Source organism: Heterocephalus glaber, unplaced genomic scaffold (assembly GCF_053883595.1).
Source record: "Heterocephalus glaber isolate CG9 unplaced genomic scaffold, H.glaber_assembly_v1.0 deba00000122, whole genome shotgun sequence".
NCBI lineage: Eukaryota > Metazoa > Chordata > Mammalia > Rodentia > Bathyergidae > Heterocephalus > Heterocephalus glaber.
Genome location: NW_028258138.1, coordinates 15,464,350 through 15,536,438, shown reverse-complemented (window position 1 = coordinate 15,536,438; position 72,089 = coordinate 15,464,350). Strand labels below are relative to the sequence as shown.

The following is a 72,089-nucleotide window of genomic DNA, read 5'->3' as shown; positions in this document are numbered from 1 at the left end:
CTTTACTGGTACATTTTAGGTATAAAATACAGTTACATTCATCATTAGGATCTTGGACCATTACATGAGTCTCTTGGTTCTTTTTTTTTTTTCCCTTCCCTTGGCCTCCCTTCACCCCCTCCACCCTTCCCTATTTGCAAAGACCTTGTTTCCATTTTTTTCCTCTTCTCATATCTTTCCTTTCCCTTTTTTCCTTTGCCCTAACCCTCCCAATTCCCCTGCTCTTTTAGACCTTTTCTTCCTGTTACACAATATCAGTTATACATTTTTTAAATTACAATATCAAGACCTAGGAGACATTACCACAGATTTTACAGAATTTAAAAGGATATAGAAAGCATATTACAAAAATCTTTTTTGAAATAAATTTGACAACTTCTAAGAAGTAACTTGGAAGACAAATTAATGAAACTAACTCTGGAGGAAATATAAAATTTGAATAGCACCTATTAAAGAAAGTATATTCCTAGCTTGAAAACCTACCTATATGACAACAGCAGGCTCATAAACATTTTAACTGATAAACTATATCAAACATTGAAAGCAGAAAAAAGAAGGAACACTTCTCCCCTCATTTTAGGAACTCAACATTGTGCTAATCCTAAAACTGGATAAAGATAATAGAAGAAAAAAGGATGAACATAGATAAAAATTTGCTTAACAAAACAAACTATTAGAAGTCAGATCTGGCAGTATGTAGAAAGTGGTTTTGTTATAGGGATGGCAGTGTTGGTTCAGCATTGGAAGATCCACCCCCAAAAGTCATCATTTTAACAGAGGAAAGGAAAAAGCCATATGATCCTGTCACTAGTTGGAGAAAGAGTATTGGACTCAATTCTATAGCTGTTCATGGTAAAAGCTATCAAGAGACTAGAAGTAGAACAGAATCTTCTCAACAGATTAAAGACATGTACTCCATACTTCTAGCTAGAATGCTTTATATGAATAGAGAAGATACAATGCTTTCTCCTTAAGGTGGGGAACAAGGGCAGATATGCTTACTCTTTATCTGTCCATTAAACTTTGAAACCTAGGCCCTATCAAAATAGTCTGGCCATAAAATGACACAACTAGGATAGGATTGGCATGGCAGAAGCAAAATCTTTATATGTAGATGAAATGATCATCTACAAAGAAAATACTAAGAAATCTCTAGGAGCCCCTAGAACTTGTACTTGAATTTAGCAGGATTAGAAAACACAAAGTATATATAAAAATTCAGGTCTGTGTATACTTGCTATAAATGAAGAATTGGATATTGAAATTTAAAAGTTATGTAGGAGTACAAAGGATCTAGAAGAGTTAAAAAAAAAAAACAGTGTAGGAAGACGTTTAGTACCTAACTTTAAGACTTTTTCTAAAGCTACAGTAATGAAGGTAGTTTTGGTGTAAGGAAAGACATATAGATCATTGGAATAAAACAGAGAATCTAGAAATAGAACCACACATATATGGTCCACTGAGTTTTGAAAGATTATTTAACATTAGCATTTTATAGGATATAAACTCAATTCAAGAGCCGAGGAAGAGATAATGTCTTCAGCAAACAGCCGGTATGACAGCTGTAGATAGCTGTTATACCAGGTATCCGTATATAAAAAATTAACCTCAACCCTTTATTTCCATACATGAAAATAACTTGAAGGGATCTATGAACCTAAATAAGAAAGGCTAAAAGTATAAAACTTTAAGAAGAAATTATAAGGGAAAATATTTATGAATTCAGGGTAGGCAAGAACTACCTAGGATACAAAAACCATGATGTACAAAAGAAAAAAACTGATAAATGAGATTCCATCAAAATTTAGAACTTTAAATGACATCATTAAAACGAAAAGTAGTCTTTAAACAGATCGTATTTCCAATGCATATAACCTATGACCAGAATATATAAAGAATTCTTAGAGCTCATTAATAGACAACTCAATTAAAATATGGACATAAGAAGATGATAAATAGCCAGTATAGCACAAGGAATGGTGTGCAACACTAGAATCAGAAAAATACTAATCAGTTCAATAATAAGATTGAATTATACACTCATTAGGGAGATGAAGTTAAAAGTTTTAAAAGCCTTGTCATGACTTTTTCTTTTTGTTGGATCCTCCCCCTTTGCATTTAATTTGTCATGCCCAATGGATTCATTCTTCTGGGTTTCCTAGGGTTGTGATCCTCATTGTCTTTTCCTAGGGTATTGTTTAAAATTTTTTGGAGTGCCAGTTTGGTATTCATGAAGTTCCTGAAGTGCTCTTTATCATGAAAGTATCTTATTTCTCCATCAATTTTGAAAGATAGTTTTGCAGGGTACATCAATCTGGGTTGGAGGCTGTTTTCTTTTAGGGCTGGAAATACATCATTCCAAGCTCTTCTTGCCTTGAGAGTTTGCATTGGGAAGTCTGCTGTGATTCTGATGGGCTTTCCTTTGTATGTGATTTGTTTCTTTTCTCTCACTGCTTGTAGAATTTTGTTCTTCTGTTGGATTTCGGGAATCCTAACTATTATATGCCTATGTGTAGATTTTTTTTTGATTAAGGCTAGCTGGACTGCTATATGCCTCATTTATCTGTATGTCAAGTTCTTTTCCCCTCCTTGGGAAGATTTCTGCCATCACTTCTGTGAACAGTTTTTTTATGTCATCGGTGCTCTCTCCACTTTCTTCATTGACTCCAATCAGTCTTATGTTATTCTTCTTTGCATCATCTAGCAGCTGATGGATTGATTTCTCATAGTCCCTTACAATTTTAAAGCAATTTTTCTTTTTCTGGTCACTAATTGCAATCTTATCTTCTATATGTGAAATTCTATCCTCACATTGTTTCATTCTGCTGGGCAGACTTTCAATGGAGTTTTTAATCTCCTGGAAATCTGTCTGTATCTGTTTTATGGATTCTATTTGTTTCCTATGTTGGGATTCCATCATGTTCCTCAGATCCTCTATTTTTTTATCTATGTCCTCTCTAGATTTATTAATCATGTCTTGCACCATGAGCAAAATCTTTGTTGTTATCTGAGTAATTATTTCTGATTTCATTTTTCCCAGATCCTCTTTTCTTACCAGTTCAGAGAGTCCAGGTGGTTGAGTACCAGATTGTTCCATCTCGTTTCCCTTTGGGGTTGCTGTAGGTGATCTGGAAGTCTGTTTTTGAGGCTTGTTTATGTGTCTTCTCATTTCCGCAGGTAGGGGAGGGTGCTTCTGGCATCTGGGTGGCTCAGCTTCTCTGCCCTAGGAGCTTGAGATGGCAATGGGAGAGCTTCCTTCCGGGTCCTGGGATTGCCTGAGCTTCTCTGCCCTAGGAGCCTGGGATGGAGGTGGGGAGCTTCCCAAAAAAACTAGTGTTTAAGTCTTAACTATATTCCGTAACTCTTTCTGAATCCTGTGTCAGCCATGTTCTTGGGATTGTCATAAGGAGCCCCACGCTGCACAGGGCTGTAGACAGGGTTCATTGTGGAAGACTGAGGATCAGGAGAACGGCTGCAAGTGAAAACAGCAGTGGTGGCGACTGAAGCCGCGATCCCCTTGTCTTCTCTGGAGGCTACAGTGGCAATGTTCTTGCCCTCTCGCCCGTGTCCAGTCGGGTGTCAGATGGTGCACAGGGACAGAAGCCTCCTCCTCCTCAGTGACTTGGCTCTGAATCCTCTGCAGTAGCCGCCAAGGAGCCCGACCCACATATTCTTATTACAAGAGTATTTTACTTGACTTTCTAAGAGAGCAATGCATACTGATATATTTGAAAATGCCAAAGAGAAGGGAATTTCCATTTCTGTCTTGGTTAACCATTAAATACAATTAGCCAAAATACAACATCTGTTACTGTCAATAAAATTATACCTCTATCCAAACACATTTTAAGCAGTTGATACTTAAAATATGTTAATTTTTAAAGCAATCACGAAATTACAGAATAATTGCAATTTTGGTAAAAGTAACTTTTTCCTGAATTATTTGAACATAAATTGCCAATCTGTTGTTTCATCATTCTCAAATACCTAAATAACACCTAGCTGCATTTTCTACAAAAAAGGAGAGAAAGTAAAAGAGAGAAGGAAGGAAGGAAGAAAAGAGGGAAGGGAAATAAAAGGAAGGGGAGGGGAGGGGAGGGGAGCAAAGGAGGAGGCAGAGGAGGGACAAGTTAGGACTGAAGACCTATACTTATTACTATCCAAATCAGGACATGAACTATGATATATACCTACTATCTCACTCTTAGTTCCTATCTATATTTTACCAATTATCTCAACAATATCCTGTAAATCAAAAGTCCAAGTCAGAATCACAGGTTGCATATCATTTCCTCTTTGTTACTCCTGAAAGTTTCTTAATCACATTGACCTTCACGATCTTGGATTTCTGAAGATTACAAGCATGAGCTTTTGTAGAATTACTCCTAGTGGAGACATAACTAGTTTTTTTCCTTGATTTAGATTCAGGGTAAGTTCAATCCTCAACACTAAAAATTTTAAAAATACAGGTTAGTATCTGGAAGGCATAACACAGAACTAAGAATGTGTTCTTATCTCCTATCAAATTGTGGGCATTTTGACTCTACCATGACTAATCCCCATTGTCTTTATTATCTGATTAAAGCAATGAGCTCTAGGTCTTTGCACTGTGTTCTCAAACCCTTCCTGGTTACCATTTTGTGGGAAGTTCAAATGCGGTTCTTCATCAAATCTCTAATTCACTCATTTACTTGTTTACACCTATCCTGGTTCATGGATTCCAATTTTTATTAAATGGTTTACAGTTCTTGACTATCATTTTTTATCTGATCTTCAAATATCTCTTTTTGGGTGACTGGTAGCTCTGTTGAAGGGGCAATCTATGTTGTGCTAAATAGTTGTTATGTAAAATGTTTTAAAATACTAAAATTTTAAATTTTATAACATGAATTATAAGTCTACAAAACCTGCAGAAATGTTACTTCCCCAACATATTTTTTCTTTCTTTTTTTTCATTTTTCGTTAGTACTTGTTGCAATACATAATGATTACTTTCCTCAGGGGAGTTGATTCATGTACACAACTTATGTTTATCTTTTTTCACCCCCTTTGCCCAACCCTCACCACTCCCTTCATCTCTTGGTCCCCCGGTCCCCCTCCCTTTACAAAAGACCTATCTCCCTACTTCCTATTGTGTGTCATATATTTTCTCTTTATTTATATTTTGGGTTTCTCACAGAAGAGAAGTCATACCATATTCAGGATTGTATGTTTGATTTATTTCACTTAAACTTCTGGTCTCCAAGTGCATCCATTTTCCCACAAATGACTCAAGTTTCAGTACCTCACTGTATGTGCCCAATTTAATTTTCCAACTTATCAATCAATGAACTAGCTTGTTTTATTAATTCCTTTAAAAATCTAATTGTTCATCCATGCCAATGCTAATTTTAGTAATTTGTTCTAAGTTCCTTTAATCTCTGTAATATGTGTCCTCAATGAATGTATGTGATCATGTCTGAATGATAATCATTACTAATAAACAGTACTTAGTCATGTTAACAGAAATATGTACCCAAAATGTAATGTGCAAAATAATATACAGAAATTCTATAATGATATTACAGAAAGGGAAACTGAAAATATTTGGAAATTCACTCAGAAGGGTTAAAATTGGGAGTTTAATGTTTACTTCTTGACTAGTTCATTGAGATATCCAAGAGCAGGTACTGTGTTCATTTAACCCCAGGCCCCAATCTCATTTCCTGAAATATAATAGAGGATCAATATGTGTTTGTTGAATTGGATTCAGTTGATCTTAACTGCACTGAAAACAGATAGTGAAAACTTGAAAGGTACTTGGTAATTCTTCTTCCACAAAGTGATCCCTCAGATACACAAAAACACCTCTCGTGGTTTCCTAAGAGTCTCTTTTCCTGGCAGAACATTGTCTCCATGCTTCCACGCTCCATGCTGGATGGGGGCTATCTCCAGATGTGTTTCTGTGTGCCAGGGCCATGCATGAAACCAGGTTCTGCTATGGTTTCCTTGACATCAGCATTATACTACAATGAATTATGCTTAAACTATCATTAGTGTTTTCAAATAGTATTAGATAAGAAAGGTACACTTGAGGAACAATGTGTATAGTATGAATAAGTATTTGAATTATGTATGTATGTGGTCAGGGCCTGGAAGAGAATACGCAATTAAAGTTATGTAATGTTGATGACATGTTAATTTTTATATAACTGTTGTTGCTAAAACATTATAATTAAAGTAAAAACAATTTGACACTTTTTGGCAACTACTTCACATTATTGATGCATTTTCAGCTTGCAATCAACTAAAAGCTTTTGCCTTGTGCAAATACATTGTCCTTAGTTCAACTCTTTCCACATTTTAATTTACGTAACTTTTTAATCTAATATGGGATTTTATATTTGAAATTTAAGTTTGATTTACTTGATATGTTTCAGCCTTGCATATACTATTATTTATTTATTTTTTTAGGTAGGGTCTTGTGATGTAGTTCAGGTTGACCTTGAACTCACTGTTTGTTCAAGGCTGGCTTCGAATTTACTATGATCCTCCTTCCTCAGCTTCCTGAGTGCTGGGATTACAGGTGTCCACATGCCCAGCCCTTAAATTTTGATACATATAATTTAGCTCTTTCCTCTAACTTTGGGTAACATGAAAATATTAGAAATCATTCATTTAAAAAATCACACAAAGGAAGAAAGAATTTACATGGGGTCAAATATGTACTATCAAATTTAGTGAGTTTGAACTGTTCTGAGAAGCTTAAAAAACATAAATTTTTTTCTCAGAATTCTGAATGGTGAGGAGTCCACAGTGTTGGTTTCTGGGGAGGGCCATCTTTTTGCTCTGCACACCAGTGCCTGCTTGCTATGACCTCATACGGTGAGAACAGAGATGTGATTTCCCTCCTGTCCTTTTTGGGACAGACACTACTTCCATTCATGAGGGCTTCATCTTTATTAACTAAGTACCTCCTGTAGCCCTTCCTCAAAATATCATCACAGTGGAATTAGAGCTTTAACATATGAATTGGTGGGGTGTATGAACCTTCAGTCCTTAGTAGCATTTGAGCATGGCATTCAAGGTAATAATGTTAAAATTTACATCTTTTTTCCTTGCAAAAGATATTTTTCAGGGAGTAGGTTCATAGCTCCATGGTAGAGCCCTTGCCTAGCATGTGTGAGATTTTGGGTTCACTCCTCAGTAGTTAGGAAAATTTATTACATCAGTCTCTATATTTTCAGCTTATCAAATAATGCTTCATGAGATTTTCTGATAAAATTGTAGGCTATCAAAAGGCTCTCATAGTTACTATCAGTTAATCCTTATAAACAAAACCATGAGATGGTAAAGCTTTATTCAATTAAACAGGAAAGATTTTCACACACATTGTGAACTGATTTTCTAATTCACAGAAGAATAAACTAAATAATTTTTAAATGCAAGTTCCAGAGTCTCATCCCCAGAACATTTCAATTCAGTAAACCTGAAGTAAGCATCAGGAATCTGTATTTGCAATAGGTACTCTCACTCCCTAAGCTTTCCTTACATAATAACTGTTCCTTAAACCATACTTTTGAAAAATACTGGCAGTTATAATACTATAGAAGAAAAAGCAATCTGTAATAATTTCAACACAGAGAACTATGAGGCTGGCATATAACCAATGCAATGTCAACAATATTTATTAGAATGTTTTCCACACAGTAAAATAGAGAAGAACAAATAATCCAAGGAACATACAATTTTGCATTACACAGTAAGACAACATATGAGTAAAATAAATAGGTTGTGACAGTAAGTATAAAAGTAAAATGATTTGCACAAAAATCTTGGTTCAACAAACCTTTACTGAATGCCATCACAGATTATAATAAGTAACAGGCAAGAGTTTAGTATTTGAATTCACAAATGTTACAAAATTAAAGTGTAATTAAGATTTCTGACCATCTCCTAGGCATGTGATTTTATTTTTTGATCATGTGGCTATGTCAACAACTGGAACAGTAATAAAATTTTCTTGGAATTATGAGTGAGCTGTGTAATGCTTTGGTGGTCCAGAGATATTATTGATACACGTGGGTCTCTAAAGATATTATTTGACCTCCAGGAGTTTTTGAAATACATTCATTTCATAATATTCATTTTTAAACAGCATTGTCTTCTCTTGTTGCTGTGGTTCATCTATTTGTTCTCATTCAGTTTTGTCTTCATAAGTCCATTCAATGTAAGAGATTTCTGATTGCATTCCAATATTAAATATTTCTAAAATGAAAATCTGTTTGTGTAATTTCGTAGTGTAAAACCTTTCAGATTCTTTCTATAACTCTTATAACTCTTCCTATTTCTTATAACTCTTCCTATAGCCCTGTCAAATTATAGACCTGCTCTTCAAGACCATCATGGGATGACTCCTTCATCTGTCCCTCAGGGCCCTTCATCCAAGCTCTCCAGGCCTTGGCCACAGGGAAATTGACAGAAATCATCAAGACTTGTTCACATACTAGACCCTGCCTTTGATGCTTTACTAAATATGTTCAAGTTAGTACTGATTCGCTTTTGTTTGCAAAACATGAGCATTTAAGAAGTGAAGGAAACATTCCCATGCCATCCAATGTCTTGTCAGAAATGATGGAGCTCCCATTTGTAATCCATAGAGTCTAAATCCAAAGCCCTAATTCTCACGTTGCATCATGACATTTACTCTTTAAATTTTCAAATGAGCTTTGGTTCTTTATTCTTTAGTTTTTCACCCATGCTGCTTGAAAGATTATCCTGGCTCTCCAAACTCCCTTATCCAGGTAATCCCAAACATTCTTCCTCATGGCCAGACAAGGCTTGTTGTGAAGGCTTCCATTTCATGAAACATAATTCCTAATGGACTCTATCATAATTGTGCAGTTAGTTATTTGTATCCCTCAAAAGAAGACAAGTTCTAAATGAAAGCAGGGCCATAATAGAATTATTCACAAGAGTCTCCAGACTGTCTGACACACAGCATATAATAAGTAGCTATTTGTTTTTTGGTTGGTCAAAATAATGAATAAACATTTTGCATGAAAGAATATCATAAATCATATTTGAAGATTTGCTTGAAAATTTTCTACAATGTGCTGTTTTTTCTTCATTTACTGAAAAAAGAACAATTTTAATCTAGAAATTGTGAGAACTTCAACAAAATGCATGATATTCATTGGTCTATATAGTATATTAATAAAATATTCAGATAAAGGATTGGAGTCAGAAGAAATCATTTCTCAATTCAACCATGTTTCCAAAGCCCTATAAAGCCCATGAAATGACACATCCATAAAGCACAACTCGACAGAGACATTTGTCCCAGAGTGGACCTTTCTATTATTGATACAACTGAAGAGCCGCATCACATTTTTGCTTGACTTATTATCTCTAGGTCTCATACATCTTCTCTATTTAAAAGAAAAAACTGATCATAAAAATTTTTTTTATATTTTTGCTTGACACATGTGATTTACTAGTTTATGAGGCATATATATGCCTCCATATATATGGATTATGTAAACCTTTCCTAAGATATTGCCTGCTTGACTAGATCTCAGAAAATCTAGCTTTTCAACCTCAATTTATTCACTTGTTAATCCTACCAGCTCAGAATGTGAATTAATTCTTCTAAACTACAGTTTTCTTAGGTTTGCAGTAGAGTAAAATCCTTTCCTGCATCACTCCATTTAGTGGTCATCAAATAAATTAGCCTTTGTGAATGCACTTTCAAAAAAAATAAAGCAAGATGATATTGTTTTTGTCATTATATTATCAAAATCTATATTGAGAAAAGTAAAAACTAGAAATATTAAATCATACCCTAAGTTAGACAGAAGATTTCTTTCCAAAAATGTTAGTGTTTGGGGTTATTTTTCAAATAAAAATAAACAGCTGACAGTTCTATTATTTAAGGTTATTTTATCAGTTGAGAGGATTGAAAGCAACTCAAAATGATATAAACAGGAATTAAATATTTTGACTCACATTCCTGGAAGTCCAGGGATAGCATGAGCCTCAGAGCTGTGTGGTTCAGGGCTTGGATTATCCCATCCATCCTCTACTCTGTGGGCCACACCAACTCTTTTCATCTGAGACCAGTTTTCCCATGTCTGTGGCTGCCAGGAAGCCATTGAGGCCATTGGCAGTAAAGATGGAGGTCTCCAGCTGCTCAGGCCTCCAAATGATAAAGAATTCTCCCAGAATCTTTGTGATAGGCACTTCTTACGCATGTTTGCATCTTATTTTTTTGGATTACCATTCTATATTTGAGAATTCCCAACACTGCAAAAATAAAAAATTCAAAACACAAATTCCTTGCCATCATATGGCTAGGACATAAGGGATTAGTCTCTTCTAATCCAATCCACCCATGAGAGACTTAATTCCTAGCAAAGTAATGAGGAAGCAGACTCTATGCAGAGCTCATATTTGGCAAACACCATTAACAACAGAAGACTTGCGAGGTTTGGAGGAGATAGTGGTGGCTCATTTATGTTTCTGATGCAGAGTGGTATTGATGCCAATGCAGGAGCAGTGGGAGTGAAATCTAATGTCTACCATTGCTGTGCAGTGACCAAAAGGACGTATGGGGAGGGGAGCGTAAAAGGCCCTTCACGTGACCCGGTTAGGGCATTAGTCCCAGATCTGTTCCTCCCGCACATACATATCACACAGTCAGTCACACTCTGTGACACACACCAGTCACAGTGTCAGACACCCTTCTTGGACTGCTGCAGATTGCCTTGGGTTCATCTTTTATTTTTTCCCAACACTTTGTTGACTCTGATGACCTTTGTGTAATATCACCCTGATTGTGATGGACTTAAAATTTTCTTTCCCCTTTGTACTACTTATGAGATCTCCATGTTCAGAAGAGTACTCAAAATCTAACCCAATAACCTGAAGTCATCCTTAGACCATTATGTCAGACTCAGGTGGGAAATCTTTGATGAGAAAGGCTTGATAAATTCTTACCCCCCAAAAAGGAAAATGTTCAATCTCAATACCAGTCAAGTAAAGAGAATTGAATTCTCAAACCTAAACTCTTTTGTGAGTTATCAATTTCAGATAATTGAAGCTATAAATGTACTCTCTGTCCTTAAATATCTGGTTTTGACAAGAATATGGATCAAGAGCAATTATGTAAAGCAAATGAAAGCGTAAATTAATAAAAGTAATAAAAGTAATGAAAAAGTAATTGTCATTACTAAATTAGTTCGATTATATACCACAATGAAGAAATCTTACTCATAGGTCCAAGAACATATCCTGAAGAATTCTTGTAGATTTTTACTCAGAGTAAATTTAAGTAGCTTTGCCATAGATTTCATTTTTAAAAATCTAGTAATTATGAATACTACACTGTCTTTCGAGGAAGACCAGGATAATTCTGTTACACCTTAAATACACAGCAAATACTACCTAGAATTGAAAATGAATAAAATTTATTTATATACAAAAATATCACTGAATTTTATAAGTTTTATATGTTGTGAACCTTTTATCATTTGTACACTTAATGTCATACTTAAAAATACAAAACCATTAGTTATAAAAATTATTTACTGTGAAAATATTTACAATATTAAATATCATTTGTGAAGATTATATCTAAGGACAATTAGGATAGTTTCATGTAAAGAAGCAAATTCTCCTAAACTTAGATTCAGTGCCACAGAAATAATAAAAGTTTAGCTTCAGTGGATCTCTTAATTAGGTTATATGAAGCATGTAAAATGTATGAAGACAACATGATCACCAAGTCACACTTTATTTTTTTAATGAATATTATTCATACATTTAAGATATACAATATAAGGACATTCATCATTGGAAATTTGCACCTTTACATAAGCTCTCTTGGTTCTCATTTTTTCCCCATTCCCCTGCCCTCCCTTCAACCCCTCTACTGCTTCCTATCTACAAAGACTTTGTTTCCATTTTATCATTTTCTCATATTAATCCCATTCCTTTCTTTCATTTCCCCTACCCCTCCCGCTTCTCCTTCTCTTTTTCCCCTTTTTTTCCTATTTCACAATATCTATTATACCTTTTAGTCCTTATTTACACTTTCATTTTCTCACACTAGAGAAACTATTCAGTATTTACATGTGTGTCCTATTTATTTCACTTTAGAGTATTGCCTCAATGTGCATCCATTTAGCTATAAATGTCTCTAATTTCTCATTCTTTATGGCTGATTACTACTCCATTTTATAAAAAGAAAAAAAGACATTTTCTTTATCTAGTCTCCAGTTGATGGGAAATTGAGTTGTTTCCAAGTTTTAGCTATTACAAACTGTGCTGCTATGAACAGGGGTGCACATATATCACTGTGGTATGATTTTTTTAATTCTTTGGGGAAGACACCCAGGAGGGGAATAGCTGGATCAAATGAGACTTCCAATCCAAGTTCTTTGAGGTATCTCCATACTGATTTCCACAGTGGTTGCCCCAGGCCACACTCCCACCAACAATGGAACAGGGCTCCTCCTTTCCCACAGCCCAGCCAGCATTTGTTATTGGTTGATTTCATGATAGCAGCCATTATTTCTGGGGTGAGGTGGAACCTCAGTGTTGTTTTCATTTGCATCTCTTGAGTAACCAGTGATGTTGAACATTTTTTCATATGTTTATTTGCTATTTCTACTTCTTTGTCTGAGAAATGTCTGTTCATTTCAGATGCCCATTTTTGGATTGCATCATTAAATTTGGGAGGTCTGATTTTTAAAGTTCTTTACAGATTCGAGGTAGTAGAACTTTGTCTGAGGAAGAGGAGGTGAAAATTTTTTCCCACATTGTAGATTGTCTCTTCACACTGTTGGTGGTTTCTCTTGCTGAGCAGAAGCTTTGTAATAAGAAGAGATCCCGCTTGTTGATTGTTTGTGCTAGTTCATGGGAAACTGAGGTTTAGTTCATAAAATCTTTTCCCACACCTATGTTTTCAAGACTTCTACCTAACCTCTGTTAAAGCTGGTTCAGCATTTCTGTTTTAATATTTCGATCTTTAATCCATTTCAATTTTAGTTTAGTGCATGGTGACAGATTTTAATCTTTGGCAAGTTGAAACCCAATTTCTCCAGCACCATTTATTAAAGAGGCTATCTTTCCTCCACTAAGGGTGTTTGGCTCCTTTGTTGAAGATGAGGTGGCTGAGTGTGTCTGGAGTTGTTTTTGCATCTTCTAATCTGTTCCACTGGTCCTCAGGTCTGTTTCTTTGCCAGGACCATGCTGTTTTTATCACAGTAGCTTTATAGTATAGTTTCAAGTTGGGGATTGTGATACCCCCTGCCATGTCTCTGTTGTCTAGAATTGTTTTTACTATTCTAGGTCTGTTCTTGTTCCACATGAATTTTTGGATTGGTTGCTCAAGGTCTGTGAAGTATACTGCTGGGATTCCAATTGGAAATGCATTGAATCTATATAGCAGTTTTGGAAGTATGGCCATTTTCACTATGTTGATTCTTCCTACCCAGGAGCAAGGGATGTCTTTCTATTTTCTGATATTTTCTTCAATCTTTTTTCAGAGTGCTAGAGTTTTCAGAGTAGAGCTCTTTGATTTCTTTCGTTAGGTGGATTCAGAGGTATTTCAATTTTTTGGATGCTATTGTGAAATGAATTGATTGCCCCATTTCTCTCTCAGTGAGTCTGTTGTTCGCGTACAGAAAAGCTATTGATTTTTGTGTGCTGACCCTGTATCCAGCTACTTTACTTCTTTATTAAGCCTAGGAGACTTTTGATGGAGTTCTTGGGGTCTTCTATGTAGAGTATCATGTCATCTGCAAATAATGACAATTTGACTTCTGCATTTCTATCTTTATTCCTTTTATTTCTTTCTTTTGTCAAATAGCTATGGCTGATGTTTGCAAAACTATATTGAACAGGAGTGGTGACAGTGGACATCCTTGTCTTGTTCCTGATTTTAGTGTGAATGATTTCAGTTTTGAACATTTACTATGATATTGGCTGTTGGATTTTCATAGATGGCTTTTATCAAATTGAGGTAGAGACTATCTATTCCAATTTTTGTAGGGTTTTTATCATAATTGTGTGTTGGATTTTGTCACCTGCTTTTTCTGCATCTATTGAGATGATCACATGGTTTTTATCCTTCGTTCTATTGATATAGCATATTACATTGATTGATTTGCATATGTTGAACAATCCCAGAATCCCTGCAATGAATCCCACTTGGTCAGGGTGTATGATCTTCTTGATGATCTTCTGCAGTCTATTTGCCAGGATCTTATTAAAGATTTTTGCATCTATTTTTATTAGTGAGATTGGCCTACAGTTCTCTTTTTTGTTAGGTCTTTCTGTGCTTTAGGGAATCAAGGTGATGCTTGCTTCCAGGAAAGAATCCAGGAATATTGCTTCCCTTTCAACTTCATTGAAGAGTTTAAGCAGTAGTGGCAGTAGTTCCTCTCTAAATGTCTTGTAGAACTCAGAAGGGAAGCCATCAGGACCTGGGCTTTTCTTAGTTGATAAGTTTTTAATTACATTTTCATTTCATTGATTGATATTGGGTTGTTTAGAAGTTTTAGGTCATCTTTGTTCAACTTGGATAATTCATATGTATCTATAAATCTGTCCATTTCTTCTATATTTTCCCTCTTATTGGCATATAGGTTCTTGAAGTAGGTATTGATGATCCTCTGAATTTCTGCTGGGTCCATTGTAATTTCACCCTTTTCATTCCTAATTGCATGGATTTGGGCCTTTTCTTCCCTCTTTCTGATAAGGTTGGCTAAGGGTTTGTCAATTTTGTTTATTCTTTTGAAGAACCAACTCTTGGCTTCATTGATTTTTTTTGTATTATTGTGTTAGTCTCCATTGCATTGATTTCTACCCTGATCTTTATAATTTCCTCCCTTGTATGAGCTTTGGGTTTCTCCTGCTCTTCTTTTTTAGAAGCTTGAGGTTCAGCATCAGGTTGTGTAATTGAGTTTGCTCTGTTTTCCTAATATGAGTATCCACTAGTATGAATTTCCCTCATAAGACTGCTAATATTGTGTCCCACAGATTCAGATATGCTGTATTTGCATTGTCACATAATTGTGGGAACTGTCTGATTTCTTCTTTAATTTACTCTATGACCCATTGGTTATTCAGAAGTGTGTTGTTCAATTTCCACGTGTTTATGAAATTCTTGTGGTTTCTTTTGCTATTGATCTCCAATTTCATTGCACTATGGTCTGATAATATACAGGGAATAACTTCAATTCCTTTGCAGGCACTTCAAAACTTTCTATGACAGAGAATGTGGTCTATTTTTGAGAATGACCATGTGCATCTGAAAAGAATGCGTATTCTGATTTTGTGGGTGGAAGACTCTGTAAACATCTGATATGTTCATTTGTTCAATATTTCAATTTAGTTCTAGTATTTCATTGCTTATTTTTTTGTCTAGTTGATCTATCTATTTGTGGCAGTGGGGTATTGAGGTCCCCCACTACTGTTGTATTAGTGCTTATATGATTTTTCATGTCCATTAGTATTTGTTTTATGTAGTTGGCCACACTAGTATTTGATGCATATATATTTATAATTGCCATCTCTTCTTCTTGGATTGTTCCCTTTACAAGGATGTAGTGTCCTTCTTTGTCTCTCTTAATTAGTGTTGGTTTGAAATCCACTTGATCAGAAAAGAGTATAGCTACTCCTGTGTTTTTTCAGGTTCCTGTCGCATGGAGAATTGTTTTCCACCCTTTAACTTTCAGTATATGAGTTTCTTTTTGAATTAAGTGTGTTTCTTGTATGCAGCATATTGTTGGACCTTGCTTCTCAACCCATTCTGCTAGTCTATTTCTTTTGATTGTTGAATTGAAACCAGTATCATTGATGGTTATAACTGATATGTATTGACTTGTCATTGCCATGCCTTTTTATTTTTGTTGGGTTCTCCCCCTTTGCAGTTAATTTCTTGTAGTGCCTGATGGATTAATTCCACTGGGCTTCCTGGGATTGTGATCCTCTGTATTTTTTTTTTTTTTTTTTTTTTTTGGTACCAGGGATCGAACTCAGGTCCTTAAGCTTGTGCAGCAGGCAGAGAAACCATTTAGCTAAATGCCCGGCCCGGGATTGTGATCCTTACTGTCTTTTCCTAGGATATTGTTTAAAATTTTTTGGAGTGCTGGTTTGGTATTCATGAGGTTCCTCAGGTGCTCTTTGTCATGAAAGTATCTTATTTCTCCATCAATTTTGAAAGATAGTTTTGCAGGGTACGTCAATCTGGGTTGGAGGTTGATTTCCTTTAGGGCTTGGAATATGTCACTCCATGCACTTCTTACCTTCAGGTCTTGTGTTGAGAAGTCTGCTGTGATTTTGCTGGGCTTTCCTTTGTATGTGATTTGTTCCTTTTCTCTAGCTGCTTGTAGAATTTTGTTCTTCTCTTGGGTTTCCGCAATCTTAACTATTATATGCCTATGTGTGTGTGTGTGTGTTTTTTATCATGGTTAGTTGGAGTCCTATATTCCTCATTTATCTGTATGTCAATTTATTTTCCCCTGTTTGGGAAGTTTTCTGCCTTCATTTCTATGAGCCGTTTTTTTTTTTTTTTTTTTGTCTGCACTTTCTCCTATTTCTTCATTGACTCCAATGAGTATTATGTTATTCTTCTTTGTATCTTCTAGCAGCTGCTGGATTGATTTGTTGTGGTCCCTTACTCTTAAAGAAATTTTTCTTTTCCTGGTCACTAATTGCAATCTTATCCTCTCTATCTGAAAGTCTATCCTCACTTTGGCTCATTCTGCTGAATAGACTTTCAATGGCGTTTTTAATCTCCTTGAAATCTGTTTGTATCTGTTTTATGGATTCCATTTGTTTCCTATGTTGGGATTCCATCTTGTTCCTCAGCTCCTCTATTTTTTTTTAATCTGTGTCCTCTCTAGATTTCCTAATCATGTCTTGCACTATGGGCACAATCTCTGCTGTTATCTGAGAAATTATTTCTGATTTCATTTTTCCATGTTCTCTTTTGTTGCCAGTTCAGGGAGTCCAGGTGGCTGAGCATCAGATTGTTCCATCTGGTTTCCCTTTGGGGTTGCTGTAGGTGATCTGGAAGTCTGTTTTTGAGACTTAATTATGTGTCTTCTCATTTCAACAGATGCAGCCTGTTGAGGTGACTTTTTGCTCACACAGTTGTCTTCAATACTCAGCAAGCCACTGAGCAACCTTTTCTCTGCTGCTCACCAGTACACTAATTCCTGGGTTCAGATTGGTTTCCTTCTTTAATCCTGAGCTAACATGTTGTCTGGGTTGGCTTCTGGCATGGGCCTATGGACACTTGGGATGGTATCTAGGTGTGCCTGTAGCTGGGGCCCCTATGTAGCTGTTGTCTGGGAGGGCCTTTGGCTGGGGGATATGCACCCCAGTTCCTGTTGTCTGTTCAGGCTTTGGCTAGGGTCTCCACACACTTATCAATTGTATCAGGGTGTTCCTCTGGCTGTTGCTTGTGAGCCTGTCTAGCTCTTTTCCAGGTGGGCCCTTCCTTGGCTGATGGTAAGGCAGGGCTCTGGCTGAAGCTTTTGTATCTGTGCAGCTCTTTTCTGGGCAGGCCTTTGGCCTGGGAAGGTGTGCCAGAGCCTCCTGGGTTGGGTCAGTGCCCTGGGTGGAGTCTACCTGAAGCCACACTGCTCTAGTCCACACAGGTGCTTCCCGGGATCTGCATGAACTTACTGATGGTATGGCAGGCCTTTGGCTCACAAGTCACTTTAGTGGCAGTCTTGTCTGTCAGTTATCAAGAACTCTGCTTACCTTTAATCTCTGATATTGTAAATGTTAGCTTGTTAAAATGAATGTTCAAAGATCTCTGATGGAGTTGGGCCTTAACACATATCAGAAACATATTATCCCAAGTCATTGGGTAGAAGCAAACATATTCCTTTGACTGACTTGGGAACCAAAGCTGTGAGACAAGGTCCAGAGACTGAACATGCATGAAAGCCTTGCATGGTGATTCCTTTCACACAACTGGCAGGGCCAAATGAGCAGCCAAAGTTGTAAGAAAGCTCAAGTTTGCCAGACATAGACCTAAATAAATATATTTTCTTGAAAGAGAAGTAAAGCTGTGTTACATAAGTTATCCAAAGAACCACTGGGTATCATTCAAGGCCCTGTTCACTCTTGGAGCTGTGGCACTGAAAGCACTGAGGCTGAATATTCCAGAAATCATTGACATATGGCTCCAGCCCCTCCTCTTGGCTGCCACCCCCCTAACTATTCCAGAAGGCAGCAGCAAAGGAGCAGGAAGGGCAGCTCTCCTGTCAATCCACAGAGCACATGCAAAGAGATGTCATCCACATATAGAAACACACACACACACCCACACTCACATACACACTCACCCATCTCCTTTCAGTCACAAGCACCTGTCAACTGAGTGTGGATTTACAGATTCCACACTGGCAGCAAACAGTCATGTCTGTGTGTCAGTAACCATTCCAAAGGCCCCAGCAGAAATACTGGAATGTCATGCTTCTGTCTTTTTCCTCTAGCAATCACTGCTTTTCTCACATTAAATATCAATTCATGGCATTGACACTTTTTACACTGTGTTATATCACAGTACTACCAAAGATATTGAATTACATTAGTTTTAAATTGACAGCTTTTACTGTTCAGAATATCAAAAGAAGTTCAAATGGAAATGTCTTAATTTGTTTTCATGTGCGACTCTCCCATGGGTATTTCTGAAAATCACTTCTGTGTCAACTGTTGCATATGGTTATTTAATTAAAGTTGATTATTTGTACTATCATTAGACTGACACATTTCATAGTTTCTTTAAATAGGACAGTAGATCAAAGGGTTGAAGTTCTAATCAGAATTTGAATATAATCCATAGATTTCATTCAAAATAATTCATTTGTATAAAATTTAGGGGGTTATAATTTTGCATATTATTTAGTATATAAAACTCTTCTGTTTCATGTAGTACAGAGGCTGAACAAAGGACCTTCACACTGGACTACATTCCTGGCATATTTTGTTTTATTCTATTTCACAGACAGGGTCTTTCTTAGTTGTCAAGATACCCAGGCTAAAATCAAACTTGTGATCTTTCTGCCTCAGCCTCCTAGAGTTCCAGGAGTATAGATGTGCACTACCAGCACAATTTACAAAAGACTTCTCAAAACTTTATATGAAAAGAATTCATTATATATTAGATGAAGACACGTTAAATGGTTATATAGTACTTTTCCCCAATGTGGATATTATAATCAAATATCTTCTAAAGAAACATTTATTTCTAATTTTTTCTTTCTTTTCAAAGTAAATATTTCAGCTTGTCTACAGAAACAATTCTGGACCAGTTGGCCTACATGATAGAGTCAAAAGGAATTTATCAAGACAAAAGAGCTTCATAAAAAAGTAAGCCTCCTCTTGAACATCATTAAAGAAAACAGTCAGCAAACACCAGGAGAAAGGAGAGAATGTGTGCTGCTTATAAAACATATATCCATATTCTGATGGTGCTAAATGGACAACTGGTTTATAATAACATTATTCTGTGTCTTAAGAATTACCCTTGAAACCCATAATATTATAGTTAACTTTGTTCGTCGCTTAAAAATTTAAAGATTTGAAAGTGAGTTCAACTGGACAGGCATACACCTCTATAATGTGTATGAGTTTGTGTATATTTCTGTCAATATCTACAGGTGCTTTATATTAAAATGTTTAAAGTTCTATCAGTTCCGGCACTAGAATGCCAGGCAGGTAGAGGGAAAACTCCATAGGAAGCTCTCAGACCAGGGCCAGGTTTATTTATATATTTTTCTTTTATAGGTTAAAACTGCTGTGTCTGCACAGATTATACTTTCATGCATAAAATTTAAATAGGCAACAGTAACAGTTATGTAAGTGTATTTGCTACCAGTAGTGTTAAAAAATAAAATCTGAATAATATGTTAGTTATTGAAAAGTTTTCTTCAACCATGCCAAGAAAACTTTAGGAATATGTAAAGTATGTACTTGAACTGCTTGCTCTTGCACTCCTATTAAGAGTGTAATCATAGCCATTGTCCTAGCTTTGGACCCTGGAGACTGCACTCACTCCATTGTGTAACAAAAATATGAAAAATCAGGAACATCTTCATGTGTTCCTCCAAAAATGCCACATTTGTCTTCAGGAATCTTAAGTATATCAGACAGAAGATAGCTAGAAGTGGGTGGAGCTTTTGATAAAAACCTAGAGGAATTCTTTAAAACTTAATAAAATGTTTTCTATAAATTGTTTTGTTCATATTTTCCATGTAATTCAATCTTATATTTAGGATCCCGAAGGCATCACAAAACTTATTAATGTATTGATTAAAACTTATGCTTTTAATAGGTATATTATCTGGTAGGTTAAGTATACCAGAGATAAAGGCAAATTCTAAAATCTTCAATACTATTTTAGAAGACAAATTCTAAAATCTTCAAAACTTTCAATACTATCTTTCAATACTCCAGCCAGCTCTCCATTCTCTATGTCCATGGCCCCTGCATCTGTGAATTTACTCAAGTATGGATGAAGAAATATATATATATTTTAAACTGCATTTATACCAAACACAAGTAGACTTGTTTTCTTGTCAATATTCCCTAGATAGAAGAGCATAGCAATTATTTTCATAATTCATTGTGTTACATATTATTAGAAATCTAGAAATGATGTGGCGTATATGGGAAGATATCCCTGGGTTATATGCAAATACTACATTCCATTATATAAAGGATTGAATGTCCTTGAATATTTGCAGCCACAAGGGTCTCAAAACCAGCCCCTGTGGCTACTGAGCTGTGACTGCACTTAGTTGCTATTTTCATGATCATTTATATTCTAATCACAAAATCATATTTCTCTCTACTTCTTAACATTTCAATGAAATACAAATTTAATGTTATGCAAGGAAATTAATTAAACATTTCTGATCCAAGAAATGCCTCATTATTTCAGGATCCAGTTCACGAATCTGTAAGGACATTTATAAGGAGATATAACAATAGATTAAAATTCTACTACCTCATTTCAAATTTCCTCTGCCTCTAAGCTTTCAATCATTGTATATGTTATTTTAGGCATTATTAAATAATAATGAATAACAACTTGGTTCATTATTGAATACTTTTAGTATTTTCTCATATGACTGACTTCACAAAAAAGAGGAGGAAGTGACTTGTTAAGTAAAGTGACTGATCCCAGATATCAAGGTAAAATTGAATTCCTGCTACACGACGGGGACAAAGATTCTATGCATGGAACCCACAGGATCCACTGGAGCATTTCTCAATATTTCCTTGCCTATGAGTCCTGGCCACCAGATATGATAGCAACACAATAAAAACAGGACCACCACAGACTCAGATCATTCAAGATCACCTCAACACTAACAGAGCTCCATTTGTCTGAGGTGCTGGCAGAGGGAAAACAAAACCTACTGGGTAGTGGAATAAAGCAGGATGAGTAGTGGAGAAAAAAGAGTTATGAAACCAGGCCTCATGACTTGCATCAGAAATGGAGATTGCATCAGAGAAGTGTTACAGAACATAATTATTTTTCACTCTCTATCCTCTTTCACTTTCATGCCTTTTATGAGGGCCCAGACATTAGCTTCTGTTGTAAGTTCCATGTGGGAAGATCACTGAATTGTACCAATATAGCTGATGGGAATTTTTGGATGATCACTGTGTTGAGCACATCATGTTCCACCTGGACAAAATACAAGATGAATGCAGAAGGGTGAGTTCTGCTAGTTATTTCCCATTTCTGCATCCAGATCCACTTTCCATTTTGCCTACTCTGCTTTCTATTCCTGGAGGTTAACCTATATAACAGATTTCAGTGAGCTCTCTTTACCTTCCTGTGCCAACTGGTTTCAGTTAGTGGGAGACACGAGTAGATCAGAAGAAGTGAGAAGAGAAGGTGAGGTATTTGTTATCCTGTTTCCTTCCTATTTTTTGATTCTATCCCTTTATCAGAGACCATATCTGCTATGATGCACATTTTTTTTAGTTATTCTGGAAACTGATGTCAATTTCTCCTCTTGCCTCTTTAAAACCTTGGGGTGTAATAGTTCCTTATGTTTACTAGCCTAGGGTATCACTGCACTTTAAATTGGTTTCCGTGAACTTGGCTGGTTTCTCTGTACTTAGAAGTAACAAATTTTCATTATCTCTTTCCATCAAAAATAATGACTGATACATAGTTGTCAATATCTACAAATAGTGTTCACAGCTAACCCATATCTATCAAATGTTCCATCTTCTTTTATTTGCATGTAAAGGTACAAATACTCAATGATGAATGTCATTGGATTGTATACCTAAAATGTACCAATAAACTTAATGAAAGAAAAGGAGCAGAAGAATAAGAAAGAATTCTTAGAAATTAAAAATGATAACTATAATTATTAAAATGTATAATCATTGGGAATATTTGATAAGAACAATCCTCCATTAGTAATCTGGAAGATGAAAATAATCCCCCAGAAGATAAAATTGCAAAACACCAGGAAATGGAAAAGTTAGAATATTCAAGCCCCAGTGTTAGGAAGGTGCTACACATAAGTGTTGGAGGACCAGATGAGAAATAACAGAAAACATATCACTAAGAAAGAGAAAGATTCTAATTGAAGGAGTCCATAGATTATAGAAAGAATGAAATGGAATAAAATTCAGACAAATTTCAGAAATCTAAAGATCAAAGAAATCACCACATTATTCAATGGAAAAACACTCTGCAGAAGAAAAACAACAGCCTGCCATCAGCTTTTGCATTTATGAGAGGATAAACAATCATCTATTTCAGAAAATATGTTTAAACTTCAATTTTATATATAGCAATATTTTCATTTAAATGTGAAAGGAAATTTTTAAAGGAAATGTTTAAGTTATAAAGTCTTACTGTTAATGTGCCTCTTCTGAAAATGAAAATAATTTATAACCTAAAGAAACAAAAAAGAAAGCAAGAAAGAAGACATGGATCTGAGTGAATGATCCAACTGAAGAGTGACGTAAAAAGAAATCACAGGATGTTTTTAGCAGGAGGCAATAAGGCATGAAAAGTTCTGGAAGAAAATGAGTCCCTTTACCAAAAATGTATGACTGAGTCACCTGTTAGTTTTAATAAGTTAATCACACAACTCTTCATTTAATAACAAAGTCAAATAAAATGTCCAGGAAAAAATAAGTTGTGCTAGTGAGGTCTAAATATAAAGAAACTTTCTTTGGGGCAACTTATTGAGTGAAATAAAAAGCAATACATTTACTGTTGAACTAGAATATATTGAGCAGAAATTAAGTCTAGAACTATACTAGTTTCTTATATGTTAAAAATATGTAATTTTCTAAGTCTTAATGTATGTGTTATATAACTATGTAATGATAAAAGTACAGATGATGAAATTGACTTATAAATCTTCTAAAGTCCTTGCCCATAGCTTTCAGATTATAGTATAGGAAATAGGATCTCTTGCTCCAAGGCAGAATAGACAAATTTTGTCATGTTGAAGTACATGGAACTAAATTTAAATATAATTTCAATATCCATTTTTAATATATGGGAAGGACTTCTTATTTTATGGAATATTTGGCTTAAAATTTTGTTTACTTATTCAACCAATATTCATTATTCTCTTATTATGAGACAGAAATTATATTAAGAATTCAAAGAATAGTAAAATTTCTCAGCCACCAAGAAGCATACAATTTAGATTATTAATCTACCAGAGACATGCTGGGAATCAACTACTGACATCCCTTCTCTGCCTATTTCTGCCTCAGAGATGCTTGTCCTTTCAATTATGATATTCCCACATTAGCCTTCCAGATATTTCCATGAGAACATTAAGTATCTAAAAAATATTTAAATAAGGAAGTAATATCAGTTGTTTAAGCCATGAACACTAACCAACATGGTTGAGATTAGTAAAGTTTTCCATGCTTTATGATAGTGCTTTCAAATATTTTTTATGAACCCACAGGACTGAAAACGTTCAGATGGATATGAAGGTGAAAAGAAAAAGGTGTTCTTGTAAATTGAATGCTCAATTAAGAATTTACAAAGAAGGAAGAAACTGGAAACTATCCTTTCTTGTGATATTTCCAGACTCAACTTGTAGCTCACTATGGGAATTTCACCATGTGACCTTTGAGAAGACTTGAAGTTCCTACTTTCAGAGTAACTGAACATTATTGAGCCACTTAAAATTTAACTAAATGGTACGTTTCAACTTTGTCCACTGTTATTAGTAGATGTAACAAATGACATAGATTTTATTTTAGACACATTAATTCTCAGAAGTGACACGCTTGCAAATAGTAACTCAATTAATTTCTCTGAATCATGAGATTTAAGAGATTCCGTAAGCATGGACATGAAAACATGCAAGCCAGTAAAACATTAACCTCTGTGTTGGACTAGCAAGACAATTTTAAACAATGTTTTACATACCATTAATCTGTTAAAATTTTATTAACACAAGTTTAGTAACCAACTGAAAATCTTGAACATACACTGTAAATTCAGATTAAAAATATAGTACTAAAGAAACAATCTCTTGTTGCAATAGGCAATATATATTTCCTTAAAAATAGTAAATGGAATATAGGAGAAAGTCAATCTATTTAAGTGAAAATTCATAGTTTCATATTTTTTCATAAGCTATTTTCTTATTTCAGGTGTTTCATTAGTTTACTGTTAAATTTTCTCTTTAACTGCCATATAAAAATGACTATTGAATTGCAATCTTTTGAAAATTAGTGTACTGGGCGGGGTATTTAGCTCAGTGGTTCCGCCCCCCTGCCTTGCAAGCACAAGGTCCTAAGTTCGATCCCTGGTACCCAAAAAAAAAAAAAAAGAAAAAAAAATTAATGTATTGACATGTATATAGTCTTCCCTACCTTTTAGAAGAATTTTCTGAGATTCAACTGGGTATTTGTCTAAATACAGCCTATAATACTGATGGCTCACCAAGTATCTATTAAAAAATAAATAAATGTAATGTTTCCTGAACCAGACATTTTACATGGATCAATCCATTTGAATCTGCAAGATAGATGTTACTATTCCCATGTCAGTAATCTGAGGTTTAGGAGATTCTTTTAATTTGCCAAGAACACATACCTAGAAATGAAACTGGAACGTTACCCCAGGAAGTCAGAATTCAGAGGCTGAGCTGTGAAACTCCATGAAATTCTGGTGTTCTCATACCATGCCAAACAGTCCATGGTAACAAAACTGTCTACATAGATTAATAAAGTTTTACTAAAAAAAATTACATAGGCATGCACAAAGACATATACATAGTCACAAAGAGGAGAAAAGTCCAAATATGATCATTATTAAAACAGATGAGTGATTTATAAATAACCATTTTTACTTTGTTCTCTATGCTTTCCTATGTATTTCTAACTTCCTAAACAAAATATTTACTATTGCATAAACAAGTTCAGGTGGAAATCATTATCAATGTTTCCTAATAATACTAATTGTAGTAATCATTGAGCACATTCTTATAATGGTATTTGTATTTGTTTACAATAATAAACAAAAGTTTTTATTTTTGTTCAAGCAAGTCTAATATTTTAGAGATATGGAGGTTATTGAAAAATTTTCTAATATGGACACATTTCTCTTAACTGGACTGTGTATTCCCAAATTAGGTGCTTATTCTAGGGAATAAACATTACCAAACTACTGCTTTACTCCCATTTAATTAGACTTTAAGTAGGTGTTCCTTAATAGTATCTAGTTGTCTTCAGATTTCAGTAAGATGATGTATTTAACTTATTGCCTCACAGAATAAACACAATACATAGTAGCCAAATATAGTTGTGTAAGTACATATGTATAATATATATGAAGATATATACAGAAATGGGAATAAATATTTAAAATAATTTATGTGTTCTCCATTATAATTTTTCAATTCAATAGCAACTCCCCAATGGAATTCCGATTAACCAATTGGCTCACCTCTCTTAGATTCCACTTTAAAATTTCCTGTGCTATTTTTCTTGCTCCTAGCTACTCTCATCTCTTGAGCTGTAGCACCTAAGACAATTATGTTTTTCTGAAATATCTTTTTCTGTTCATAGTTTTATTGTGATCATAAAGGTTAACTAATTTACAAGTGAATAAATATAATTGCAAAATGTTATCATTTCAATAAAAAATTAAATAATTTTTCATTGTAAAATGAGTTTCTAAAATGAGTTGCTGTCCATTTTAAGTGTGAGCAAGATAAGTATGAATGTTGGAGAAAAATTTAAACTGAAGGATTCTGTACTTCAGTGCTTGACAGAATTCTTAAATTCTTATTCTGTATTTTAAAAATGTCCATATCTCCTACCAACATGGGTATAATAATGAAGATAACATATTTTAATATATGTCATAATTATAACCTAAAATAACTAGTGTTATGTTGAATTATTGCACTCTACATTTTATTTTCAAACATATTTCGCAACAGAAGTATAGTTAAGCCCTTTAAGCTTTCTTGCAAGCAGAATATTCATTGCAAAGCACTAACTTTGAATTATATCACAAAAATATCTATTGGCACTACATGACATGTAAATATTCTACCGTGAGAATAAATGTAAAAATATTATGAAGTGATGAAATATAGAGGACAGCTCTAAGCTGCGACCGGCCAGGTGAGACTAGCAGCTTGAAGCTCCGCGGCTGTCCTGGGCCACGCCCACGGCACAGTGAGGTCCGCTTAGCCGACCCAGTTTCCCACCCCCCACCCCACCCCCCGCGCGCCTACATCTGGCTTTTCTGCTACCTGGTCCCACACTGCAGAGCCACAGGAGATTATAAAGACCCTTGTCCTGAGCGCCACAAGATAGAGCAGAAGTTAGTATCAGAAAGAGGGCCTCTCAGGCTCCTCGATGAAAACTGAAGCTCAGCGGAAAAGTAAAGAGAATCTCTACCATAAAGGCACATCAGACCACTGCACTTGGCCTGCTGCTGGCTTGCTGAGACTCATTGACTCGTATATGCACAGGGATTCCTACGTTGCCTACTGTGACAGCAGAGACATACCATGAAGGAGGCCCATAATTTCTATTGCTATTTGCAAAAAAGAAAAAAAAATTTATTTCTCTTATTTTTAATTCTTAATTTTTACTTTATTTCTACTCTTCAGAGTTTTGCTTTTCTTTCTTTTCTTTCTTTTATCTTTTCTTTCTCTCTCTCTCTCTCACTCATTCTCTTGCTGTCCCACATTGCTCCTCATCTCCCCATTTGTTCCTTTCTGCACTGAATTCGGACTTCTCCCTTATTACTTTTTTCTTCTCTTTTCCCTTCTCTTCATTATCATTAGGTTTAAAGGAAAGTAAGTTTGGCATCTCCCTCCCTGTTGCTGTTAGATGATTCTATTCACATCACTGTTTTTTTCATTCTGCCTTTTTCTCTTGCCTTTAACCACTTCTTAGAGTTTGTGTGATCTTTCTGTGTCTTCTGGCCTCACCGCTAATCTTACCTGTTCTTTCTACCTGTCCCTCCCTCCCCAACTCCTTTTAACTCCCCACCCCGAAGGGGAAAGATGCTATATTGAAGAGCTTATTCATTATAAACTTATGTTGGGTTGGTCCTCGGTTTTAATTTAATTCACAGTTAAAAGTGATAGATTAATAACTACCACAAAATGTCATTTTCTCAGCTGTGCTTGATGCTATGGTATTGCTGACTATGTCATTTGGGCTAACATTTGATTGATCTAATTAGTTTTCCTTCGTGGTATAAGAAAAATAAAATAGCTTCAGAGTCATTAGAGTCTCAAAACCCAAACACAAGCTATATCTGGAAGACACCTCTGAAAAGCAATCATTCCACAAGGGTTTTAAACACAAGCAACAAAGATACCTACATTAAGCAATTTTGAAATATCAACCCAGGAATTAAACCAAGGACAGTACCAAAAACAGAAATGAGAAGACACTTAAGCAAGGCACAAACGCAGGCTTCCATGTCACAAAAAGGAAATTCTGCGGGAAATGAGGTGGAAAAGTCTGATAAGCCAGCACTTGGACACCCTGAACTGATAGCACACGAAGTAACAAAGCAGATGCATGAGGTGCTAGAAAATTTCAAAACAGAAATAATCTCCCAAATAAATACAGACATGGTAAGCAGAGTGGAAGACATGATTAAAAGCTCTAGAGCAGAAACAGATAAGAAAATAGATGAGATCAGAAACATGCTGGAAGCCATGAATGCCCAGCAAAAGAAAGAAATGGAAACCATGATAGCCCAACATTAAGAAAGAAATGGAATCCGTTAAACAGATTCAAACAGATATCCAGGAGATTAAAAACTCCATTGAAAGCATGCAGAGCAGACTAAGAGGATCTGAAGACAGAATATCAGATATAGAAGACAGGATTGTGGTTAAGGACCATGAAAACAGAGATTTCTTAAATAGAATAAGGGACCATGAGAAATCAATCCAACATCTGCTAGATGATGCAAAGAAGAATAACATAAGACTCACAGGAGTCCACGAAAAAACAGGAGACAGTACAATGGACAAAAAACTCTTCACAGAAGTAATAAATGAAAACTTCCCAGACAGAGGTAGAGAATTGGACATACAGATAAGTGAAGCATATAGAACTCCAACCAGCCATGACCAAAAACAATCTACACCTAGACATATAATAGTCAAGATCCCAGAAACCCAACAGAAGAACAAAGTGCTACAGGCAGTTAGAGAAAAGAAACAAATCACCTACAAAGCAAAGCCCATCAGAATCATGGGAGATTTCTCAACACAAACCTTCAAATCAAGGTGAGCCTGGACTTAATTATTTCAAATCCTAAAAGAAAATAACTTCCAACCTAGACACTAAAGCAAAAGGAGGGAAAATAAGAAATAAAAGAGCCAACAACAGTAAAACATCATGACAAGGATGAGTCAATATCTGTCAATTATAACTATCAATGTTAATGGCCTCAATTCACCAATCAAAAGAAACAGACTGACAGAATGTATTAAAAAGCAAAACCCAGCAATATGCTGTATACAAGAAACACATCTAACTCAAAAGGAAATCCATAGACTGAAAGTAAAAGGATGGAAAACAGTTCTCCATGCCAAAGGAACCCAGAAAAAAGCAGGTGTAGCAATCTTATTTGCAGACAAAGTAAATTTCAAACCAAAACTAATTAAGAGAGATAAAGATGGTCACTACATCCTTGTGAAAGCAACAATCCAAGAGGAAGAGATGACAATCCTAAATACATGTGCACCAAATACAAGTGCCCCCAACAACAAAAAACAAATATTAATGAACATGAAAAACCAAATAAGCACTAATACAATTGTAATGGGGGACCTCAACACCCCTCTATCACAAATAGACAGATCAACTAGAAAAAAAATTAACAATGAAATTCTAGAACTGAGCCAAGCTACTGAATAAATGGACTTAATAGATGTTTGCAGAGTGTTCCACCCCAAAAAATCAGAATACACATTCTTTTCAGGTGCACACGGGTCATTCTCCAAAATAGACCACATGCTAGCTCATAGGACATATCTAAGTAAATGTAAAAGAATCAAAGTTATCCCCTGTATATTATCAGACCATAGTGCAATACAATTGGAGATCAATAACATAAACCGCAAAACTCCCACAAACATGGAAATTGAACAACACCCTCCTGAACAACTAATGGGTGACAGAGGAAATTGAAGAAGAAATTAGACAGTTTCTACAAGTAAATCATAATGCCAGTACAACATACAGGAACCTGTGGGACACAATGAAAGCAGTTCTACGGGGGAAATTCATAGCAGTGAATGCCCATATTAGGACAACAGAGAGAACTCAATTAAATAACCTAATGAAGAACCTCAAGCTTCTAGAAAAAGAAGAGCATAACAAACCCAAAGCTCATACAAGAAAGGAAATTATAAAGATCCGAGCAGAAATAAATGCAATGGAGACTAAGAGAATGGTACAAAAAAATCAATGAATCAAAGAGGTGGTTTTTTGAAAGAATAAATAAAATCGATAAACCTTTAGACAACCTTATCAAAAAAAGGAAAGAAAAGGCTCAAATCTTGCAATTAAGAATGAAAAAGGGGAAGCCACAACAAATCCAGCAGAAATCCAGAGAATCATCAATACCTATTTTGAGAACCTGTACTCTAATACAATGGAAAACACAAAAGAAATGGACAGATTCCTAGATACATACGAATTGCCAAAGTTAAATGAAGAAGATATAGAAATTCTAAACACCCGAATTACAATGAGTGAAATTGAAAATGTAATAAAAAACTTACCAACAAAGAAAAGCCCAGGTCCTGATGGCTTCACTGCTGAATTCTACGAGACATTTAAAGAACTATTGCCATTACTCTTTAAACTCATCAAGGAAATAGAAAGGGAAGCAAGGTTTCCAAATTCATTCCTGGAAGCAAGTGTTACTTTGATTCCAAAACCAGGGAAAGACTCAACCCAAAAAGAGAACTACAGACCAATCTCCCTAATGAACATAGATGCAAAAATCCTCAACAAGATACTGGCAAACAGTATACAGAGTGTCATCAAGAAGATCATACACCTTGACCAAGTCGGATTTATCCCAGGGATGCAAGGATGGTTCAACATACATAAATTAAGAAATGTAGTGCACTATATTAACAAAGTCAAGGACAAAAACCACATGATCATCACAATAGATGCAGAAAAAACATTTGACAAAATCCAACACCCATTCATGATAAAAACGCTACAGAAAATTGGAATAGAAGGCCTTTATCTCAACCTGATTAAGGCTATCTATGAAAAGCCAATAACCAACATCATACTAAATGGTCAAAAACTGAAAACTTTCAAGCTAAAATCAGGAACAAGACAAGGATGCCTACTAGCACCACTCCTGTTCAATATCATTCTGGAAACATTAGCCATAGCAATTAGAAAAGAGAAAGAAATAAAAAGAATAAAGATAGGAAAGGAAGAAGTGAAACTGTCATTATTTGCCAATGATATGATACTTTACATAGAAGACACAAAAAACTCAGTCAAAAGTCTTCTAGACCTGATTGACAGATTCAGTAGAGTAGCTGGATACAAGGTCAACACTCAAAAAACAATAGCCTTCTTATACACAAATAGCAGACCCATCCAGAGAGAAATTCAGGAAATAACTCCTTTTACAATAGCATCTAAAAAAATGAAATATCTAGGAATCAACCTAACAAAGGAAGCGAAAGACTTCTACACTGAAAACCACAGCACTTAGAAGAAGGAGATCGAAGAGGATATAAGAAAATGGAAAGATATCCCTTGTTCCTGGGTAGGAAGAACCAATATAGTGAAAATGGCCATACTTCCAAAACTACTACATAGATTTAAGGCAATGCCAATTGAAATTCCAATATACTTCACAGAACTACAGAAAACAATCCAAAAATTCATTTGGAAGCAGAAGAAACCTAGAATAGCAAAAGCAATTCTAGGCAACAGAGACATGGCTGGGGGTATCACAGTCCCCCACTTAAAACTATACAACAAAGCTACTGTGATAAAAACAGCATGGTACTGGCAAAGAAACAGACCTGAAGATCAGTGGAATAGATTAGATGATGCAGAAACATCTCCAGACATACTCAGCCACCTCATCTTTGATAAAGGAGCCAACCACCCTTACTGGAGGAAAGATAGCCTATTTAATAAATGGTGTTGGAAAAACTGGATTTCAACCTGTCAGAGATTAAAACTAGACCCATACCTATCATCACGCACTAAACTAAGATCGAAGTGGATTAAAGATCTAAATATTAAGTCAGAAACACTAAACTTGCTTGAAGATAAGTAAGGTAGAACTCTTGATGACATTGGCATAAGAAAAGACTAAAGACTTTATGAACAAATCTTCAGTAGCATGGGAGTTAGCACAAAGAATCAACAACTGGGATCTCATCATATTAAAAAGCTTCTGCACTGCAAGAGAAACTACCAACAGAGCTAAGAGACAACCTATAATATGGGAAGAAATATTTAGCGGCTGTAGCTCAGAAAAGGCCTATTATTGAGAATATATGAAGAACTAAAAAAAATCAGACCCCCCAAATTCAAAGACCCAATTCAAAAATGGGCATCTGAAATGAGCAGACATTTCTCAGAAAATGAAGTAAAAACAGCAAATAAATATTTGAAAAAATGTTCAACATCACTGGTCATTCGAGAGATGCAAATGAAAACAACACTGAGATTTCACCTCACCCCACAAAGAATGGCTGCTATCAAGCAATCAACCAATAACAAATGCTGGCAGGGGTGTGGAGAGAAAGGAACCCTTCTCCTTTCTTGGTGGGAATGTAGATTGGTGCAACCACTAAGGAAATCAGTATGGAGATACCTCAAAGAACTAGGACTACAGGTCCCATTTGACCCAGCTATTCTCCTACTGGGAATCTTCCCCAAAGAATTAAAATAATCATACCACAGCAATATATGTGCACCTATGTTTATAGCAGCACAATTTGTAATAGCTAAAGCTTGGAAACAGCCCAAGTGGTCATCAACTGGAAACTGGATAAAGAAGATGTGGGTTTTTTTATAAAATGGAGTACTACTCAGCCATAAAGAATGAGAAACTAGAGACATTTATAGCTAAATGGATGCATATTGAGGCCATACTCTTAAGTGAAATAAATAGGACACACATGTGTAAATACAGATTAGTTTCTCTAATGTGAGAAATTGAAAGTGCAAATAAGGATGAAAATGATTAAAATGAATAATTGATAATTTGAAATAAGAAAAGGTCCAAGGGTTTGGGGATGGTAGAAGGGTAAGTGGAAAGGGAAGAAGGGAAAGAAAAAATAATGAGAAAAAAAATGGAATCAAAGTCTGTGTAAATAGGGAAGGGTGGAGGGGGTGAAGGGTGCACAGGTAGTGGGAGAAAAAATAAGAACTAAGATACATCATGTTCTGGTACAAACACCCAATGATAAATGTAAATGTATTTTATACCTAAAATGTACCAATAAATATATATATATATATATATATATATATATATATAAAGAAATTTAAAAAGTAATATAAAGGACAAAACCCATAAAATTTAGAATATCAAATATAAGGTGATATATTGATTGTATCTCTTTCATAAATCTAAATTCATATTTTCCTTACTTCCAAAAATGCCACAGTTTTACAATTTAATAAATACTGAAAAATAGATTTGCTCAGTGGCAGTATCATAGCCAATGATGTTTATCCAAGGCACAATTATTGGTAATTAACTACTGAAAAATAAATTTCAATGCCTTTATCAGTATAAATTTCACTTTGATAAATCTTTTTTTTTTTTTTTTTTGGCACTGGGGATCGAACTCAGGACCTTCCGCTTGTGAGGCAGGCAACAGAACCATTGAGCTAAATCCCCAGCCTGATAAATCTTGAAGTATTATGAATAGAGTCTTTGTGAACCTGTACATCAAAAAGCTGTTCGAACCTACATGGTAATATGTTCATTTTAAATGAACTCTTACCATCTGATTTAAAAGAGCTATCTGATCTGTATAAGTTCAATATATTAGGGACACTTTTAAGGAAAATTAACTTGAATTCAATATGAGTTTAGTCATTTTAAATACAATTAAATTTTTAAAAATATTTGATACATGCATCATCAAAATAATTAGATTTATCACATTAATGTTATTTTTAAATCTAAATATTCAGCAAATATTGTCATGCACTATAATTAATTGCTAATAAAATTTTAAACAGGTAAAATTCAGAAGTAATTCTTGAATCTTTTCAATTACTGGTTTTGAATATGTTTTAACTCAAAAAGTTATCTTATTGATTTCAGAGATTATTAACTATATGTGATTCAATTTGTATTATTCTTTGGGTAGTACTTTGCTAAGTGAAAATTATTCTATAACAAATGTTATCTAAATCCATATTAAGAAAACAATTTATGTATTTGTTTTCCCCACATCTCTCACCCACTCTCCCTGAAAATAAGGTTACGAGTGACTGAATGTATTGTGCTATGTGGGAAAATAAATATAAATGTGTTAGTTTCAGATAAGAAAAAATGGTCAAATAGTTATAAATGCCTTTCTTGTTCTATTTCAAATAGATACTGGAGGATTTGAAAGAGAAGAAAATAGATGAAAGACTTTTAGAGGGAAAAATGTAGTCTGCAAATAGTCAAGAAAGGAATGATCAAAACAAAGAAGCAAATCTGTCCAGATGCTGGAAGAAAGTGCTAAATAGGAAAGAGCTGCAAGCCATATGGTAGGCTGCGTTCACACCATAAATCTGAGCTCCTCATATAGAGTATGTGTGCTCTGAGATGCCAAAGACTGCATTAAGATATCTTGGCTTTAATTGGGATCTCTGTAAATGTCAGCACATTTATCATGTTGTTTAGGCGCCACACTACTTAAAAACACACCAAAGGATTTATCTCTTTGGTTTGTGTTTGGGTCAAAAGCTTCCCCCTAATATGTTTCCCTAGGTTTCAAGTTACTGTCTATTTTACTCAATCTTAATTGACATATGGGACTCTTCAGTCCATTTCAAGAAAAAAAAAAATTTAAATTGACTTAACTAATGATTTATGTAAAGTCATTATGTTTATTGATAATTCTATTATTAAAGACTGATTTGAGTAAAAGGCAAATGAATAGAATAAAATTTGACTTTGAGAAAGCATGAAAAATGATCTAACTTTTAAATAACATTCAATATTTTATTAGAAGCATTGCAAACTAAATAATTTAAGATGTGGTGATAACAGTTAAATGAATAAAAATTCATACACAGGGCCAATTTTATAGAAACATCACTAATACAGCATGTTATGAATATTTTACATCACCCAATAGAATATATTTGTTGTTATAGTTGTTATATAGTTCTTCATGTTAGTAAAATCTAAGCTGTTATTGGGTATTTAAGTTATTGTTGAGGTCACTGAAATTAAAACCAACATTATTTAAAGAAGGGAACATGATTTTGCATCTACTTTCCAGGCTCCAGATTGGCCATAAGGTCAAACATAGGGCATGTGCCTGGTTCCATCTAACTTCAAAAAGCAAAGGGGGTATAAATGAGGAAAAAATCTCTATTGATTATTTGTGATTATTTTTCCTCCTTCTAGGAATAATTTAAAGTAGACATGAACAGACTGGTCAATTACAGTTGCCTTGAAAATTTCTCACTAAATTTTTAAGCAAATTAATATCTTTCTCCATCTTAATCATCATTTGGTAAAGCAGATACCACAGCCTATTTTGTAAAAGAGTAAAATAAGAAAATTGGAATTTATCTGTGAACCAAGTGTATACATGTGCAAAAGTCAGACCTAAATCATCTAAGACAGGTGATAATGTGCTATTGGACCTAAAAACTTCAGATAGTCAGAGAAAGAAAAAAATAAAAAGACTATGGAACCATTGTCACAAGACCCATTTTCATGCAGATAGGAAGTGAAATTATACAGTGGCTGGTGCAAAGCAAAATCAGTAATGAATAAAGATGAAAGAAGGCAATGTGTTTATTTATGACTGGATAGTGTGAACACCAGCATGCATATATTTCAGTTCTAAAGTTATTTTTTCTTTGTTGCATAAGAAAAACCATAGCTGTTTTACAGTGCTTGGTAAAGGCTAGAGACTAAATAAAGGTTTGTTAATGGAATGAATTTTTATCAGCAAATATACATTCCATGGATATGCTCCATGTAGAATTTCACTTTTAAAAACTGCAGATACTAAATTAAGTCTCTCCCTGGAAAACTTACATTTTCTCAATCTACTACACTCTTGGCCTAATTCAACCCTCTTGTACATGGTATTTTCTTCTTCTTACAGAAAGATAATTTTATCATTATTTTTGAGAACAGCTTCTTTTACTAGGGAACCTAGTAAAGCATACATAAGAGGACACTATGGAATACTTCGGACTCAGGCTTACTGAAATAAATTTATTTGTTGTTAATTTGAAATAAAAATTTAACTGGGGATCCTTTATGTTAAGATAACCTGGTAACCCTATTTAGGTTGATATTCAAGCTATGCCAGTAAACATCATTGAGCTCACAGAACTATAAAATCTTTACAGGCTTTTTTATTCTGATGAAGTAATGAAGCAGTGTAGTAGGTAGGGTATTAGGACAAAATCCACTCTTCTCACTCACTATAAACATGTTTCAAAGGCTTCATTTTTTAAACAATATTAATGTAAAGGCCTTTCACATTTAAAAGACCCATGGGATTCTATAATTCTTTTTTCCTGTCAAATCATCTCAATGTGTATTAAAACTGGCAAATAGATGAAAAATTTTTTAGGGAGATATAAATCATGTTTTTAATTTTAATATAAGACTGAGAAAAATGGAGAAAATATGGGTGTACTCACTGCAAGAAAAAAGAGAGATGGGGTGGAGCTCAAAGAAGTAAACTGGTTATAGGATTAATTCAATATTCTCATGACATAACATTTTTCAAAACTTGAGAAGCTTGGTTTTTATTAATACATGTGCACAGTACGTAACAGTTACACTCATCATGGGGAGTTATTGTATGTATATAAGACATCTTAATTCTATTTTCACCCCCTTTCCCTCCATTCCTTCCCCACTCTCTCCATCTCCCGGCCCCCTTCCATTTTGAAATCTTCAGAAAATTCTTGCAAGTTGCTAACTGAAATGATTCATTGTTGAGCAGCTCTTCTGGTCAGAAAGTTATCATTCACATATTATGAGCAGAATTTTATCTCAATGAACAGTGGGTAACAGACTCATTTTTACCTTCCAATTGGCAAGCATTCCTAATATGTCTATGAAGTTTTTATTCAATGCAAGCCTTGATTGGTATAGAAACATGGAAGGAATTTTTTTTTCATTTTATTTTCTAACTTTCCTAGCACATAGTGTTCCAAATCCATTGCTTCTGCTTCTTAAATATGATGCAAATGTTGGAAATGATACTCTACACTTGATATTCATACTTTTAACTATGTATGTGATGGTTCATGGTTATGATTTGACTTTTGCTACAATCAGATGGGCTTTTCATTCTTCTAGAAAATAGTACAGAAAATAAAAGGGGGTAAATAAAAGCCTTAAATCATCCCCTTTCTACCATGTTTGTTCCTTTCTCATTACAGACATGGCACAGAATAATTGCTTTCTGGAATGTTTTCATTTAGCACAGTATTGTGCTATAGACACCCTAACATATTTCAGGCCATATTTTGAGTCTCTGTTGCCTCCTCCCTTTAGCATGCAATGCAGATGTGTCGCTGGTGGTATTGCATGACTGATTTGCAAGTCTACATTTGGTCTTGAACTGTGAAAGGGGCATAATTTTACTGACTTTGATTTTAAACAACAATAGCATAAAAACTTCCTTTAAGTATATAGTTATGTTATAGTCACAGCATAGAATCGCTTAGCAATGTTATCAAAAATATAATGTTAAAGTGTTTTAAATGTCCAGGTAAATCAAATAAAGTCCAAATCTTACCTTCACTGGGGCACCATTCCTGAACGGATACCATCGTCAGTGCTTCTAGGAATAAACTCAATGATATGTACAATATAATAATCTTAGGATATATAATATTATCTTAAAGTATTTATATAAATATTCTAATATTCCACAAATATTTACTAAATGCATAGTATGTTCCTTACCTGTTTGTAGATGCTCAAATTCATCGATGAACACAAAGACAGGGATTTCTGTTTTCATAAAGCTTAACTTGTAGCCACCATGTAAATGTGAGCAAACCAAAGGAGAATAGCAGCTTCCTCATGAAACCATCAGCCCTGAAGCTCTCTTCATATCCATCACTGAAATAAGGCCTAAAGGAAAGGAAAAGTTCTATGTATATTTTTGTAATAAATCTGAATATCAAGAAAAATATCATAATGGAAGTAGAAATCTCTACCTATTTTTATCTTTTTTGTGTTTTATCTTCTTATTTAATTAATTACAGGGATTTAAGACATTGGCAAGTGACTTATTCTCCTTAGGTCTCATACATCTTCTCTATTTAAAAACATGATTATGATAATACTTTCTATCAAACATTTTGAAATAGCCATTGGTCATATTAGTGATAATCTGCCTTATCCCAAATTGATATGTACATAAGTATTTTTATTCTTTGAGAATATTAGACAACAAACTATGCATGTGGAAGGGCAAGACAGAATGATATCAAGTGTGCTTACTACATTTAACGTGTGTTTGTGTGTGTGCGTGTGTGTGTGTGTATGTGTGTGTGTGTCTTGTGGGGATTGAATCCAAGGCCTTGTACAAACTAGTTAAGTGGTCTAGCACTGAGCTACATCCCCAGCCCTGATGCACTCACCTCTTGAAATACTTCTGTAATATAAGGCATGAGTATGCTTTCATATAATGTGGTAAAGGCAGACTTAGCTCAGGAGTATACAGTCTTTCTTGAAAGACAATACAAAGAAAATAAGTTAAAAAATGTATAATAATTTATGAGAGAGGACAATGCATTGTTAGACCTAAGTTAAATATGAGAAATGACAACAAAATGGTAAAAATGATAAAATGAGAATGGCACTGGAGTGCAAAACCTATTCATACTGAAAAGAGAATGAATACTTTTGTGAGACAAAATATATTTTTGGATCTAAAAGAAGAATTCATCTAAATGAAAACCATTGTAATGGCTCATTCCATATATCAAGTGTAATATGTCCTGGCCAGTAGCCTATAGTAACAGTGGTTGCCTGATCCCATTACTGTGAACTTTATTAAATGAAAAGTTCTGTCTAGCAAATGCTTACTCCAGTCTTGCTATGGAAGGGAAAAAAAAGACAAAGACACTCTTGTTTTAGTATTATCATTTATGAATTACTGCATTTAAATATGATATAAGCTACTTTTAAAATATGGGGTGTTGAGGTTCAAAGAGAATGAAGTTTCGAGGAGCTCATAATAGTAGCAACAACTTTCTTCAGGGACTAAAGGACTAATATTTGCAGGTATATGTTAGTCAAGATAGAATAGTGAAAATAGAATATAGAAGTGAAATAGTGCACGTTAAAAAACCCAATTTTATAAATAATGTGAGTATATACAAAATGGTAAACAATTGGTCTTCATTAAATATGTGAGAAATTCATTGTGATACATTCATTGTTTCGAGATGCTACTCCTATATATAGATATTTTATAAACAGTGCAGATAATATGATGATATAAAAGGAAACATGTAATTTCAGTAAAACAGCATAAGGTCCAATAAATTCTGTTAATAACTAGTATGAGAAAGAAAGTTGATCAAAACTTTAGAGGCCTTGGATCTGTGTAGGAATGAGATTTGCAAGTTTGTAATTTCATTGTTCACTTACTAGACAGACTTGAGAGTGTAATAATTAACCTCAGTCTATTTATAGAATTTTAAAAACATGGTCATTCCTGAGAGCTCTGGGTTGCTTATCATACTGCTCTTGGAGTTGACAAGGTCACACAGAATTCCCGTGTGAAGACAGAACCTAACCTCAAGGTCCAAATTCCTGAGGTTGCAGTGAAGGTACACTGGCATGAGAACGTGATAAAAGAGCAGCCTAGGCATTTTATCTTCTACAGATCCTCCAAAACAGCCCTTTGAAGGCGTTTTTTTACCCACATGCAATTCCATTCCCTTCCATTAAAGATTGCTCAATTATCTCAACAGCTTCTCTCAGAGTTAAGTGAATTTACCCTGGTGTTCTAAAAGGAAACCAGACTCTGATGAGTTGCTAATACACACTTACTAACCCATGACCAGGTCACATATAAACTTGTTTGTAAAATTTACTGGGATTCTTTGCTCTGTGTGCTTTTCTTCCACTCCACTCTGAGTCATCTACTGCACTATTCACGTGGCTTCATTCTGTAATAATCAACATCTGTGACAGCATCTTGGCCAAAACAAATAAAATTAACCAGATGATTCTGTGGCTTATGCTAAACAATTTTTTAAACAGGTTCAGATTTCTTTCTAAGGGAGTACAAAATATCTCCATATGCTGGTTCTTGTTTGTTTTTGTGTATATGAGAGAGAGAAAGAGGAATACAGAGCTAGGACAGAGACATAGAGAGATCATAATTATAGAGTTACCAAAAGTTACTCAACACAGTTTTGCAAATTATTTTTTAATTAAGAGATGTTTTTAGTACAAATCACGGGGCCTGCTTTCTCATAAAAGAATTTCAATATATTATCTCCAATGTTTTTCTTCCTATAACCAAGATGGAAGCCAGCCCTGTTAATTCCTGTAGAACCTACTGGAAGGGTTTTGGTAATTAATGTTATCAGTTTCGCCCCTGGCCATAGTAAAACACTATTATTCCCTCTTCTGTCTTGCGTGAAACAGAATGTACAAACACTGGGGAACAGCAAGGAAGGGCTGACTCTTTCCATTGCATCACAGATTTCAAACAATCAGGATACTCATGTTGACTAAGTCAGGACACTTAAAAGGCATTTTGTCTTATTGTAGCAATTACATCAGGTTTCTTTCAAGATCTTATCTTTGTCTTTTCACTTACACATTATGTCCTTTGCTTTTAGGTGCATTTGTCAGTGGCAGTATGTACTTAGAATTTTCTTCTATTATCTGCTCTGCAAATCTTTGCTCTTACAGGATCATTTATTCTATTTATCTGTAATGTAATTTTAGAAGAATACACTCACTGAAAACGGACATTGGTGAGACTTTTAGAATCAGGTGACGTTGCCTTCAAGAGGACTTGGCTTTGTGTCTGGGGACCCTATCAATCTGAGAATTCTTCTAAAATTCATAATTTAAGGAGACTGGAAACACTTATCCCAGTCTGGTATGTAAATCCTTAGGGACTGTTTATTACCTTTTGTTATCTCGTATATTCATATATTCCCTATCTAGGTGCTATGCTTTGCAAATGATTTGCCCCCACTAAAACCCCTGCTGAGGTTTTGTCCTAAATATAACAGTGATGGAAGGTTGTAGGGCCTTTAAATGATATTTGAGCTATGAGGGATGAACCCTTATAAAGGGATTAGTGTGTCTTGTGGGATGTGAACAAAACTGGATTAGTTGCCCACAAGAATAGGTAAAGCAAGCCTGTCTTTCCTCTTGTTCCCCTTCCATGAATCTTTACTTCCCCTTCTACTTTCTGCCAGGATTTAAGGGAGCACAAAGCCCTAGCCAGAAGCCAAGCAGATGCCAGGACTGATTTCTTGAACTTCTCAGCTTCCAAAACTGTAAGCCAAAATTTAACTCCTATTCTTTATAAATTTTGGAGTCTAAAGAAATAGAGCAACAGAAAATGGGGTAAAATAATCTGTAACTCTGTGATGACCCAGCTTAATGATGGTAGGATCTTTAATACATTTCTCACCTTTGTGGACCCAAAATCTCAACTTTGTCCCCATTATTTTTTGAGAGCTCAAAATAAGAAATACAAACCTGCTTAACTGACCGATTTCCTTGGAGCAAGAGTAGATTTGTTCCTGGTGCCTGCTCACATATCAGGATTTCTACTTTCTTTACAATTTTGACCTAAGAATTCCCCATTGGCTCATCTACTCTTCAGTATTTTATAAAGACATTAAAAAATACATTTACTCTCCATTGTTAATAACTTTTGAAAAGGATAGGTACAAATATTCCCTCAATATAAGGCAACATTTTAAAACATTATAACATATCTACTGCTTGATGAATAGCTCTAGCTTATTTGTGAGTACAATTTCTACTATACTTGCCCTAAAGTCATTGTGTGATGTACTGAAACATTAGTAGTCTAATGGATTTGAAGTTAATGTGAGCATTAAAAGTAATTTAAATTGATATCCACACACATTTATTAACATGTTGCCACATCTAATAATTAGATTAGTTTCTAATCTAATGTAAATAGTAACAATGTTAGCTAGCTATTTGGTGTTTTTGCTTTTGCTTTAGTTTTTGTTTTTCAAATGAGGCCTCAAACTCCTGGGTTTGTTTATTACGCCTCAGTTTACTGAGTGTTGGACTACAGATAAACACCACGATGGCCAACTGTACTTAGTCTTTGATAGCATAATAATACCTATCATTAAGTCTGAGCTTGATGTATGCCAAGTATGTGTATTAGTTCACCTAATCATCAAACCCTAAGGCATGAATCATTATACAAAAGAGAAATTGGAAGGACAGGGAAGTTAAGTTACCTAAAGTAATGTAATCAGTCTGTAAAAAAGAGAAGATTTGCCCCCAAAATCATGCCCATGTTCTTAACTATATAAAATGATTGTCTTGACATCTATAAAAGAAATTTTATTAATTCATAAGAGACTGGTAAACCATTGCTAATTGCAATTATTTTTCATATTCCTGAAAATCCCAGTAATATAAGTTTATATTTTCATCTTGTCCTGGAAGAGATTTTGGGGGAAAGAAAGGGATTATTTTCTTCAAGAATGAATTTTAAGACCTCAGAGATTTTATTAACTTTATGTCTATAATGACCGATACTTATAGCAAGTTCACTAAATAAATATAAAGTTAAATATTATAAATTTTGTAATTTCAATTATTGTAAAAATAGATTTACATTTTATGATTTGATCAGCAGAGGTTTTTTTTTTTTAAAAAAGTACTGTAACTTACATGAGAACTTTGAAGATCTCCAAGAAACTTTTGAAAGGAACCCTATTCAAGGAGAACCAAATCTCTCCACATAAAGACAATTCTTCCCATGAAGAGTTTCTGAGTCATCAACATAGTACAAAGACAGTCGTAGAAGGTAAGTATGAATAAATTGTGATTAATTCTAGCCAGTAAAAAATATTACACATCATGGAAAAGAATAGTGAACTGCAATAATGTTGTCATTTTTTATTTATAATATCCAGGGGGTTAGAATTGATTAAAAATCATGTGCATATGTAATAAAAAGTGAATTTCCCCAGGAATTTGGCATCTACCAAAAAATATTCAGTCTTTTAAAGAATAAAAAAGTAAAGGAAATAGAAAAATTCCATCAAATTTTCCAAACCATTTCCAAATCCTCAAATACCAAGATATTTGAAGTAATTCCTGCCATTTGGCTGGTAAATGAATTGGAATTATGTGGAAATCAATTGTTGTCAACGGACTCATTAATTTCCCAAGAATTGGTCAATATTTTACTTTCATTTTTTGGAAACACGGTTAAAAAAATTTGACTAAAGTTGGAATAGAATTGTGTTGATTGAAATAATTATTTGTTTTCCTTGAAATTTTATGGAAGTAAGTAATCCAAAAGAAAGTTCTCAGATCACTTTTTTTCCAGTGGAAATAATCCTAGATTCAAAATATTTTATAATACATTACTTTTCAAAACTTCTGGGTCTAGGGCCCAGATTCATGTACATACAAAACAAGCACTCTACCCTCAGTCCTTAAATATGAATTTTTAAATGTATATTCCATCAATATCATAAATTCAGATGAATGTATTTGCTTTCCCTTTGGTCCTTGAAACTTGTCTTATAACTCCATCGCTTTTAGTTGGTATATTTATCTTATTTATTTGCGGGGGGGTACTGGAGATTGAACTCGGGACTTTGTGCTTATCTGGTCCAGCACCACTAAGCTACATCCCCAGTCCAGTATATTTATTTTAAAATCAGAATAAATACTGAATTGTTCCTAGGGAAAAAATAATACAGTTTTGGTAAATCCTCTGGCATAGTTATGTTTTATTTCATAAAATATAATTTCCAGTGTTATTGTTATTTTTAAAGAAAATCTACAAAGCTGACAGAATTACCTTGAAACATCAACAAATACAGTCAGTAACTCAAATGATGTTAAAAGATGATTTGGTTGTGTTAACAGCTTTGAGAATATTAAGGACATTCATATTTGTTGCTGCTATTATAGTTTTAGTTTTACTTTTTGCTTTATTTAAATAAAGAAGTTACCAAAACAATTAGGTACATTTCTAGGGGAGACTTCTTTTTTCCATGTGTGTCAATGAGAATGTGAATAAGTCATCAGTTTCTGTCAGAGCTTTCAAAATGTCATTGCTGTAGTTTTGCAGGGGCAAAGAAATGGCCTGATATCTATGATGTTGGACTTAACATTAAGAAGAATGGTATATGTCTAGTTTTAAAATTTCTAATAAGTAATGAAAATATACAATTTTTAGTTTCACTTCAATATTTTCTAGAAAAACATCGTGATATTGCCGAGAATCTTCAACTCACCATCTATCTTGAATGCAGGTTGCCATAGGAGATGTAGACAGATATTCAAATTATTCACATGGCTTGTACTACAATGGTATAGTCTTTAAATTCACAGAATTAATGAACTATTTAACACACAGAAGAGCCTTTGAGATTTTTTTCTCTTCTAGACTTATAGATATCCTTAACTCTTTTCTCCTGTCTTCACAACCTCATGTTTACCTACATATGTACAAAGAGATTTTACAACATAAATTCTCAGAAAGATCACTCACAGAAAAACAGAAAACATTTTCACACCAGCCACAGTAGCTACTCCAACCTATCCTTTACTAGCCTCTTTTAACTTGCTCTAACTCATTCCTAAGCGTCATTTGAAATTGTATTTAATCCTCACACTTATCGCAATCCTCCACATCCTTCCCACTAATTTTTGACTGTCTTTTCTCTACTTCAAATTCAATCTCTGATTTCTCAAAACTATCACATTTTTAACTGTTAAGCAAACATTTATAACACTGCATGAGGAAAAAATGAATGAGGATGAAATATGAATATGACTATGAATATGAATATAACTGAAATATTAAAATTTTGGCCCCCTAAAAGATGAAATAGTCAAGAGGAGCTGTTTTATTTAAGTAAAAGATATAGGTGAAAGTTTTTTTTACATTAGAGTATGAGATTCCAAGGGATAAAAGAGAATCCGCTGGATGTTCAAAATGTAATTCAAGACAATTAGAAACAAATTTTTGAATTTCAGAAAATACCACAGCATATTCCATTATCTTCTTTAAGAGTCACAAAATGCAATAAACCTAGTTATTCATAGGAGGCTATCTCAAAAGCCTAGTTGAGAGAGGTACCTTTTCAAGGGTTGCCTAAAACCATTTTTTTTCATCCAGTTCCTACAGTATCCTGAGTTTTAACCTCAACCAAGGAAATACCTACATCTGAAAAATCTTCATTGATTGTTTTTTTCCTCGTCTTTATGAAAACTTTACAGAGAATTAGTCCATTTGTTCAAGTGAAGATATGGTCCACTATATAATCAGGGCTCTCTGTACAGAAAGCTCAGAATCATCTCATAATGTCTAAACATATTGTTTATTCATTTTGAGCAGCCAGATTGAACCTGCGGTTAACTAGGAAGATGGTGACTAATAAAAGATACAGGGCTTGGGTAACTTTGAGGACCTTTTCAAAATAATTTCAGTGGAGTTAGCGGAATGGGAAAGGGGAATTATTAAGAGTAAGAATACGGAAAACAGGATTTCATTCTGTGTTAGTCAGCTTTCCATGTGACAAAATACCAAAGAAAACGATTTAAAGGAAGAAAGATTTCTATTGGCTCATGGATTTAGAGGTTTCTGCCCATGGTCTACTGACATCACTGCTTTTAGGCTTGTGGGGAGTCAGTAATATGGTGGAATGGTAGATAAAGGAAAGCTCTTCACCTCATGGCAGCTAGGAAAGAAGCGGAGAAAAAGGGAAAGAGCCAGAGAGGAAAAGACAGAAGCCAAAATCTTCCCTTCAAATGCATGTTTCTAGTCATCAGCTTTCACCTAACTAAGCCCTACCTTCTCACAGTGCATTCAACCAATGAACTCTTCAACAGTTTAATCCAATTGAGGAAGTTTTAGCCCTTACTATTCAATCACCTCTCCAGGTCCCAGATCAGAATAGTGTTGCATTGGCAATAAAGAATTTAATAACGGAGTCTTTAGGGGGACATTTCAGATTGAAACCATAACAAATGCCCCCAAAATACCATGAAAAGAATAGCAGGAAATAGAATTGGCATTAAGCTACATCAAATGAATTTATATCTGCAGAAGTAGTGGACCAGAGGAAAGGTATGGATGAAATTACAAGAAAAAAAATTTCTGGATTTTTGGGAAAAAATACAAGTAATATCTCTCTCCTATGTATTTGGAATCAATTGTGGTGTCAATATAACTATTACAGTGATAAAGACCAATAGGCAGTGTGTTCCGTACTAAGGTTAAGAGTTAGTGGAGATGTAGTTTCCGAACTGGAAATGTAGGATGGATGGCACAGCTGCTGAATCACACATCCTGTCCTCCAAGACAAGCTTTATCTCATATTGCAGAGCATCCTCACATCTCATGAACAGACTAGGATTCCAAATGAAGAGGTTGAGTTCATTTTTCTGATTAACCAGTCAAATATCTCATTTCCTTTTGTAAGAAATGAGGGAGCAACAGATGTATGAAAAGGCCACATGGAAACGGGATATAAGAATTCAGTGAATCCATTATCAAGAAAGAGTGAAGAAGAGTAAAGGAATGAGATAAGGCAAACAGACAGGCTAACTGATTTTGAGTATATTTCTAAAATAGGCTGCTCTTAGGGATGAAGCTAGGACATGTGGTACTGTCTTTGTCTCACTTCTTAGAGAAAATTTTCACTTTCATTCTGAGCTTATCACTTGATCTGCATAATAATGATTGCTTCTGTTTATTAGATACTGTTGCATGTGAATACAATGAGCAAAAGTGGTGGATGTATATCTTATATAAGTAGAAGAGATCCTCCCAGAAGGTTACTGTTAGTAGACTGGAGTTTTTATCAACTAGAATTTATAAAATGTCTTTGATGGAAGCAGTGGTTTGTCAATAGACTGTAAGTGAAAATTTAGAAGCATATAACTAGAAAGTTGTTCAGAAAGATAAAGAACATGCTTAAGAAAATATAATTCTAAACTAATAAATTGCATATAATTTTTGATAAATTCAGAAATGTGTAGCTATGGGAGAAAGACACTATCTGTTATGGTTTGTATCTAGACATTCCCTCAAAGCCTCATGTGCTCATGGATGGGTCTTTTGGGAATAACTGGATCTACTAATCTATGAGACTGTATTAGTCCACTGATCAGTTCAGCATAGTTCTGGGTGTAGGTGATGGAATTATCCAAGGCTTGTAGCCTGGATGGAATAAAAAGGGGAGAAAGAAGAAAGTTGCATTTCTTCTTACCTGCCACGCCATGGACTGTTTCCATCTGCCATGCTGCCCAGTCTTGGAGCCAGTTGACTGTGTATCTCTACAAACTGTGAGCTAAAATAAACATTTTATTTTACCTCTAAATTGTGGTTGTCAAGTATTTTTTTCCAGCAACACGAAAATAACACACAATCTCTAGTCAAGAGTAATAGAAGCACCAAACCAGGGAATTGCATATTATAAGATATTATGCATAATATAACATAATACAAATTCTCGGGGAAATATTTTTTTAAAGATATCTACAGATGCAAGCCAGGTAAGGGGCATACCTATAGTTTCAGGACAAAGGAGGCCGAGGAAAGAGAATTGTTTGATCCCAGAATTTTGAGACCAGATTGAACAACATAGTGAGACCTTGTTAAAGTTTAAAAAAGATATTTACATATGGAGTTGTAATCACACTCAATGCATAGTCTGTTGCTTGTTATGAGATCTTGCACAGGCTACACCATAAAGTTAGTAAAAACAAGGCCGTCTAGGAATAGAGCCTTTGTGCTTGATCATGAAGGTTATTCTTTTTGATATTTACAACTAATGAAATTTTCATTGTATAATGAATCAAAAAATTTGAAGTAGAAATTCTTCCGATGATTTCAAAAACAGATTTTTGTCTCATTTTATCATTTCAATTTTGAATTGGAGTGCATGTTGCATAAGTGAACAAACAGTAGATTCTTGAAGAGAAATAAGAGTTTCTAGTTTCAAATCAGGAATGCAAGACAAGTTGCTATTTCTGAAATTATTAATTTCTCAGGTTATTTTACATACACTACCCAGGACAGCTATGCATTCAAAAGGGCATATCTATTGTTTATAAAAAAACAAAAACTGAAAATACGACAACTTCATTATGATAGGTAGACCATTTAAATCTGACGCAACTCTCACTCAATAAAAAGAATGAGTGCATTGATACAATGATCAGTATAGTCTCAGTACTTAAACTGCATTTTATATATGTACATAAATGATGTTTCAAGAATTCAAAAAGGGGGGAGCTAGTTACCAAAGCTTTTACCACTTTCTCATATTTAATTATCACATCATTAGGTTTATGTTATGATTTAGGTCTAAAATGGCCCCTAAAGGTCCCACACATTCAGAGGTGGGGCTTTTGGAAGGTGATTGGATAATAGGGCCATCATACTTATCAGTAGAGTAATCCTTTGATGAGTTCATAGATGAATGTCCTATTAGGATCTGGAGCCTGACTGAAGGTGGGTCAGTGAGCATATGTCCTGGAAGGATGTATTCTTGTCCTCACCTCCTCCTTTCCCTCTCTGCTTTTCAGCTGTCATGGGTTGATCAGCTCCCACCCACGATATCCCTCTACCCTGTCTTATCTGCCTGGGAAGTGGTGGACTGTTCATGGGCTGAGACCTCTGAAACTGTGAGCCAAAATAAACCTCTCTTTCTTTAAGTTTCAGGTATTGACGTGTGTCCTAGCAATAGAAAAGTAACTAATACAGCTTGTTTGGGGGGTTTTTTCCCTTTTATTTTTTTCCTGTGCCAGGTATCAAACTCAGGCAGGGCCTTGCACTTGCGAGGCAGACACATTGCGACTGAGCTAAATCCCCAGCCCATGACTAATACAGCTTGTAACAACAACTTTAAATTAAAACATTTTTAGAAATAGCACATTAATAATACTAAAGAAATTTTAAAAACCTATGTGTCCTTATTTTCTTTTGGCATACAATCTCCTTTTTGTTAGTCCTACTAGCCTGATGTCCTTTGGACATTGGAGATTACATATCTTGCACAGAGATAAATAAAACCTAAAATTTGTAGTACTATATTTAAGATTGATCACAACTTTCCTATAGTCCTATCATATCAATGTAACAGACTCTATCTTTTTAATTCTTTTTAAAAATGCCCATTTTTCTCATTGTTGAGACCATGAATTCTTTGGGAAGATAAATCTATATGCACCTTACTATATTCTACCACCAACCAGTGACCTGACCTTTGTCATGCAATACTTACAAAATGGGAACACTCACACCTCAGCACTGTGTTTGGGGCAAGAATGAAAGACATGGGTTATCAAGTGACTAACAAAGTACCTGAAAATTGATTAGTCAATTAATTGAAAAGATTTTTTCATCATCATCATAGAATCCTAAGAAAATCAGCTCTTCTCTTGATGACACAAAAGCCATTTCCAATTGCATCTTTCTCTGACTTTGGTATATGTTACACATCCCAAGTTCCTTCAGTTTAGTAATGCAAGCCAGAAAGTTTGCATACCAAAATTTTTTCTTAATATTTAGTGATATCACTAGATCTAGGCTGCTTTCCCATGACCTTCATTATGAAATAATAGATCCAAGGAAATCCACATACGAAAAGAAAAGCCTTGAAATTGGTCTGAAGAAAATCATGTCAGGGTAAGTGTATAAATCAAATTCTAGGAGAAATAAAATCAATTGTATATATAATATGTATATGCTAGATAGATTGATTGATAGATTGATAGACAATCTGGAATCCATATTCTACTGAGTACCAGGCTGGAAACAGGGAGGATTTCTGTATTGCAGTCTCAGGGAGAATGCTCCTTTCAAGGACGCAGAGAGAACAAGATCCGGGGAGTAGGGAAAGAGATACTTTTCCAGGCCATTCCCTCACTGACCCACCTCTTCCAACCAGATTTCACCTCCCAACATCACATGTAGCTATGAACTCATCCGAGGACTAATCCGCTGATGAGTATCACACCGCCATGATCCACTCACGGCCCAAACACTTCACCTGTGAGCACAGGAGGCTTTGGGAGGACATCTAGTTATAAATTATAATACAAAGGAAATCCAGAACTTAGTTGCACCTTAAGAAAACCTTCTCAGAGAACAGTAGTAATATCTACTTCATGAAGATGTCCTCAGAGAGGCCTCTGAAAATGGCATAGGGGTGATTGGCAGCAAAATTCAGTCCCTCTGAGATCCAAAATCCAGAAGCTGAAAAATAACATCTTGGTGAAGAAAAAAAGAGAAGTAGATCACTAGGTATCAGGAAAGAACTAATGCGAAAATTAGAAACTCTGGAAAATTGGAGAGACAGCTCCAAATGGAGAAAGAAGAATGGACTCTCTCCCAGGCTCATGGTTTATGAGGAGAGGAACCTGGCTCCCCAGAAGCAAGATAAGTGCCCAAGGCCAGGGGCACCAGAGAAAAATGGTGGCAGAGCCCATAGCTGTTGTGAACTGCAAAAGCAACATGCTGTTTTGCTCTGAGGAGACTCCCTCCACATGGCAGGCAATGTCCGGAAAGGGATTCCAACATAGGTTCCTGCCATACTGCCAGGGAAATTAGCACCATTTTGCAAAGGGGTTGACTATTTAAATCTGCAACTCAGAACAACTGAAAAACAACTTTATTTTAGGGCTCCCAGTGTTACTCTCCTACAGTGACTGGGTGAGAGAGCCACAGGAGATAGCCACAGACAGGGAGTCGGCTTGAAAGAGAACCAGAGTTTAAACTCAGCCCAGGTAGGTCATGAGTGCTGCATCCCTGTGGTGAGTGCTGAAAAGCCAAGCCTGGCTTGAGTGGCATTCAGATACAACTGGATCTAAAAGTAACAAAGTGCCATCATTAAGTTCTTGAACACTTGCTCTGTTGTCTACTTCCAGGACGGAAGTGAGGTCTGATTGCCTTCTGCATCTACGAACATGAGCAATGTACATCTTGATGTAGACATCACCACAACTTGGAATGAACAAAGGTTCCTCTAGAATAGGAAGCATACCTCAGAAATCCACCAGTCATAAAGGTTAAAAAAGTGACTCGCTGGACTCCAAAACTGCAGATCTAGGAAGAAAGTCACTCATTTAAATATACAGAGAATTTTTTTTTTCAATTTTAAACTCTTTTTTTCTCTTTCCTCTTTGTTATTCACTGGTGTATTGGGATTTGAGGAATTTCCCTTTGTCCTTTTTTCTGTTTCCTATTCATTTTTTCTTTTCCCTTTTAATTTTTCTATTTTTGTTCTCCATATTATTTTTTCTCTTTTTAAATTTTATCTTCCATTTCCTATTTTTATTACCTATATCTAATTCTACAAACATCCTTCTACTCCTTAATAGAATCCTTTGTCTCACTTTTCTCACCTACTTCTCATCTCCAATTGTTTACTTTTACAATTTTTTCCTCTTGCATTCTCCCAGTCCCAAACCCCTTATATCTTTAATAATTTAACTATCATTTCATTAGTATTCAGATAGTCAGTGAACTCTATGTTACTACTGTTGAATTCTTTCCTGTCTATCATTTGTGGAAGTAGAGTTGTCACACTGAGAAGATATTTTCTGTGTTAATATTTGGCTTGTCTTAGAGTTCATACTGTAGTTATAGATTTCTTTTCTAAGGTTCAGGGTGGTACATTATTAGTTCTTATGGTATGTTAATATCCAGTTTGTCTTGGATGATATTGCTGCTGTTGATTTACTTGGCATTGTTGCATAAAGTTTGCAATTAATGGGTCTTTGATTACCTTTATGACATTAAAATACTGAAGCCCATTCCCAGAAACTGGGTGCTGGACCAAATACACTGCATCCCTCACTCCCAAAATAGCAGAGATGGTTGGATCCAGGGACAGAGGAGGCAAAGGACTATATTTAGCCAGGCTCTGAATGTATCAGTGAAAAGCAAACTAAAGAAATCTCCATATAGTAACAAGATCTTTCTAGTAAAAGGAACCACAAATTTAAGAATAAAACAAAACAAAACTAACAAAAAATGAAAATATGAGACTAGGAAATAAAATACTTCCCAAAACTCCCCACTCCACCAAAGTAGATCCATGAACCATGGAGAGGTAGGAGAGCAAAAGCCACATGGACAAATTATTTGAAAGGATAACAGAAGAGATTGAAAAATAGATCAAAAAGGTTCTCAGCAGTCTCACAGAAGACTTAACTAACCAGACAACGAATATAATAAAACAATCAGAGAGATAACAAAAGACACTACTAAAAAGCTAGCTGAGCTAAACAAAATGATACAAAATATGAATGACCAGTTTAGCAACAAATTAGAGTCCATGAAAAATTTCCAAACAGAAATTTAAGAGACTAAAAATTATATTGAAAGTATGAGCAAGAACTTAAAAATACAACCCCAAGGTGAAACTCATCAATATTGAGAAGAAAACAATGTAAATTTCTCTAAAACACTTAATTTGTAGTAACTGAAACTTCTCATGTCCTATACTTCAAATTTGGTGAAATAATTTCATTATAAATTTTTTATATTTTTGTTTAAATATTTATATCTGTACACATATGTGATGCAAAATAATATGACAAAAGACTTAAGAAAAAAAATACCTTTTTCATGTGTTTTCTATGTTCAAATTTCCCTAATGAACGCCTAATGATGATTTCAAGTTTAGAAGGCTTTTTGTGCAGAATGCCAGTGGGCATGATGAGTGACCTGCACTTCAGGACTTTATAGCCCTCTGATACACTTGCTCGCAGACACAAACCAGATACGTCACCATCTGCTTTGCTTCACCCTGTTCACTCACTTTTTAGCTAGATAACATCCATGGACACAGCAAACAGATCATATATTACTTGATAATTATCCTCCCTTAAAGATAACAGAAAAAAAATCCATTTTCTTTTCTATTTACTCCAGAAGACTTAACATCCAAAAGGTAAGAAATGTCTGTTCAACAAAGAAATAAATTTAAACTTGAATGTTGAACATTCACTTAAAAAACCTGGAACATATTTTAAAACAACTTTCCTGAAGTGGTCTTTGAAGTGTAATATTAAATAGACCTAAGGTCAGGGATGATAAATGCATATTTTTCAAATTGTATTCAACTACTCCACAGATACGCCATGGAAAGAGTCAGAATATATGGCAGCCTAGAGGCACTGCAGCTGTCCTGCTTTCTGTCCCTATGACTGCAGTGTGGTCTTTTATCTCCAAATGTGAGTTTTATGGTAAAAATGTCAAGAAACATCTTACTGATAGAGCTTTTATTTGCCAAAAATAATATTTTAAGAAAAAAGATTCCCTAAACCTCAGAACTTAAAAGTAGAGATCTGAGGTCTTATTGGGGGTGATTCAATACTTTTATTTTATGTTACTTCTATACTCATGTAACTTCAAAGATGTCTTGTATCTTGCTCATTAATCACATAATAAAAGACATTGATTATAAAACCATATTGCTCTTTTTAAAATATATTTTTAAATCTTTTTTTCCCATAATCATACAGGTGGAGTATATAAAGAACAAATCCTTAAATGCCAAGTTCCTCATTTGACTCTGAGCATTTAAAGACCATCAAATAAATTTTATTCAGTCTTTAGTTTTCCAGCCTAACAGAGAATTTAGGATTTAAAAGTTTTGTAGATTGAATGTAGGAAACCATAATTAGGAATGTATTCATTTCCTTGAAAGAAACACATTCAGTACCCTATGTTATTCTCCCCTCAAAAAGAAAGAAAAGACATCCCTGTGTATTTTTTTCATTTCTCTCCAGTCATAATTCTGTACTTCTAACTTTCTTTTCACAAATTGCTGGAAAGATTTATCTACCATTTCTGGGTAGAGTATGGTTTCTTGATTTCCAGTCTTCTCTTCCTGGTAATTCAACTCGTGGCCAGATCTAAGCCTGCCATGGTTCGGATATTAAATGACACCCGTGGGAGTATGTGCTGAAGTCTTCCTCCCAGAGTAGTGGTATTGGAAGATGGTGCAAGTTTTCAGAAGTGGGACCTGGTGGAGGTCATTAGTAATGGAGAGAATGCCCCCAAAGGAGATTGCAGGACCTTGGTCTCATGCTTTTCTGCCCCGTGCCATGATGAGCTGCTGTGGACAAAGGCCCAAAAGCAAGGTGTCCGAAAGCAGGTGAACTGAAATATTGAAAATTCTGAGACAAAATGAACTTTTTCTCTTTATTGGTTATCTCAGGAATTTGCTATAGTGACAAAGAGCTTACTGACATAAGCCCTCTTTCCTTTTCATTGTATCCTTTATTATTTTCACTCATGCCTCAAGCTCAGCAATAACTTTCACAGTTACTATGATTTAATCTCTCTAGGCCTTTCTATTCAAACACCTTCTTACCATCTTACAAACACATAAGCTTGATTTAATGATGTTTTTAATCTTCCTGTATTCCTGTACTACCCAGTTCATCACTGCCCTCCAAGTAATTAAAAACAGAAAACAAAGAATTATTCTGTTTAGCATTTGAAAGAGCGAATAGGTACTGTTGTTGCAGAAATCTGGGAAAGAAATACACAGAGACACAGAATTCGGATAAAATAATAAAATTTCTTCTTGCAAGCGGAGGGGAATGCCAGAAACCAGCCTGGTCAATATCCGCACCTGCTTTGTTCAGCATTTCCCTTTTTATATCCTTTTTAGCCATTATTTCATCCCTAGTGGTCTTTGATATGTAAATACAATTCCAGTTCCTATTTACAAGTCACAGACACAAGATAGGCCATATACATTGTAAATTCACCCTGGCAAGGTAACTTTGTTAGGTTAATGAAGTTACTGGTTAGAGTCAGATAATCCTCACCTTAAACAAGGAGTTACAGGAAAAGCAAATCTTAAAAGAACACATTACTTATTTTGCTTCTACAACTACCTTAATATTCAATCTATTAAGTTATCTAAAACTTTTCTGTATCACTGTGAGGTTAGAAAAACTAAGAATTTTTTTCCTCCTAAAAGCTGTTATCTTTATAGTAAATCATAACTTAAAGTCATCCACTAAAAGCAAGAGAAAAACCAATTGTGTTGTAATTTTGATGAACAATCAGAGAAACTTGGTGGAATTTGCCAGATATTTTCAAGGTCCCCTTTGAGCATGGTAATGATTAATTTATAATGAACCTAGTTTGTACTGTGCTTACAGCTTTCTTCAGAAGGACCCAGTTCATTGTTAAGTGCAGGTGGGAGGACAAGGAAAGATAGGGCAGATATAGAACACAATCTCTTATCCACAATTCTAAAATATTCTGAAAAACACTTCTTCTTTCAAATTCTTTTGACTATAACCAATGATCTGATACAAATTCAAATTTGAGTAAGTATAATGCATCTTGCTATGTAAGTATGCTACTGTGTTAGATTATGGGGTACTTCCTAGGACTGTTAGAGGTGTTACTTTTTTTTTCTTTTCCAAATTAAATTTTGAATCATGTTCAGCCTTAAGGGTTTTCTTGGTAAGTAAGGGGTTGTAGATTTAACATAAGGATCTGTGCAGATTTGGAATTTTGCCAGAATGCTTAATTTTCATGTCTTTGACAATCCAAGTTTATGAATGATGCTATATATCTGCTAAGAATTAAAAAGTAAATTGCTAAGTTATACATCTGGATTCTAGCTACTATTCATTTTATAAAAAAAAAAAAAAAAGGCAACCTTCTAATACATTCCAGAATGCATTTTAATCCAAACTTTTATGATAAAATTTTCAGTGTCAATTTAGCTCAATAAAATTAAGTGTTTTGCAATGGTTCTGAAATTCCTCTTTGTGCTCTTATTAGGAATGGATTCCTATAGTGGGAGCAGATTATCTTTCATCATTTGTTTACCCCATGTTCTGATACTATTCGTGTGTGAAATAAGTTAGGGATTTGAAACATTAACCCTCCTTTTATTATCCCTAGAGGCTTTTGTGGATCAAAGAAAGAGTTCAGCTGGGTAGCTCTGGGAGTGATCTCTCATGATGCTGTCAGATGGTGGCTGAATCTGGGGCGGTGAGACCTGTACTGCCTTCTCCTTTGCAGCCCCAGGCCTTCCCCACATGGTCTCTTTGTGTGACCTATGTGGCTTCTTCCAACATGGAGGCTCAAGGCCTTGGCAGGAGGGTACTGGTGGGGACAGTGAAAGTGATCAGTTCTGTACTAGCAGCAGAAGCCATGCAGCATCACTGAGACAACATTCCATTGCTATAACAAGTTGTAAACCTGACTAGTTGCAAAAGGAGGGGAACAATACTGAAAGGTATTTCACCACACTTATAATTCCAATTAGAACACTCTGTCTTTTGTCTGTAAGAGCCCTATTACCCTTCAACCCAATAGCCACTACTTAGAGCCCTGCCACTTTATAGTTCAGCAGCTTTTGATTGAGTTGACAATCTGTTGTTTTGGGGTCATCTTCTTCCCTTGGCTTGTGCAATAGTACACTTTTCTTTATCTCTTCATTTCATTCTTTCTTCACCAACATGGCCTCCCCCAGAGGACTTTTCATATTGAAGTTTTTCAAGTACCCAATCCTCCTCTTTTTACTCTAAAACCCGATGCTACACATTGGTATCAGTTTTCTGTGGTTTTGTTTTAACAAATTAGTATACAAACTTGGCAGCTTATAGTGAGACTGTGATCTTTCACAGTTCTAAAAGCTAGAAGTTCCAGAAGTCATTGAAATGTCAGCAAAGCTGCACTCCCACCAGAAGCTCAAAACCAGATTGTGTGGCTTGAGTCTGCAAGATTCTGCTAGCTGTTGATGTCCCTTGGCTTGTTGCTGAATCAGTCTAGGCTCTGCCTCCATCTTCACACAACCTTTCTTTCTGTGCCTTTGTCTTTATAAAGACACTTGTCATTGGAGTTAAGCTCAATCTAGAAAATACAGGATGATCTTCCACTTTAAGACCCTTAATGTAAAATTCCATTCTCCAAATGAGGTACCTTCACAAGTTACACTAAGACATAGATATATTTGGGGAGTGGGCATTATTCAGTCTACTTCACTATCCTTAACCTAGTTTGTAGATTTAGTTTCCATCTATTTAGAAAGTCATATCTCCAGCATTCTGGATGCCTGGATGTCTCTGGTAAGCTCTATGTCTATGTAATTATATATAAGAATGTGTGCTACCTCTCTCATTCTCTCTCTCTCTCTCTCTCTCTCTCTCTCTCTCTCTCAATCAGGAAGGTCTTTAACATTAAGTGTTTTCAAAACTAGTCTGTGTAGCTGTCCTTAAATCTGTTTCTTCAGTATTTGGCATCTCAAAAATGGCACCTCAGGTCACCCATGTGTTCATGAATGTTAAATGTTTCATCCATAGCCTACATATACCTAATACTTCAATATCTCAGCAATCTCCCCACCTCTAACTATTCCCACTGCTACCACTGCACAAGGACATGAAATCAACCATAAGAGTAAAGCAGAACACTGCAATTTCAGGGATGAAGTTGTTCATTGTCAGAACCCTGAATGTCATCAGCACCATTGACCCTCTGCAAACTATAAAAATAAGTCTTATGTGAAATACCTTCAAGGATCTCTGGAATCTTTCCATTTCCACTGGTTTCTGCTGTCACTATTCTAGTGTCAGACACCATTATAGCTCACCTAGACAGCCACAGTCACCACTTACTGATCTCCCAGAATCCATCACTCCTCCTCTCTGAGCCTTTTCCTGCCTTGTAAACACAATGAGCTTAAAAACGCTATTCCTGTCTCACTACTGCCTAAAACCTTCAATGCCCTTTCAATAATCTCATGATAAAGTCCAAAATCCATAACATGGACTTTTGGGAAGTGAGTGTTGTCTTCCTCTCCAGGTTCATCTCCCAATCCCTCCCTGCCTGCTTTTAACTACGGCTGTCTTCTTTCTCATGGGCCTCTGCACAGCATGTTTTCTTTTCTCAAATGTCCTCTGCTCCACTTCTTCAGTATGTGAACCCTTGTTTTTCACTAAAGTCTTGTCCTTAATGCCACATCGGAAAGCTAGCTCTTCCTAAATTATAACTCTACTTTATCTCTGTATTTTAGACTTTTGCTGCCTTACATACTTATTTGTACTACAAATGCAAGCATAACAATTATCACTACACTTCATCAAATCTAATCTACTGATTTCAATACAAATTAGGTAATAAGAATATTGCCAATTAAACTTTTATATTCGCATTTTTACTACTTAGAAGTGTTGTTTTATACTTTTGAAAACATTTCTGTGCTTATATTTTAAAATATCCCATTTGTTTGCATATGTAAAATGTAAAGAACAATTGATGTTATTTATAAAGTGCCTTCATATTCCCTTAGAACCCAAGTAATCTGAAATATTTTTCAAGTAACAATGGTTGGTGTCTAGTTTACTTACACAATAACATTTATTGTGCCACTTGCAGTGTTGACGGTATACCATGTCTCTGGAAGCTGCTTTCATCTATTCTGGATTTCTAATGCCTATACACAGGCAGCAAATTATAACTAATAAACAACAAACTGCAAATGGCCCATCAGGAATTATAAATCATGCTACAATTTCAAAGATGTTAAATCAGAGGAACAATTCACATATATCTTAAAATCAGCAATTTGATAAACATTTAGGTAACTATTAGATTAATGACAGTTATTACTGCTAGATATTCACATCCAGAAAGTGGATTTCATGTGTACACTTTGCTCTCTGTTCAATTCCTATAGCTAGGATTTGGCTCAAACCTTCTCACAAGGAATATTATAGTAATCTATAACCAATTACCCTGTTTCTAGAACAATTTCCTAGTGGGAGGCTCTAAGTAAATGCCTGCTTAGCATTTAGATATGGGTTTCTGCTACTATCCCAAGGGTTTACTGTGAAACAGTAGCAAAGGGAGACTTCTTCTGGTTGTGCCCCTGAGCTCCAGCAGGTCAAAGTGCACTCTGAGTCTACTGTTGCATGTACATAACTCGTGCAGTTTTCTGTTTAAGTGTCTTCTGTTCTCCCTCACCTGGCAACATGACGTCAAAAGCAGCTCCTGTTTCTCCTCAACAGACCACTCCATTCCCTTTTTGGAACAACACTTTTGTTGCTGGATACCTCTTCCTGTCTAGTCATTTCCCAGTGTTTTGGGTTCTTACTAAAGCACCCCTGTGTTTATCCCTGCATCTTTTTGGCTAAATCAGGATAGAACTCAAGCCCCAAGAGGTGAAATATGACCTACTGGTGAGTGATCAGCTGATGACAAGAGAAGAGCTCCTCAAAACACTGCAATCAAAATTAAGCCTGAGGCCACACTAAGGTGGTGTGAGGTGGAGAAAAGACTCTCTTTGCTGCAGCTGGCTGGGTCCACAGATTGAGATAGGAAATTCTGTGAAAGGTCAGTAGTAAAACCTGGAGGCCAATGAGCAGTGTTATAAATATCAACACAAAGGGAACAATCTGAGGTAGGTCAGCTTTGCAAAAATTAGAAGACTCTAAGCACAGGCCTCTAGTGCTTACTGATAATTGCTGGGTGCATTAATTTGGGCTGCAATGACAAAATATCAAAACTGTGTGCTTGTAAACAACAGACATTTATTTCTCACAGTTCTGGAGGTTGAAAGTCAAAGGGACCAGCACTGTTAGGTTCTGGTAAGGGTCTTCTTTCATGTTGCAGAATGCCAATTTATTGTTTCTTCACAAGACATAAAGACAGCTAACTAGCTCTCTGGTTTCTCATAAGAGCACTAATCCCATGTATGAGTGCTCCATCCTTATAATCCAAAGACTGCATCTCCTAATACCATCACATTGGGATTAGGATTTCAGTATATGAATTTATGACAGAAACAAATATTAAGACCATTTTAGTTGGCTAATAATATTTGTTGAAAAAATGAAATTCTGAAATACTATGATTCATCATGATGAAATTCCAACAATAAGAAGAAAAATACAAAGAGAATATTTGTGTGTATATGTGTGTGTGTGATAGACAGAGTATAGGTATTGCAGTGGGTTGAATAGTGCCCTCCAAAATTCATATTCATCTGGAATTCAGAAAGTGATCTCATTTGGGATGAGATCATTATGGATTTAGGGTGGGCCCTAAATCCCATGACTGCTGTCCTTATGAAAAGAAGAGAAGACATAGGGAAGTGCAAAGAGAAGGTGGGTGAGTGGAGATGGAGTCAGCAGATCAGTGACACTGCCACAAACTGAAGGTCACCAGAAGTAGAAAATATGTTCCTACCTTTTATAGGGGGTAAATCAAAGTCGTACTCCTATGTTTAAAGAACTTTTATGTGAAATCAGAATATAAACTCAAGATCTGAATAATAAGCAAATCCCTGAATTTAACAAATCCCTAAATGCACTATACATATCTGCTCTTCAAGCCATTCTGCACATGGCAATCAGAATAAATCATGGTGAGACCAAAATTGTGCCATATATTAGCTATATTTTCAAACCCTCTCTTTTCTGGAAAGGTAAGATTTGACTTGTTTGAGTATTTGGGGTGTGAAGAGTCAAAGGAAGGATGGCCAATCCTCAGGTCTGGAAGATATATGATTGCAGGAAGCATAGTGTCTTGGTGAGTGAGTGTCTAGCTTTACTAAGTAGATTTGTGCAAGGTAAAAGGAACTTGAGTCTGGAAAGGTGGGTCAAATCTGACGTCTTAGTCTGTTTTCTGTTACTGTAATAAAATACAACAGATTGAATAATATATAAAGAAAAAATCATATTATACTGATACATAAATACTCATGTTTACAGCAGCACAATTCATAATAGCTAAATCATGGAAGTGGCTTATATATCCATCTACAGATGAACAAATAAAGAAAATGTGGCACTTGCACATGATAGAGTAATACTCTGCCATAAGGAAAAGTAAACATAAGTCATCTGTAGGAAAACAGGTGCACCTCGAGACCAAGCTTAAATGTCTCATGGTTTCTCTTACAAGAAAAATCCGAAATATAAATAAAGAGAAAAATAGGAAGAAGGGACAGAGACCTTCTGCGAGGTGGGAGGGGAATGAAAGATGGAGGGAAGGGGAGGGGGAAGAGGGGAAAGGGATGAAAAAAGAGTCAAGATGTGTCATGTTATATACCAACTCCCCATGAGGAATGCAATCATTGTGTATGGCAAACATGGACTAACTAAAAAATAAAAATTGAAAAATTCATAGAGAAAAATCAGACCACATTACTTGTTTTCAGCAGCCCACTCCAGGATAACAGCTTTGGCTGTTCATGAAGAAGAATCTCCCATGACCTAACCATGTCTTAAAACACCTGTTTCCTGTTTTTTTCACAATGACAATTAAATTCCAACATGAATGCTGGAGGGGACGTTTAAAACGGTTTGATTCCTCATGTTTAGAGCACTATTTTCTTAAAAATCTTTAGTATACTATAGTGCATGAAAGTGCAGGAAATAAAGCCAGCTTTCTTGAGTTTTAACCTATGCTAGCTGTCACTTTGGGCAAGACGCATTATCATTCTTTGCCTTAATTTCCTCGTCTTGGAATGGGATGATGAATAAGACTTATTCTTAAAGAACCACTGGGAAGATACAATGTGTTAATGTAGAAAAGATGTTTCACAAAAGTGCTGAAGAATTTTTTTTTACTCTTCAAATAACACTGATGTCACAAATAGTTTAAACAAAGTTAAATATAATTTCATTTTGCAGATTATTGTTTCAACAGCTTTCAGAAATCCTGTGTGGGAACTTTATTTTTTACAGATATAATTTTTGTTCTGTCAGTCTTTCACAAAAATATGGGTTTTTCTACTACTAATTTATTTTATTATTTAAATACAGAATTAAATATTTCATACCATTTATCAACATTCTGATACAGTTTAGCAAATCTGCTTGAGAAAGTAGGGAGTCCTTCCTTTTGTAAGACATATACCCTTGGTTCTTACTGTTTGCAGTAGTATGATGCATAAAGTCGTTGTGAATACTTAATTAGCAAATAGTGTACTGAAATACTATGTATTGTATTGTATTGTATTGTATTGACCACAGTACAAAGTCAGTTTCCCAAAACCATTTGATCACAACAGTCTCCTCATTAAATGGACTTGTTTGCCAACAACTTCCTAAAACTCATCTCCTCAGCATAGAAAAACCTATTCTTCTACTTAACCCTACTTCTGAAACATTTAGCAGAGATGTTTAAATTCTTCCACACCCTGCTGATATCTAGACATATGTCATCTGTGATTTAAAAATTTTAACTATTGCTATTCAAAACCTGAGCTTCTCTGCACTAGCTGAGAAAGATTTAATATCTTCTTGATCCTAAGTCATATAACCATAATTTTTCACTTTAAACAAATGCTGTCAAAATAATGCTGTCCACTACAGTTTTTTTTCTTTTATTGGTACATTTTAGGTATACAATATGTTTACATTTATCATTGGGTGCTTGTACCTGTACATGATATATCTTGGTTCTTATTTTTTCCCCATTGCCCGTGCACCCTTCACCCCCTCCACACTTCCCTATTTACATAGATTTCATTTCCCTTTTTTTTTCATTTCTAATTTTTCCTTTCCCTTCTTCCCTTTCCCCTTCCCCTCCCACCACTCCTACCCCTTTGGACATTTTCCTATTTCAAATTATGAATTATTTGTTTTAATCCTTATTTACACTTTCAGTTTCTCACACTAGAGAAACTATTTGGTGTTTATACATGTGTGTCCTATTTATTTCACTTAAGAGTATGGCCACAATATGCATCCACTTAGCTATAAATGTCTCTAGTTTCTTGTTCTTTATGGCTGAGTAGTACCCTATTTTATTAAAAATCCCCTACATCTTCTTTATCTAGTTTCCAGTCGATGGGCACTTGGGCTGTTTCCAAACCTTAGCTATTACAAACTGTGCCACTATGAACATGGGTGCACATATATCGCTGTGGTATGATTCTTTTAATTCTTTGGGGAAGATACCCAGTAGGGGAATAGCTGGGTCAAATGGGACCTCTAGCCCTAGTTCTTTGAGGTTTCTCCATACTGATTTCCACAGTGGTTGCACCAGTCTGCACTCCCACCTACAATGGAGAAGGGTTCCTTTCTCTCCACACCCCCACTAGCATTTGTCATTGGTTGATTTCTTCATAGCAGCCATTCTTTGTGGGGTGAGGTGGAATCTCTCAGTGTTCTTTTCATCTGCATCTCTCAAATGACCAGTGATGGTGAACATTTTTTCATATATTTATTTGCAGATTTTACTTCGTTTTCTGAGAAATGTCTGTTCATTTCAGATGCCCATTTTTGAATTGGGTCTTTGTATTTGGGGGGTCTGATTTTTTTCATTTCTTTATATATTCTAGATAATAGACCTTTGTCTGAGGTACAGCTGATAAAAATTTTTTCCCACATTGTAGGTTGTCTTAGATCTGTTGGTGGTTTCTCTTGGTGTACGGAAGCTTTTTAATAAGATGAGATCCCAGCTGTTGATTCTTTGTGCTAGTTCCTGTGCTACTGAGGTTTTGCTCATAAAGTCTTTTCCTATGTCAGTGTCTTCAAGAGTTCTACCTAACTTATCTTCCAGCAAATTTAGTGTTTCTGTCTTAATATTTAAATCTTTAATCCATTTCGATCTTAATTTAGTGCATGGTGGTAGGTAGGGGTCTAGTTTTAATCTTTGGCAGGTTGAAATCCAGTTTTTCTAACACCATTTATTAAATAGGCTATCTTTCCTCCAGTAAGGGTGGTTGGTTCCTTTATCAAAGATGAGGTAGCTGAGTATGTCTGGAGTTGTTTCACCATCTTCCAATCTATTCCAGTGATCCTCGGGTCTGTTTCTTTGCCAGTACCATGCTGTTTTTATCACAGTATCTTTGTAGTATAGTTTCAAGTTGAGGATTGTGATACCCCAGCCATGTCTCTGTTGCCTAGAAATGCTTTTTCTATTCTAGGTCTCTTCTGATTCCAAATGGATTTTTGGATTGTTTTCTTTAGTTCTGTGAAGTATATTGTTGGAATTTGAATTGGCATTGCATTAAATCTATATAGTAGTTTTGGAAGTATGGTCATTTTCACTATATTGGTTCTTCCTACCCAGGAACAAGGGATGTCTTTCCATTTTCTTATATCCACTCAATCTCCTTTTTCAGAGTGCTGTATTTTTCAGTGTAGAGGTCTTTTGCTTCCTTTGTTAGGTTGATTCCTAGATATTTCAATTTTTTGGATGCTATTGAAAAAGGAATTATTTCCCAAATTTCTCTCTCAATGAGTCTGCTATTTGTGTATAAGAAGACTATTGTTTTTTGAGTGTTGACCTTTTATCCAGCTACTCTACTGAATCTGTCAATTAGGTCTAGAAGACTTTTGACTAAATTTTTTGGGTCTTCTATGTATAGTATCATATCATCAGCAAATAATGACAATTTCATTGTCACTTCTTCCTTCCCTATCTTTATTCCTTTTATTATTTGTCTTTTCTAATTGCTGTGGCTAATGTTTCCAGAACTATATTGAACAGAAATGGTGATAACCACTAAAGTTTTTTAATATCCCATCATCTCACAAATCCACAAAGGTAGCTGCTTCTCCCTGTGTTTCATTTTTCCTATTATATTTTTTATCCATCTATTAACATTAAACTCATGGCCAGCAGCACTATAACTCATTCCTGGATGAAGCTTATCTAAAGCATAAATTTTCTCTAAAAGATGTTTTACAGTCTTTCTGTACTTAGAAGCACTGCATTTGGGGGACCATTATAAAGAGTCAATTTACCAAAAAAAAAAAAAAAAAAAAGCACAAAAATGTGAAAAGCAAGGTACTAACTAGACCAGAGAGAAAAGACCACTTGCTTTCTGAAACAAGAGCTTACATGAAAAAAGTAGAATGTGACCTTGTTCAACTTCAGCTGGAAACTTGTGTATTAGGTGGATATCTATCTATCTATTTATCTATCCATCTATCAATCATCCATCTATCTACCTATCTATCTATCCATCTATATAGATAGATATAATATTGTATATATTCATCAATTACTGTAAAATCCCTGCATGTATGAATGAGCAATTATAAATAAACTTCAACAAAAGGGCAAGTATGGGAACAGAAAGATTAACTGCAGTCCAATGACATCATGTGTAAGAGGCTCATTTTGTACAGAAGGATCAAAGATAAAGATTCTGCTCATCAGAGGACAAAAAAAGGAGTACTACTCCATTTCCATAATGACTGAAAAATTAATATCAGACAAGATGAGTTCCAGCATTATGATTATAAATGTCATATTGTAAAAGAATGGCTCATTAAAGACACTGATCTCCTCAAGAGATGTTTTGTAACTGTAAAGAAACATAGATGATGGCAGAAGTAATATAATAGCATTCTCAGCCTTGCCGATCTCTTGTAAATGATGTGCTCATCCAGAGTTGTATCATTAAGACTCATCATATGTTTATTGAAATCTTCTGATATTTGTCTAAAGCAAATATAGTTTGATCACGAAGCTTGTACATCTAGGAAACAATTCAAAGTTTAATATTAAGAATTGTGATCCAAATATGACTGGGAGCTATTAAACACTAGCCTGTGGATCATATAGCTCAAAGCAAATAATACCTCTGGGACTGATATGATCAGCCCATGATATATTTCCAAGGAGGAATTGAATAGATGAAGATGTTAACATTTGGTCAATCTCAAATATCATTTCTGAAACATTTCTTAACTCAGTCTGTGATTGCTACTCCTGCTATCTCTTCCATGGTTTAGATCTTTTTTAAATCATCTCTGATATAGTTCAGTAGCTTTTGAAAGTTGATGAAACACCTTGAAGATACAACAGTACCAGCTGCAGTGAGAGCCCAGGGCCAGCTGAAAGGAGAAGTAGTCAGCTCTCCTGTTTTCAGATCTCAGTCTACGAAGTTACTACTATGCCTCCATTTTGCACTTTGAGAAAGAAGTTTCTGATAGTTTAAGGTTCTCACAACACATTTTTTATATTAAACAAACTACTGACATATTATTCCCCGAAAGAGTAAAATAGTTGCTGTTTGAACATAGGCAATACATCTAGCCTCACTTAAGCCTGTGTTTTCATATCTGTAAAATAAATATAATAATATGGCCCCAGCCTGCTCTCTGAACTTCTCTCTGCTTATTTTCTTATCTTTACAATGGGGAAAGTATATTTAAAATCAAGTTAATCAACTGAGTTATGGCATAGGATTCACTTGTAGGATTTACATTGGCTTTTAAGTCAGGGCTTTGCAATGTTAATCTTGGCCATTTAGGTACTTTCACTCCTCCACTGAAAGCTCCTGGTAGTGCTGATGAAGGTAAAGTCTGTCAGATCCCTGAGTCCTAGAGATGAAAAATATTACTAGATTATACTCTGGTTATGCATGCAGCATTCAAGACTCAAACTTGATTGTCAACCTCTAGGCTAGAATTTGAGGTATGATATTCATATCTCAAGCTCATGAGCATACATTTATTTATCTTTTAATAATAATAATAATAATCCTCTTGGTTCATACAATTCTAAAAGTAAATAATTATAAATAAAATGGAAATTGTACCATTTTAACTAGAGTAAAAGTTGCATCCCCATTGAACTTTAAAAAGACAGTATCTATGATGTATTTCTAATCCAAGTTTCTTCTCATTTCACAGAGCTTCCTTACTTCCTCACCTCTACTGTTTTCTTCATGGCAGGCCATTTCTTTAACAAAAGCAAGAACTCACCTGATACCAAACAGATTGACCTAGTAGCTGAGAAGTTGCAAAATAGCTCCTCAGTTGATTTAGCTTTTAGAGCTGATTTTTCATCCTTGACTAGAGGGAGAATGTGTGACCCCCTTAAGTGCCTTCTTATCTGACTTTCTGAAGAAAGATAAGCTGTGGTCTGGGCTGACAGAGATAACACTACTGGTTTTGAACAACAGGCTAGAAGCTCTGGCAAGATTGCTGAACAATCCTTCAGTAAATTCAGACAGACTCCTCAGGATTGTTTTGGTAAGCATGAAAGCCCCTTCTGCAGAATGGAGCAGCTTGCTGCCAGAGTCCTCCGGCGCAATGGTTCGTGACCTTTTGACCTTGAACACAGGCAGTCTAGGAGACAGGAAGAATAGCTCCTGGCAGATTTCCTATAATAACTTATTTAAGGGTATATCTAATTTGAGATACTTTTTTTACTATATTTATTTACTTGGCAAAGTTTTGAGTTCCATAAAAGCAGAAGTCAGCCTGTCTGGCAGCATATTTGACTTGATAGATTGTCTGTCTACTGTACAATATTTTGAACATCAGCATTTTTTGTGAGGTTGGGCAGAAGATAAAAAGATCTGGATTTAGAAGTTATTGTTGCATTGTTAGGTGAAATAGTATAGCCAAACTCTAAAAATATAAGCAGTAAAAACAAATGGAGGCCAGAGGAACAGGAGTAAAAGGTCCTCAAAACCAAAGCTTTGTCAGCATGCTGTTGTGACTATTTATATGATGGAATAAACCTCTTGGAAACAGGTCAAAGTGAAGTCAGAGTACTTGAAACAATTGTTTGTACCTTATCAGAAAGAGATTTTCCTTCTCTTTCTAGCAGTCAACCTCCACCATGTGAAAAGCATTAAGAGTGAAGAGAAATCCCACCCCTGCCCCTGGCTCCTACTAGCTAAATCTGAGGTTTTCCTGATAGCCTATAATTCTAGAAATATCCAATGAAAACAGTGAAACTTGGATCATGGTATTTTCGGCAGGGTATACATTTGCTTAGCCCTTCTAAATCAGTTCTCTCTTTTTTTGGACTATATCTACTTTGACTATACAGAATATTTTCATTGAAAATTTTATACTTTTGTTATAATCCTTTCAAAAAAGAGATCTCATAGTATAAATAAAGAAACATAAGCTTAGATTCCTGTATAACATCACTCCTATGTGTGTGGATTCTAGATCAACTAAAGATCTAAATGTAAAAAGCTTGCATTTTAAAGGTAATATTTTATAGCTAGTGGGTAGAGGGTTTTGTTTTGGGATAGCAAAAATGATCTAAATTTGTTTATGGACATGGTTGTACAACTTTGTCAATGTGCTAAAACATACTGAATCTTACACTTTAAGTTTGTAAATTGTGTGGTATATAAATTTTAGTTCAATAAAGCTGTTATTTAAAAAAAAAGCTTACAGAGAAAATTCAACAGACTGTCTTTATAGTGGGATCTTAAAAATGTCAAATAAAAATAGCAGAAGCATAAATATATGACAAAAATGATATTTTAATTACATCAAAATTCAGAATAATAGTAAATGAATTTTAATAAATCCACAGTTAAAATACAGATGGCAAAATGACAGAAGATACTTGAAATTTCTAAAATTAAAAATTAAATAAATGACTAAAGCCCACATAGTTCTATGAAGGATATAAAAATATCTCTAAAAATTAAAAAAAAAACAGAAATATACAAATCATTGAAAAGAAGAACCAATAAAAAAAACCTAGCATTCACATAATCACTCAAAACCATTAGTGTTTAATATCATTTAAAACAGATGATGAGATTAGTGGCATTTCTGAGATATAGGAGCTCCTGGACTGCTGGTGAAGACAGCCATTTTGGAAATCAAATCTCTCTCTCCCTAGCTATGTGGGATGTACCCCATAAGACATGTTACTCAAAGATACTCTTTCATGGGCCCACAGGAATCATGCAGTCATTAACTACAATGCTAGAATTTGGATGCAATCAGAGTCTACCACTTAGAGACCAGCAAATTGTAGTGAACTGACAGCATGCAATATCCTGCAGTGTTTACAAACAGTGGGTTCATTGTACTCAAAACATCATGGTTGAACCTGAGAAACCATTTTTAGTGAGAAAATGTGAAAAATAATGCTACATATGAATATAACACATTTATGTAAACCAAAAGTACATCCACATTAAATAATGCAAATTTGGTATAAACATACCTAAAAACGTACACAACGCAAAGTTTGTCTATGGGAACTGGAGCTGGGATTGAAGAAGAAAGATCAAATGGTGAAATGAATCCATGAATTAATTTTAAAAACATACAATGGTAGCAGAAAATGGAGCAAAAATCGTGAGTTCTGGCAGGAAAAATAGAAAATATTTATCTTCCCTTTTGTTCTGTCATTTTGGTCTTATATGTCTATATTATCACAGCCCACAAGACTCCAGTGTAGTTATTATATAAACCAGCAAGTCTGTGGCAACTTGTCTTTTGGAACTTAGGTGCTTTCATATGACCCTTATGTGTGTCTTTTACATAAATACACAACTCAAACATGAACCACCTAAGTAAAAAGACAATGGGGAAAAACTGTTCTGGAGGAGTAAAGCAGATCTGTATTAGACAATCAGTGGTTTAAAAACACAGAGACACACAAAACATACTATAGTAAATAAATGTATTCATGACATTGAGAACAAGCAATCATAACACTCTAATTTTTAATAATTATAATCATTTTAATAGTTAAAATTGCCTTTGGACTTTCCCATCTCCTAATCTCATTTATCTGTATATAATCTCCCAGAGACAAGTACAGTACTGTTATCTTGTTCTATGCCCTTGCAGTTCATTTAGTGTACTTATCCATACATAAATAGTACACATATCCAATATATACCATTTTACAAGGTAAGATATTTTAATGCATTAATATTATCATACTATTTCACCAATCTATATCTTATTTTCACTCAAGTTTTAAAACTTCAAAATTTTAAATAGTACATTGTATACAATTTAAAATTTACAAAATGATACATACTAAAATGTAGATTTCCTCTGACTTCAGAACCCCCACCATTTAATTTTTCCTTGAATTCTTAATTAACTACCATTATTAATCAAGTTAAGAGGTGCTCATATAATTTTGCACACATATATGATCTTTTAAATGCCAAATGTAGATCAAAATGTTTAAAATCAGTTCATGAATCATCAATAACTATTTCTCATCCAAACTCAATTTTTTTCTTTCTTTCCTTATTGTTCCTTTCAAAGTAATTTATCATTAATCATAAACCAATACATGGATTTACTTTGTTTCTTTAATTTTGCTTTTATTATTTACTTTAGACTTTCTAAAGACCAGGAATATTTCCTATAAAGTCATGTGCCACAAAATGATTTTCAGTGAAGGACAGACCCCATATGTTATGACAGTTCCATAAAATTATACTGAAGCCAAAAGCTCCTATCATCTATTGATATCCTAGCCATCGAATCACCATAGTACAATGTATTACATTCACCTGTTGTCTTAATTATTTTTCTCATTGCTGAGAAAAAATACTCAACACCTCAAATTAAAGGAGGAAAGGTTTATTTCAGCTCACAGTTTGAGGAGGTTTCAGTCCATAGTCAACTAGTTCCAAAGCATGGTGCCATACCAGAGGGGCATCACACAGGAGAAATTGTCCATGGCAAGCAGGCAGGAGACAGCAAACCAGCAAGCAGCAGCAGCAAGCCTTCCTTCTTTCTCTGCCTTTATATTCCATACAGGCTATAAGTCTATTGATTGGTGCCATCCATATCCAGGGTGGGGCTTCCATTATCCATACCCTTAATCCCACTATTGCACCCTTAATCCACATTCACACACCCTAATGCACCCACCTTCAAAATTCTCCACCTACGCCTGTATGAGGCTTTCAGAGGGCATCCAATAAAAGCAACGATACCTGTTCATAGCAATGCTGATGTAAAAAAAAAAACTTACTGTGCAATCAGATGTGTGAAAATAAAGCACATACAATTAAGTATAATACATGTTGCTTGTAAATGATAATAAACTAAGGTACTGGTTTGTGTATTTATTACGCTATACTTTTTGTCATTGTTTTACAGTATTCTCCTGCTTTATAAAAAATGTATTATGAAACAGTATGCAGTTTTACCCTGGCAGCAGTCCCATATATCTTGTGTTTACTGCATCTCTTAATTACATCAAGAGGCCACATAAAGTGATTGGATTCCATATAGGTTTGTGTGAGTGCAGTCCATCATGCTCATGTTGAAGAAGTTGACTAAAACATTCTCAGAAAGTGTCTCTGTTGCTAGATGATGCATGACTATAATTAATTCTGACAATACTTCTGAAGATACATGTGCAAAGTGTTCAAATATGACTGACTACGTTTTGCTCTTCCATTCAAAAATCATCTTTAACATTGCATTTGTAGCTAATTGGAGTACTGTTTTTGTTTAACAGAGTTTCTTTTAGTCTTACAGCATCTCAAGAATTGTCATCCACTCCATGAATCAAAGAGGCCATTACATGGCAGTTTTCACTTCATAAGTATAATCTAGATCTCAAGATATCCTCAAATTTTAAGTAGAGTTTCCCCAAGACCCTTCTATATGCTTCACATGCCCCCTAACATGAGACTATGTTTATGAAAGAGGAGAGTCCTGGGAGACTGTCAGGGGGGGTAGTAGTACTGAGTGGGAACCTACCTATCAGCTGCCCTAAGCCTCCTTCACTTTGTGTATTATCCCACTAAACTTATTTCTGTAATCAAAAGGAAGGAGAGCCACTGTCACATCCTGTTTGGAAAGTTTGGCTAATAATTTTAGACCCCCCTTGCTTGTTGGAATCTTAAGATCAAAGGCACAGAGTGCAGAGGAACAAAACTATAAAAAGATCTTTGTTTCACCTGCCTAAGGACTGTGAGAATAGAGACAGTGACAGATAATATGTGTAATTATTTTCCCTTTAAGATAAAGAGGAGACTGTTTTTACCCTGCCTGAGAATTCTCATGGATTCATTCAAGTCAGATTCCCTCATTTCACCCTGAGTGCAATAAGTCACTCAGGTTGTTCAGGTGGATTCCTGGAATGAAAATTGAAACTCCAGAGTTGGCTCCATTGGCCCTTCCTCTCTCCCGTCTCTAGCTCAAGGAAGCCCTCAGTACTTCAGTTTGATGAAGCTCCCTTCTATCAAGTACACCTGTCAGGCTAGGGCTGAATTGCTGGTTCCAGGTGAAATTGGTCCCTGCCTAGGATTGCCATTAGTTTTCAATATCTATGCCTCCCTGCCTCCATCTCATCTTTTGGCTCTTATTTGGATGAGTACTCAGATTCCTTTTTCCTCATCTCTTTCCTCACGGATGGAGTAACTTGTCCAGCTTG

The 72,089-nt window shown here is 35.1% G+C and overlaps 1 long non-coding RNA gene across 3 annotated transcripts; it reads left to right on the top strand.

Annotated features, from left to right (window-relative positions):
* The first annotated feature begins 21,181 nt into the window (after positions 1-21,181).
* LOC101699896 (uncharacterized) lies at positions 21,182-50,049 on the top strand. 3 transcript variants are annotated; one of them, XR_015452150.1, is made up of 6 exons: positions 21,182-21,730; positions 23,973-24,210; positions 34,121-34,278; positions 41,179-41,259; positions 42,637-42,785; positions 44,196-50,049. It is a non-coding gene; the product is annotated as an uncharacterized LOC101699896 (long non-coding RNA). The 3 variants fall into 3 exon arrangements; XR_015452151.1 differs by lacking the exon at positions 23,973-24,210 and having other exon boundaries at positions 21,187-21,730; XR_015452152.1 differs by lacking the exons at positions 23,973-24,210; positions 34,121-34,278 and having other exon boundaries at positions 21,190-21,730.
* The last annotated feature ends 22,040 nt before the right edge of the window (positions 50,050-72,089 follow it).